Source organism: Quercus robur, chromosome 9 (assembly GCF_932294415.1).
Source record: "Quercus robur chromosome 9, dhQueRobu3.1, whole genome shotgun sequence".
NCBI classification, from domain to species: Eukaryota; Viridiplantae; Streptophyta; class Magnoliopsida; order Fagales; family Fagaceae; genus Quercus; species Quercus robur.
Genome location: NC_065542.1, coordinates 12862917 through 12935005, shown reverse-complemented (window position 1 = coordinate 12935005; position 72089 = coordinate 12862917). Strand labels below are relative to the sequence as shown.

Genomic DNA, 72089 nt, shown 5'->3' with positions numbered 1-72089 from the left:
AAAGAATTTTTTTTTTTAAAGAAACTACAAAATTCACTTCAAATAGTTCACATGTTTGTTAATCATAATCATTTTTAAGAAAAAATAAGTAGAATGAAACCTTGTATCTCATCCAATGTCAAGATATTCATATTATAAACCTTCTTAGATTTTTTTTGTTTTCATCATAAATATGTAATTAGTTTTTGTTGCAATAAGTTTAGGAAAATTTTGCCAAATTCAACTAATATTTTCTAATGTTTCCAATGAAAATGATCATGGTTCATATCCCCCACCCCATTATTGTAACTATCTAATTATAAAAATACAAAGGGAGAAGGGGAATTTATTATGATATATGATTTTTTCTTAATTTAATAATACAAAATTATTTATCTTATTTTATTAATTAAGATGAATGATTTAAATGTGTTGCAGAAAAGGAAAAAAAAAATTACTCACTAATAAAAAGAAGAGCAGTGCTACGTCCACATTATTTTTACAACAAATAATAGGTAGTAAGTTGTTATTGGTTATAATTTGAATTCACAACTTAAATTACTTTTTTTCCCACACATAACAACTAATAAAAACCTATCACTTAGAATTTGTTGTAAAAATATTGGGATATAGCATTTCTCTGAAAAAAAAAAAAAAAAAAATTTAATTCAAGTTTACCGCCATTTTAACCCGTATAAAGATGTGTTCACTCAACATAAAATTCTTAACCTCCATAAAAGTAATACTGTAATTAAAAGTTGCAAGTTCTAGAGACTTAAAAAATAAATTTTGACAATAAGTAAATTACAAGTTTTTTTTTTTTTTTCCTTTTTATCTTTCAAATTATACAAGAAGTCCCAACTTAGATTCAAGCACCAATTTAAAGTCATTAAGTGTTTTTATAACTCCTGCTTTCAATCATCAAGAGCCTTATAACTCAATTAACATCTCTTGGTATTTCTAATAGGCACATTATGAGTTCAAATCTTTTCTCACCAATTATTGAATTCTAAAAATAAAAATATTTTAAAAAATAAAATAAAAAAGCCTTCCAAAGTTCAATCTTAAAGAGTTCCCCGAATAACAAAATTTGTGCATTTTAAAGAGTTCTTAACTTCAATCAAGTATATGTAAATGACATCAATGAAAATGTCATGACATCAATAAAACATTTTATGGATATGAACAAATGTTTTTAGGTCCAAATCACATATAATGTGTTAAACTAAAATCCATACAATGTGACCTAGTCTATATATATTAATAGGTAAAACTTAGAGAACATTCAAATAAAATTTGAAATTAAAATCCAATTTTGCGCCATGTGTCTAAATTTATATGGGGACTACACCATAATTATTCACTTAAATGTGTGCCATGTGTCCATTTAAATTTTTTAATCTTTATGTCAAGTGAGTTAGTGAGTCCAAAATACTAAGGTCATGTTTGGTAACAGTTTTTGTTTTTTTATTTTCAAAAACTTGTTTTTGGGAATATAAAAAAAAAAAAAAATTCTTGTATTTTTGAAATTAAAAACATGTTTGGTTAGTTGAAATTAAAAAAATAGTTTTTTGAAGAAAAAAATAGCAAATACTAAAATATGTTATTACTGGAATTTAAACTTTAATGCTAACTCATTAAATGAGACAGATTCATTAAATTAAATGCATGTTATTATTGACTTTTGCATGTTTTCAGTTTACTTCACAAATTGAGTTTTGAAAATAGTTTTTGTTTTCTGTCCATTTTGGATTGCCAAACAAGTTTTTTAGTCTCAAAAATAGAAAATTGTTTTTAAAAAAGGGGAAAAAACAGTTACCAAACATACCCTAATAATATAATATTAATGAACTATAAAATTAATAAAAGAAAAAAGAAAAAGTCAATCACATATACTCAATATAAATCATCACACAACACATTTAGGTAAGACTTTCTATGTAATTATAAATTAAAAAAAAAATCATAAGTAGCATTAAATTTAGGTAAGACTTTTAATATGTGACTAATTACGTCTACTTTAAAAAAAAAATTGACTAATTATTTATATTTTTATGATAAAAATTGTGTTTAATTCTAAATGTATCTACATGTATGCATCTGTTACATACTATTTTTTATAATAATTTAACTAATTATTCATATTTTTATAATAAAAATTGTGTTTAATTTTAAATGCATATATACGTTTGCATGTGTTACATGCTAGTTGGTCTAATCAGAGACCAAAGGTTCAATTAAAATTCAGCTGCCAAATGCCTTGTAGCCGAATTGACATCTCTCTATGCACAAAGTACTTAGGGGTCTAAGGGGAAAGAATTCGAACTGCGAAATTAGCAGCATGTTGTAATTATTTCTAAAAAAAAATAAAATAAAATTCAGCTTATCACCAGCTCACCCAATTATTAACAAGACACAATCAATGCTCTCTCTCTCTCTCTCTCTCATCGCTAGTCCATTTTCAAACCATACTTCTTCTTTAATTTACCCCTCAAACGAAGTCCATTTTCGTTGACCATATCACATCAACAAGGAAAAAGAGAACCTTAAAGCCACGATGGACAAATGGACAATGAGGTAGGTCGCAAATTAGCCTCCTATACATCTCCCCTAAGTTGCTATTTAAAAAGATGCCTAGGGGTGCTGAATGCTGATGATAATGAAAACGTTACGGACAAAGGGCTCAAGAAGCTACAGTTGCAAATCATTAATAACCACAAGGATGATTAACGCAAGCGGAGGTTGAACTGGATCTTCTCACTATTGTCTACCAGCATCTAGTGCATCTCATACCAAATTGCTCCTCTACATTTTCCAAATCAATTCTCAAGTCCTTCACAACCTTCACACACACACACATATCTATAGAGAGAAAAAGAGATATGCATTTTTGGGGTTCAATTAATAATTGAGCAATGTTAGAACAACAAACTATTTTACAATTTTTTTAACATGCTACTGATGTGATGAGAAATTATTATTAAATGGAAAATTGATGTTAGTGATGGGTCAAGATGAGAACGAGTAAAAATATACCACTACAATAGTTTATAAAATTGTTATAAAATAATTTATATCTGTATTATTACTCTTAATAATTAGATGAGGTTGAACTAAGTTGGATTTTTAATTGAGATGGCGAGCTCTAATTAGACCAGAAAGATGAGATGGTACAAATTGCACCTTAACACATTGTGATGTGGTCCCAATACTTTACTACTTGTAGCATCTTCAAATCTTATATATTTTTATGATGATTTAAGCTTAATTGGAATAAGAGATAAAATATTGTATTTAAAAAATTGCTACGCACTTTGTTTTCTTTTCTGTATATATGCTACCGTAAAGCGAACATTATAAAATTAGAGAATTTCATCAAATTTCCCTTCTCTTGTTTACTCTAGAGATGAAGCAAATTAACAAAGCTTAAAACTATGGATTTTCAATAAATTAACATATCTAGTGACCATTCACTATTAGATCAATAATGATTTAAAAAATATATCCATGATGAATTTTTGAGAGTTGTATATATCCTTGAAATATTGAAATTCCAAATTAGATCTTCAAGAAGGTAGGCAATTATACATGCAAGAAGAGAAATAGAATATCAGGTTGGAGGCAAACTATGATGATTTTCGTATTACTTTGTCAAATTATAGCTTGAAACAAGATAGCTGTTACTGCTATCCTAATATTCTAAATTAGGCTCACACATGCTAGAGGGAAAATGTGATAAAACGATTAAGTAAATTTCACATTACCAATAATGTGTCAGAAATTTCATTGTGATATAACTTTGTCAAGATTAATCCAAGATTGACCTCACCATACAATCTCATGATTATCTCTTCTTCTTTTGCTCCCTTGGGATTGACCTCTTATAATCACTTTTTCGGAAGTTTCAAGGAAAGATTTTTATTTTATTTCTAAAAAATTATTCTGGGGGAAAATTGTCACCACAAATTTGCTATAATAATCAATATCTACGTTACCTCTCGATAATAATGTAATAGCTCTTGTTATGCACTTTTTAATTTGTAAATTGGTAAGGTTACCTTTTGATTGAATCCTTTTTATTTATTTTCGAAAATATTACGTGGCTTTGTTATTTTATCTAGAATTTATTATAAATAATTGGTAGGAATCAACTGAGAACCGAATACATTTAACAAAAACACTAATTTAACTTCATTTTGTCGTAACTTCTCAAAATACATTGTAAAAGGATAAGATATAAAAATGAGAATTGGAGTGAAGAAAAGCTTGTAAGTTCAAGCCAAACGGAAACAAACCTGTTGGGCTAGGGTCATGTCTAGAAGGTGACCCCATGGCACCATATCGAGAAACATCCTTAAAGAGGACTAGTCGAACATCTAGATGACCAAAAACTCAGTTAGATCCTTGTTAGGGACACTTGAAACTCAATGACAAAGCACCTCCATATTTTTAAGGAGAAAATATATCATGTAGGTGATACATGGTATAATTTTCCCTAAAAAGGAGCTTATGAAAACGTTAGTTTTCCTATCATGTCTACGTTAATCGTCATCCTTTTTGCATTAAATGCAACAAGACATAAATTATCACTCTGGAACATTAAGGGGCAGTATATCCCTTTAACCAACCTAAGGGGATGATGTGTTATCATGACATCTCCCACTTTATGAGGAAGTGATCACTAATCTCCACCACCAACACTTTATATATACCATTGTCAAACCATCACTAAAAGTATTGACTTTTGATCACACTTCATTTTTTTTCTCTTAAGATTTTATCGGAATCCCTATGCTAATTTGGTGTGCTTCCAGCCATCTCATTGGATGGTAGGAAGTTTAAGAAGTAAGTTGTTTCCTTCTTGTAAGTCACACACGTGTCTTTCTACTAGTTCTTTTTTGCATTTATCAATTCTCTTAATGGTGCATTCAGATAGTAGAATTTGGAGTGATTAAAATTCAAATACCATATTTGGATAATTTTAAAATATAAAATATTTGAATTCAACCAAATCCACCAAGAATTTTAATCATTTACAATCAATGAAATTGAAATGATATATAAAATTAATGGACTTGAAATCAAGGCATTTCAAATCTATGGATTCAAAATCCAAATTTAAGTTTCCAAATGCAGCCTTAGAGCATTCACAGTAAAACATCTAAAAAATAAAGTTTTTAACAAATCAAAAAGCCACTTTATCTATTTTAACAATCTACTTTACAATACACCCAACATTAAATATTTTGTTTTAGCATACAACACATTAAAATAATATAAACAACACAATAAAAATAATATATTCTACACAATAAAAACTGCAAAAAACTAGAAAGAGAAAAAATAAAGACAGCAATGAACGTGCCACAATTTAAAAATATATATGGCAACTCACTGTAGCTAAGAGTTAAAAATGTATAGGTATGGCAACTTTGATGTTGAGGGTATTTTGAGTGTGTTGGTGGTAAACTAGCTTTTTAGTTATTTTGACTACTTTATTGTTAATGATCTGAGCCAGTTTGTACAATCATCTGAATCATCATTTAGGACAATAATACAAAACTTAGCCCAATGATGTTTGAAGTTTGAAAAAAATAAAGCTTTAGCTGTTTTTACTTTTGCGTAGTTCAAAACTCTTTAGTGCCAATTTTTTATCACCACACAAAAACAAAAAACAAAAGAAAAAGAAAAACTTTTGAGCCAATAATACGGGCTCTCTCCAGTTGATGGGCCATAGTGGGTCTTAACTCATACTCAGATTACATCAACCTAAATAATTAGTCTACAAACTGAATATTTCAAAACATTGGGCCTCCGTTATTGGATGTAGCCTATGAACGCAATCTTCAATTTCAAGTCCAAATTAATATAAGATAATGTTTTTTTTTTTTTTGACAGTTAAGATAATGTTATTTAGATTTTAGTTTCTATGGATTTATTTTTTTTAATATAGTATTTATGGATTGGAAATTTGAAAATAATGATTTTTGCATTAGTGATCCCTCTCTCCACGTGTCATAGGAATTATGATCAAAGATTCCTCTTCTTTTCTTTTCTTTTCTTTTTTAATCCAGTCTTCTGCAAACATAGCCATATTTGGTAATAAATATTCACATGCTTTTAATCAATCTAATAATGTCACATCATTTAAAATCTCATCTTGTAAAAAAATGATAGTTAATTTTTTTAAACAATGTGATATCATATTTATAAGATGAAATATGTTTAACTTTTTACTTTTTGGGGGGGGGGGGGGGGGGAGTATAAAAGTTCACAAGTCACAACAATACATTTTTATGGTTTTTTTTTTTTTTTTCGATTTTATTTGGTAGGGGATGTAGTGTTTGACCCAAGACATTGAATACTTAAAAAAAAAAAAAAAAAAAAAAAAAAAAAAAAAAAAAAAAAAAGAAGAAGAAGAAGAAGAAGAAGAAGAAGAGATTTTTACCAATATCATTGGCTTGTCACTCAACTCCCAATTCTATGTGTTTATTATGTAACCATCCATACATTAGTTTGAATAAAAAAAAAAAAAAAAAAAAAAAAAAACTAATAGAGATTAATGGTTTAAAAAAAAATTATTAATATAGAAGAATTTCATATTTTACCTTTTCTAAAATTTTTATTTTTATTTGTCACTATGAGGTAATGCTTTCTCTAAAGGATCAATGAGGGACAAAGTTTGGCTACAACTCTACTCAATATCTTTTTATTAGATGGAATTTTGGAAAATCCATATAATATTTTATTTTTATATCTTTCATACTTGCAAAATTTCTAAAAAATCAAATATCAATAGCTATGTCATTGATCAAATTTTTTAAATTTCAAGTTTTTGTAGTCTAAAAGTATGCATAAAATTAATTTTATGAATCGAATAGTAAATAAGATTTGATTAACATGAAATTTGACATGTGTTAAGAATATGAAAAAAACATACAATTCACCAAATAGATTTTCAAAATATGTAGTAATGTTAATTTTTTTTAGTGGGAGTTGTATTCCTTGGTTACAACAATGTAGCCGAACTTGCTCCTAATGTTAGAGTTACTATAATTTTTTTTCATAATTTGTATTCCTTAAACCCAAGGGTTGGTCAAGTTAGTTGGGCTTTCGGTCTTAAAGAGCTTGTACTGGATTCGATTGAATATGCTCCCCAATTCGAGTCTTGTTACCTGCATTTTGAAAAGAATTTCCTGAGCCAGCGCTTTACCCCTTCATGGACCCACCCGACACAAACAGTGATTAATCTCTGATTGAAAGTTTTAAAGATACACGGTGGGAAACCGTTAAAAAAAAAAAAGGCACTTACCGTAGGAATCCAACCAAACCCCACCAGTCCAGAACCTCCGACACTCACTCCGCCCCACTTCTCTCAAATCAAAACTGAACACACTTTTGCTGACATAGTGGTGGATCCATGGACCATAAGTACCAAGCATAATAAAATAAAAAATAAAAAAGATGCTCCCAAGGACGATTGGGAACATTTATGATGTTTACAAGTCATTATTTGTTATTATGGTATTGTACGTTTATAGCACTCTGGAACATTATTTTAAAGGAAAATTTAAAGGAATTTATTAAGACATGTAAAATAATTAAAACGTGTACATTGTTTGCTATATTACATTACTCTAAAAGATGACACGTGTCTTATTAAGGTTTTCGCAAAAAAAAAGTTGTCTTCATTTTGTGAATTCACCAAATTTGGGATCCATCTTTTAATATAGATATCTAACTTTATTTCCAGCACCAAAAGAAAATACAGGGTTTGGAATTCATGCGGCAAGTGTCAGACTTAGAGCATTTTGTGTAGCACACTCTAGCAGCAGCACGACTAGAATCGAATTTACCACGTAAACAATCCCGGACGCAATTGCTAACGCAACTTTTCCTATTATCTGCTGGAAACTGACCCACAACAATTCCGACCACCAAACAAAGCATCAAAACCAACGCGACCGTTCTTTTTCCCATTGCAAACCTAAAATAAATAAAATATAAAAGGCAATATATATAGTAACTAGTAAGTAATATTGCTTACCAAAAAAAAAAAACTAGTAAGTAATAAAATTTTTCGTAAATACAATTGTCTTAATTTAATTTTTTTAAATACATATAATTTAATATTTGTGATAGTTCTTAATATGTTTTTATTTTTATATGAGATTGTTTATTAATGACAATATTATGATGGGGAATAATAATACGTAAACAATGTGGTCTTTCAAAAGTTTATGTGTCAACATTAGAATAAGTCAAATTCAATAACTTCAATTTACATGGATTATATATTCCTTAATCAAGTATGTATTTAAAATAAGGGTACTATTTGTTGCCCATACTGTCCATTATAATTGAAAACGTTTGCTCACAATGTGTGTAGCAAGCATTAACCTTAAATGATATGGGTGAATGATTTTGTATGTGGAGGGTTCGGCAAACTATGAAATCAAGCCAATCAAACCTATAGTTTGTCTAAGAGTAAGGCCTAAATGAAATTATTGAAAAGTAATTGTTAATGTGCTGTCAACTTCCCATCTTCAAATGGAGATTCTTACTTACATTCTTCTCCTTAGTAGATTGTTTGAAACTTTGAATGAAGAGACATTAAATAAAATGGAATGAAAAGAAAATAATTTTTTTTTTAATTCTCTCCTTTAAGATTTTAATATGAGAGAAAGATATTGAATGCCATAAGAATCTGCTCATAATGCTCGTTTTATTTTTCTTTATTTTTTTCAATAATCACCTTTTATTTTTCAATGTCTTATCTTATTAAAGAAGTGACAAAATAGGATTCATAATCTTTTTACAGTAAAAGCAATTCCTAAATAAGATTATTAATTGTTCATTACATTTTTTTTTTATTCTATTAATGTTCATTACATTCATTTCTTTTGAAACATCCAAACAAGAAAGAGATAAAGTAGTTAATTAAATTCTATTCTTTTTTATTCCACCAATTCAATTTTCTGTCTCCCTACATTTTATTTTTAACAAAAAATCATTTTAAAATATTTTTTAATAAAAAATATGTTTAAATTAAAATTTAATTAAATATTTCTTTTTTTCCTCCTTGTGCTTTTTGGTTTTTCTCAGCAAAGGAAGATAAAAATTTTAATAGAAGAATCCACTTGGGTAATAATCAAAATTAAGGGATAATAGGAAGTAGGATGTATGAGATTCTGTTTCAATAAATCACTTGCTATAGGAAAGAAGGTGAACCTAATTGGTCTTTCCAAAATGTGAGAGAGAAAACGTGTTCCCCAAGAGATTTATATCTTCATTGATCAACAATTTTTAATGTTTCTAATAAAAATATTTAGTGTTCAAATTCTCCTCACTTTTGTAAAAACGAGTAACAATAAAAACTCTCATATGATGGCCGATGTAGGACTGACCAACTTTCTTATTAGGCCTGGGCTTGGTGAACAAAAACCTGAGTTTTTTCATTTCTTAAAAAATATCTCATTTGCAATATGAATTTTTTTAATATTAAATCCAAAAAGTTGATTTCAAGTTTCAAAAGATTAGTAGGGGAAGAACCTAACAATTCAGAAACAAAGCTTTCAAATAAAGGAAAAATAAATCTCACCGTACCTGAGATCTGATCTTTGCCTTTTAGGAATTTTGTTTATAATGTTCTTCAGCTGCTGCAACTGTCACCTTTTCCTATTGTTGTTATCTCAGTCCTGTTTTATTAGTTTTTATTTGTTGGGATATGTTCGTAGTATGGGTTTTAAACACCATAAAATGCATCCAACTTCTTAAGACCTCTCTCGACTATAAATGATGATATAAATATATCAGACATACGTTGTGACTATCAGATGTTACATAGAGAAAATGGGCTTGACGTTTTCATAAACAAATCAATTTTCCCAACACCTCTCCGATTGTATTTATTAACTGGATCAGTTTTTTTTTTTTTTTTAAGAAAGTTTTAACATATGGCATTCGCTTTTGATGATAGCTCTTTATCATCAGTTTTAGTGTGCATTCTTCCTGGAGTTTATAAATTTTGGTTTTGTTTGGGATCCGAAGGGTATAGACATTGTTGAATTGATGTCAAAATGGAACAGTGTTTTGCTTAATGGTACCTCCCTTAAGTTATTATAACAATTAACGCAACTTTGTGAAAATGTGCATTCTGTTAAAAAAAATTATTACTTACTATTTAGTACTTACATAAGTTAATGATAGATGATAGCTCTTTATCATCAGTTTTAGTGTGCATTCTTCCTGAAATTTATAAATTTTGGTTTTGTTTGAGATCCGAAGGGTATAGACATTGTTGAATTGATGTCAAAATGGAACAGTGTTTTGTTTAATAGTACCTCCCTTAAGTTATTATAACAATTAACGCAACTTTGTGAAAATGTGCATTCTGTTAAAAAAGATTACTACTTACTATTCAGTACTTACATAAGTTAATGACAGAAATAACAATGAGTGTAATATATATCTTTTTTCTTCAAATAATACAATTTTTACCCAGAATATTCTGTCCACAACATAAAACTTACTGCATACATACATGTAAATATGTGAATTATTCGTCAATGTGGAAATTAATAGAAGAACCGATGTAGTAAAAAAAAAATGAAAATTGTATATCACTCTCCAGTCTCCACTTTATTTTTTTGGTTTTGAATTTCACCTTCAGCCAAGAGTAGAATGTTCTGTATATTAAAAAAAAAAAAAAGTTAAGATGTTTACAATAAGAAAACATGAAGCCAAATATATATTATTGATTGATTTTATTCCTTTTAGAAAGGAAACTAATTTTTAAGGGTCCATTTGGTTGGAGGGGTAGAAAAGTAAGATGATAGAAAATGGAGAAGAAATTAAAAAAAAAAAAAAAAAATTAAAGGATAGAAGATATTTTAGTTTCTCTTATTTGTGTTTGGTTGGAGGTGGAGAAGTTGAGAGAGTGAAAAAAAAAAAAAAAAAGAGTTTATATAATTTACTCATATGCCCTTATTAAAAAATAATTTCCAATTAGAACAAAATAGTGACAAACAACCAAAAAAAGAAAGAAAAAAGAGCAATAATCTAAATTTATTTAAAAAAATCATGTAAAAAAATCCACATTTAGTTAAATCCAATAAATAAATAAGAAGAGCAAAACTTGTATCACGCTCATACACCCAAAAAAAAAAAAAAAAAAAACCAGCATATCCACACCCAAGAAAAAAAGTGGAAAGAGAATGACAAGCAAGTCCCTCGCCTAGGAAAGCAAAATAAAAAGGAAGTCGTATGCATTAATGCAACTACTCTCTCTCCTCTATTTTCTCCATAAATTAGGGAGACGGAATTTTGGTAAGTCAGGGAAGAAAACACTTAGGCCTTATCAATTTTTCATCCTCCCTTTCTCTCCAACCAAACACCCATAAAATTAGTTTTCTCTCTACTTTTCTCTCTCTTATTTTCTATCCTCCCTGTTTCAATTTCAACCAAACAGACCCTAAATCTCTTTCACACTCATGTTGGGGTACTACAAAATGAAAAATTTAAAGAAACTACAAAATTTTACTTCAAATAGTTCACACGTTTATTAATCATATTTATTTTTAAGAAAAAGTAAGCAGAATGAAACCTTATACCTCGTCTAGTGTCAAGATATTCATATTATATATAAACCTTCTTAGATTTTTTCGCTTTCATCATAAATATGTAATTTAGTTTTTGTTGCAATAAGATTGGGAAAATTTTGCCAAATTCAACTAATATTTTTTAATGTTTCCAATAAAAATGTTCATGGTTCATATCCCCCATCCCATTATTGTAACTATCTAATTATAAAAATACAAAGGGAAGGGGAATTTATTATGATAGATAATTTTTTTCTTAATTTAATAATACAAAATTATATATCTTATTTTATTAAGATGAATGATGTAAATGTGTTGCAAAAAAGGAAGAAAAAAAAAACTACGCACCAATAAAAAGAAAAACAGTGCTACGTCCACAATATTTTTACAACTTAAATTACTTTTAGTTCTAATTTGAATTCATAACTTAAATTACTTTTTTCCCACACATAACAACTAATAAAAACCCTTGACTTAGAATTTGTTGTGAAAGTGTTGTAAAAATATTGTGGACATAGTATTTCTCTAAAAAAAGACAATTTTTACCGCCATTTTAACCTGTATAAAGATGTGTCTATACCATCTACAATCTAGTGCATCTCATGCAAATTGCTCCTCTAGCTACATTTTCCAAATCAATTCTCAAGTCCTTCACAACCTTGATAATTCATCCAAACCCCACCTAACCTTAGAACTTGCCTAAAGTCTAGCTTGAAAGCAAACCGAAGGTTGCATGCGTACACACACATTCACACACACACATATATACATAGAGAGAGAGAGAGAGAGAGAGAGAGAGAGAGAGAGAGAGAGAGAGAGAGAGAGAGAGAGAGAGAGAGAGAGAGAGAGAGAGAGAGAGAGAGATGCATTTTTGGGTAATATTAATAATTGAGCACTACTAGAGCAATAAACTATTTACAATTTTTTTTATAAACTATTAATGTGATGCGTAATTATTGGTAAATAGAAAATTAATGTCAATAGTGGATCCAAATAAGAACCAGTAAAAATTTGTCACAACAATAATTTATAAAATAATTTGTATCTGTAACATTACTTTTAGTAATTATATATGTGAGGTTGAACTAAGTTGGATTTTTAGAGAAGCAAGATGACATTATAGAGATTTCACTCAATGCATGTGCGACGGCCTTTAAAATAATCTTTATATATGTCTAGGGTTGTGAGAAAAGAAACCCTATACAAATATACAAGAATCTGCATGCAATCAGATCTGAAAAGTCTGATTTCATAATTCTCGATAGAAACAGTTTGTGTCGAGCTTCAACATTAATTCTCGATAGAAGGATTCTGTTGAGACTTCTGTCGAGCTTTAGTAATCAGCTCTTTTTTCACTTGTTTCTTAGTCAAATCTTCATGGTTTTAACACTTAACTTGAACTCTTGTTTCTTGAAATACTAAACCCATCCTAGATCTATCAAATTACAAGTAAAGTGCATTTTGTCAAAAGATTAGCCAATTACATAAAATATGTCCCTAACATTATTTACTCTAGAGATAAAGCAAATTAAAAAAGTTTAAAAGTATGGATTTTCATTAAATTAACATTTCTAGGGACCATTCACTATTAGATCAATAATGATTTAAAATATATATACATGATTAATTTTTTTGATTTGTATATCCTTGAAATATTGAAATTCCAAATTAGGTCTTCAAGAAGGTAGGCAATTATAACATGCAAAAAGAGAAATACAATATCAGGTTAGAGGCAAATTATGATGATTTTCGTATTACTTTGTCAATTTATAGCTTGAAACAAGATAGCTGTTACTGCTATCCAAATATTATAAATTAGGCTCACACATGCTAGAGGGAAAATGTGATTAAACTTTTATGTAAATTTCACATTACCAATAATGTGTCAGAAATTTCATTGCCATATAACTTTGTCAAGATTAATCAAAGATCGATCTCACCACACAATCTCATGACTCTCACTTCTTCTTTTTCCCTCTTGGGATGGACCTCTTATAATCACTTTTTCGGAAGTTTCAAGGAAAGATTTTTACTTTATTTTTAAAAAAATTATTCTGGGGGAAAATTTTCACCATAAATTTGCTATAATAATCAATATCTACGCTACCTTTTGATAATAATGTACAAGCACTTGTTATGCACTTTTTATTTTGTAAATTGGTAAGGTTACCTTTTGATTGAATCCTTTTTATTTATTTTCGAAAATGTTACTTAGTTTTGTTATTTTATCTTGAATCTATTATAAATAATTGGTAGAAATCAACTGAGAATTGAATACATTTAACAAAAACACTAATTTGGCACCCTATAGAGAAACATCCATAAAGGGGACTAGTCGAACATCTAGATGACCAAAAACGCGGTTAGATCCTTGTTAGGGACACTTGAAACTCAATGACAAAACACCTCCATATTTTTAAGGAGAAAGTATATCATATAGCTAATACATGGTATAATTTTCCCTTAAAAGGAGCCTATGAAGACGTTAGTTTTCCCATCATGTCAACATTAATCGTGACCCTTTTTGCATTAAATACAACAAGACATAAGCCATCACTCTGGAACATTGAGGGGCAGTATGTCTCCTTAAATAACCTGAGGGAATAATGTGTTATCATGACATCTCCCACTATATGAGGAAGTGATCACTAATCTCCACCACCAATACTTTATATATATCATTATCAAACCATCACTAAAAGTATTGACTCTTGATCACACTTCATTTTTATTTTTTTTTCTCTTAAGATTTTATAGGAATCCCTATGCTAATTTGGTGTGCTTCCAGCCATCTCATTGCATGGTATGAAGTTTAAGAAGTAAGTTGTTTCCTTCTTGTAAGTCACACATGTGTCTTTCTACTGGTTCTTTTTGCATTTATCAATTCTCTTAATGGTGCGTTCAGATAGCAGAATTTGGATTTGAGTGATTAAAATTCAAATATCTTATTTGAATAATCTTAAAATATAAAATATTTGAATTCAACCAAATCCATCAAGAATTTTAATCTTCTACAATCAATGAATTTGAAATGATATATAAAATTAATGGACTTGAAATCAAGACATTTCAAATCTATGGATTCAAAATCCAAATTTAAGTCAGTTTGTACAATCATTTGAATCATCATTTAGGACAATAATACAAAAACTTAGCCCACTGATGTTTGAAGTTTGAAAAAAAAAATAAAGCTTTAGCTGTTTTTACTTTTTCGTAGTTCAAAACTCTTTTAGGCCAATTTTTTATCACCAAAAAAAAAAAAAAAAAAAAACCCAACTTTTGAGCCATTAATACGGGCTCTCTCTACAGTTGATGGGCCATGGGCCATAGTGGGTCAATTAAGTCATGCTAAGATTACATCCTCCAAAATAATTAGTCTACAAACTGAGGGGCGTTTGGTGCGTAATTTTAAGTAACATTTTTCAGATTTTAAACAATATCATATGTATTTTTATACATTTTTTCACATATATATATTTTTAAAAAATACAAACAATGTTATCAAATAGCCCCTAAATTTTTCAAAACATTGGGCCCCCGTTATTCGATGTGGCCTATGAACGCAATCTTCAGTTTCAACTTTCAAGTCCAAATTAATATAAGATAATGTTATTTAGATTTCAGTTTCTATGGATTTGATTTTTTTAATATAGGATTTATGGATTGGAAATTTGAAAATAATGATTTTTCATTAATGATCCCTCTCTCCACGTGACATAGGAATTATGATTGAAGATTCCTCTTCTTTTTTCTTTTCTCTTTTTTAATCCAGTCCTCTTTAAACATAGCCATTTCATAATAAATATTTACATGCTTTTAATCAATCTAATAATGTCACATCATTTAATATCTCATCTTATAAAAAAAATGATAGTTAATATTTTTAAACAATGTGATATCATATTTACAAGATAAAATATGTTTAGCTTTTTATTGGGGGGGGGGGGGGAGTATAAAAGTTCACTTTTTATGGTTTTTTTTCGTTTTTATTTGGTAGGGAATGTTTGAACCCAAGACATTGAATACTTAAAAAAAAGAAGAAGAAAAAAATAAATAAATAAAGAGAGAGAGATTTTTACCAATATCATTGGCTTATCACTCAACTCCCAATTCTATGTGTTTATAATGTAACCATCCATACATTAGTTTGAAAAAAAAAAAAAAAAAAACTAATAGAGATTAATGGTTTAAATAAAAAAACATTTTTATTACTATAGAAGAATTTCATATTTTACCTTTTCTAAAATTTTAATTTTAATTTGCCACTATGAGGGTATGCTTTCTGTAAAGGAACAATAAGAGATAAAGTTTGGCTACAACTCTACTCAATATCTTTTTGTTAGATATGAATTTTGGCAAATCCACATAACATTTTGTTTTTATATCTTCCTTGCTTGCAAATTTTCTAGAAAATCAAATATCAATAGCTATGTCATTAATCAAATGTTTTAAATTTCAAATTTTTGTAGTATAAAATTATGCATAAAGAATAATTTTATGGATCGAATAATAAATACGATTTGATTAACATGAAATTTGACATGTGTGTTAAGAATAAGGGAAAACATGTAATTCAAAGGTTAGATTTTCAAAATATGTAGTAATGTTAATTTTCTTTAGTGGGAGTTGTAGTCCTTGGTTACAACCAAGTTTGTAGCCGAATTTTCTCCTAATGTTAGAGTTACTATAATTTTTTTTTTCATAATTTGTTGAAATAATAAATTATGATTGCTACAATATTAATTTGACAAACATTTACTATTGATATAGTTGTGGTTAAAAAAAAAGAAAAAAAATGTGACCACCGCACACCCTTAATTGGTGTGATGGTCACTCCACAAGTATAAATGCTTGTAAGGTGTGAGAGGTAAGGGCCGGAGTTCAAGTATTTTTTCACACACATTTACACTTAGATTAGGTTAAAATAAAATTTCTATTTTGTATAAAAAAAAAAATGTGAACTTTGTTGTGCCCCTAAACTTTTTAATTTAACTGAATAATAGAGTGCATAGTTATTAAAGCCATACTAAACCAATGGTTGAATGAAATTTCAAACCATTGAATTGTGTAAGTGTGTATACTGCACTCAAAGTAAGAATCCAACCAAACCACACCAGTCCAGAACCTCTAACACTCACTTGCCCCATTCTCTCAAATAAAAACCGAACACTCTTTTGCTGATATAGTGGTGGATCCATGGACCATAAGTATTATATATATATAAATATATAAATATATATATATATATATATATATTATATTATATATATATATATATATATATATATTATATTATATATAATAAAAGTTGGACTTAAACGTCGTGGTTGTGCTAAGTGGTGGCACCAAATTGCATTAATTTTCTTAAATTTTTAGATTTTAAGAAATATATATATATATATATATATATATATAAGTTTTCTTCAACTATAATTTCTAAGTGGATAAAAATCTTAATTTGATTCAAGTTAAATTACACTTGTTGTGTTTCTAAGTGGATAAAAACAAATATCATAACAATTAAAAGCCGTTTGCTACCTTGGCACCCAGCTTGGAATATTATCGGTCCACATCTTTATTTTCTATTTATATGGAGATCACGGTTCCTAGCTAAGTTTTTAAATAATAATATAATAATAATTAATAAATAAATAGAAGAAGAATACTGAAGGTTTAATAAAGACCCAGCAATAGTTGGGTCACATGTGTGTATATAAATTCTCTAGAGTTTAGACTTTAATTAGCCTTTGAGTTTTTGTTCATATAAAATTCTTCAATGTGGAGTGTGTATATATATATCAAATAATTCATAATTAATACCCATCATGCATTCCTTTTGTGCTATTATTCTCTTTTTCTACCTACAACCTTACAAGTACGTATTTGTTTACTCGACTTTTTTTTTCTCATCAAATTGAATATATTTTGTGTATTTGTTTAGGTTGATTTCCTTAAGTTTAATCCAATTTAGAGAATTGTTATGGATTGTCAATCATATTATTATATATAATAAAAGTTGGGCTTAAATGTCGTGGTTACACCATATGGCAGCACCAAATTACAGAAATTTTAATAAATTTTTAGATTTTAAGAATAGATATATACATATTTTTTGGATAAATATAACAAATTAAGTAATGAAAGAAAGTAGTATTTGATTTACAACTATAACAATTGTGTTTATCTAAAATGTTATCAACAAAGCCTAAAATCAATAGAATAGAATTTAAATAAAAAAGAGAGATAAAAAAACGTAAAAGAAAAAAAAAGATCAAATTTGCATTTATTTCCTATATTTCTTTAAAAAACATACACTACAAAAAAAAAAGATCTATAGTCGCCTTTCCTATAGCCATGTTTACAAATTAAACAGTGCAGCAATAAGCCTATAGCCGCGTTTTTGTAACCGCGGCTAAAGGTCTGACCTATAGCCACGTTTTCTGACCGTGGCTCCTATAGCTGCGTTTTCAGAAACGCGGCAATATACCCCAATTTTTATTTTTTGGTGCATATATTTGCAACTTATGTCATCATTTTCCTAAAAATAAAGTTTAAAAAAAAAAAAAGTATTTGGGTTTCACCTAAACCATTTCTTTTTGTTCATATCATCTTCTTCACAACCTAAAATTCTCACTATATATACACACAATTTTTTGGTGTTTCATTATTTCTACTATGTACTTTACAATTATTTGTTATATTCTTCATTTCTCCTCTTTGCTCTAGCTACAACCTTACAGGTAATTTTTTAATTTCTTATTACATGATTATTTGTTGTTGACATCAATATTTTATAATGGATTTAATTTGTTATGACTTTTGTTTGGTACTTTGTTCCATGTAAGCTATATTCTTTAATTAAAAGCAAAATTTGCTGTCAAACATGAAATTGGATGCAAGAGAATCCATTCGTCCAAATTTTTATGTAAGTCTATCTTTACTTAACTTTGTTTTTTTTTTTTTTTTTTTTTTGAGTTCAAAAATTTGGATATTTTTTCATTAATGAATTGAGGTTTTGGCTTAATTTTTTTTCAACCATTTCAATTATTGAATTCATTATTTTTTCATGTGAATATTAATATCTGTGTTCTTTTTATGATAAAATATATATATATATATATATATGTGTGTGTGTGTGTGTGTGTGTGTTTGTAAAGGCTAAAACACAACACAATTACAAACATTACTTTAAGTTAGGGTGTTATATTTATTTATTAGTAAGTTAGAATGTTACATTAAGTTAGAGTATTATATTTTTGTTTAATATTAATTTAGAATGTCACATATGCATACATATGCTGATTTAGGGTTGATATAACTTATAACCATTTGAATGAAATCAACACTAATACAAATGATTTAAATATCAAAATAAGAAATAAAAATTAAATTTCTTTTAAGTGTACAAGTACAATTTATTTTTTAATCTTAAATTTTGAATTAATTATTTTTTCATTTTATTTGTTATTAAATTTAATTATATTATTAAAATATTTTTTATTAAACCGTGCATCGCACGGGTATAATACTTTTATATATATATATATATATATATATATATATATATATGTGTGTGTTCCAAGAGCGATCGGGAACATTTATGATGTGTACAATCATTATTTGTTATATGTCGGTGTAGGTTTACCTCACTCAAGAACATCATTTTAAAGAAGTATTTAAAGGAATTCATTAGAACGTGTAAAATATTTAAAATGCGTACATTGTTTGTCAAATAGCATTATATGTTTACATTACTCTAAAATGACAAGTGTCTTATTACAGGTTTTGGCAACAAATTTTTTTTTGTGAATTCACCAACTTTGGGATCCATCTTTTAATATAGACATTTAACTTTTATTTCCAGCACCAAAAGAGAACACTGGTATTCATGTGGCAAAAGTTAGAGCATTTGGTGTAGCACACACCAGCACCAAGCACCACGATGAGAAGAACCACGTAAACAATCCCGGACGCAATTGTCAAAGCAACGTCAACTATTGTCTGCTGTAGACTGACTCACAAACACTCCAACCACCAAACAAAGGATCAAAACTAAGTCCACTGTTCTTTTTCCCATTGCAAACCTAAAATAAATAAAATATAAAAGGCAATATATATAGTAACTATAAAGTAATACTGCTTAACAAAAAAAAAAAAAAAACTAATAAGTAATATAATTTTTTTTGTAAAAACTGTTGTCTCTATTTTATTTTTTAAAATACATATAATTTGATATTTGTGATAGTTATTAATATGTTTTGTTTTTGTATGAGATTGTTTATTAATGACAATATTATGATGGGGGATAATAATACGAAAAAAAAATGTGGGTTTATGTGTCAACATTAGAATAAATCAACAAAAAATCAATGACTTCAATTTATATGGATTATATGTTCCTTAATCAAGTATATATTTAATATAAGGACAATATTTGTTGCACACTACCCATAATTATAACCAAAAATGTTTGCTCATAATGTGTGCACACCAAGTATTAACCTTAAAATAATCAAGCCAATCAAAAACCTATAATTTGTCAAAGAGTAAGGCCTTAAGGAAATTATTGAAAAGTGATTGCTAATGTGCTGTCAACATCCCACCTTCAAAGAGGAAATATTTAATTAAATATTTCCTCTCTTTTTTTCCTTCTTGTGCTTTTTTGGTTTTTCTCAACAAAGGGAGATAAAAAATTTAATAAAGGAATCCATTTAGGTAATCAAAGTTAAGGGATAATAGGAACCAGGATGGATGAGATTTTGTTTCAATAAATTGCTTGCTATAGGAAAGAAGGTGAACTTAATTGGTCGTTCTAAAATGTGAGAGAGAAAAAGTGTTCATTGATAAATCAAACTCATACGAATGCCTGCCAAGAGATTTGTAGCTTCACTGATCGGCATTTTTTGGCGTTTCTAATTAAATATTATTTAGTGTTTAATTCCCTCATCCTTCTGTGAAAACGAATAAAAATAAAAACTCTCATATGATGGCCAATGTAGGCAGTGGCAGAGCCGCATACCTGCTTGGGGGGCCTTGACCCCTCCAAAATTTTAATTTTTTTATAAAAAAAATAGGTATATTTTATAAATATTTAAAGGTAATATGAAAAAAATTGGAGTCCCCCCCCCAAAAAAGAAAGCATTGATCAACTAATTTAGTAATCCTTCTCAAAAAAGAAAAAATGAAAAAGAAAAAAGAGTTTAGAGTTGAGTTGATATACAATTGCAATAGAATGAATTAATTTATTCAGTTTTTTTAATAGTGGAACTCCTAATTTTTAGCTTAATTTCAAATTCTATTAATGCGTTCAAATCATTCAACATTGATAATATATGCAATTTGGTTGAAATTTTCTATTCTCAAGATTTTATCAAGCAAAAAAAAAAAAAAAAAAAAAAAAAGAAGCTCATATGAGACTTCAACTGTGACACTATGATTTTGATTTGAAATTATCTTGACACAATAGTTCAGCCACTCCAATTCAAAATTTCTGGCTCCGCCATTGAACCTAAGACTGTTCAACTTTCTTATTAGGCTTGGGCTTTGTGAACAAAAACCTGAGTTTTTTATATTCTCATTTTAAAAAATATATATCATTTGCAATATCATTTAAAAAAAAATATTAAATCCAAAAAGTTGATTTCAAGTTTCAAAAGATTATTAGGGGAAGAAACTAACAACTCAGAAACAAAACTTTCAAATAAAAGAAAAATAAATTTCACCGTACCAGGGATCTGATCTTTGCCTTTTCGGATTTTTTTTTTAATATTCTTCAGCTGCTGCAACTGTGTCACCCTTTCCTATTGTTGTTATATCAGTGTTGTTTTATTAGTTTTTTCTTGTTGGGATATGTTCGTAGTGTGGGTTTTAAACACCATAAGATGCATCAAAATTCTTAAGACCTCTCTCAACTATAAATGATGATATAAATATCTCAGACATGCGTTTTGACTATCTGATGTTACATGCAGAAAATGGGGTTGACGTTTTCATAAACACCTCTCCGACTGTATTTTATAACATGGATCAGTTTTAGTGTGCATTCAATCGTGGAGTTAATAAAATTTGGTTTTGTTTGGGATTTGAATGGTATAGACATTGTTGAATTTTTTTTTGAGGAAGAAGACGTTAATATTATTAATCAAAGTTGGTGAAATTCACCTGCTACGTCGTAGATATGTGGTGGAGCATCCTCCATCCACACAATAAAATCTGAGACATTGTTAAATTGATTGCAAAATGGAATAGTGTTTTATTTAATCGTACCTCCCTTAAGTTATCATAACAATTAACGCAACTTTGTGAAAATGTGCATTCTGTTAAAAAAGATTTCTACTTTGTACTTAGATAAGTTAAGATGTTTATACTTACACTTTTAAATAAATAATAATAATAATAATTTTGAAAAATTTTATGCCTAACAAATGCATTATATATATTAAAAAAAGGGTGGGGAGGGGGGTGGGTAATAGTTTTTTCGGAATTCAAAACTCTCCCAGGCCATTTGCATTAATATAGGGTAATGTTATTTAGATTTTAGTTTCTAATTCTATGGATTGATTTATTGTTTTTTTTTTAGCGACTTATGGGTTGAAATTTAAAAATAATGATATTTGCATTAGTGATCACTCTCAGCACTTGATATGGGGTTTGTTTCATGATTGAAGAATCCTCTTTAGAGCATTCCCATCAAAGCTTCTATAAGTGCTAAAATGCTATTTTTAGCATCTGAAACCACAAAATGATGCTCCATCAAACATGCTATATCCTAAAAAATTTGGCATCTTGCTACAGTAATGAGAGCACACTGTAGCAAGGTGTTATCATTTTTCAAATATTTTTGTTTCTCTCTCTTCAGACTATCAGTATCAGTATCACTCTCACTCTCTCATTCTCATTCTCTCTCATCTCTCTTGATCAGATTCTCCCTCTCGTGGGTCTGATGGGTCTCGATGACTACAAGTGGGTCATGGGTCTGATAGTGGTGGGTCCGACACTACTTAATCTATTTTACCAACACATTTCACAACTCACCTAACATTCAAGTTTCTATTTATATATACAGCTTATTAAAATAATATAAATTATACCAACAAATAAAATAATCACTTTTATGAGGAGAGAGAATAAAGACAAGAGAGAGTCTAATTAATTTATGAGGAGAGAAGGTGATTAAAATAATCACTTTTATGGAAAACAATTTGGGTTTACATACTTGGATGTTGCATAATTTTAAGAGTCTAGGTGGTAAAATAGCGGAATTTTTACACTCCCAATGCTAATGCTCACAATATCACTATATATAAAATCTCATCTTGTGAAATAAGAAAGGTGGTTTATAATTTTTTAACAAAGTAATATCTCATATTTACAAGAAAATACATGTCTAGCTTTATACAATTTTTTTTCTTGGAGGTATAATGGCTGCTATGATCACAACAATACATTTTTATGTTTATATTAGTAAGAATGTAGAGTTAAAATTCAAGACATCAAACACTGCCACAAAGAGAAAAATATTTGTCAATTTCATTCGCCTATCACTCAACCCCATTTTTATGCGTTTATTGTTTAACCATTCATACATTAATGTGAATAAAAGTCCGATAGAGATTAATTATTTAAATAAACAGTTTTGATTAATATATAGAACTTCATATTTTACCTTTATAAAATACTAATTTTATTCTTTCACTGTCAGGGATGCTTTATGTGGAGGAGCATTAATGCTAGAGACTAGAGTTATTAAAAGTTTGAATTTTTTTTTTCATAATATATTGAGATGAAAATCTATGATTGGTACATTAAGGACTTGCTTGGATTGAGGGGGAGGGAGAGGAGTAGAGTAGACTTTGCTAAAAATAGACTAATTTTGGGTTAATTCTGCTCTGCTCTACTCTACTCTACTTCCCCTCAATCTAAACAGATCATAAGTCACTAATAATTGGACAAACAACACTGTTAATATATACCACTTTTATTGAACTTTAATCAATACATACATATATATATATATATATATATATATATCACTTTAAAAGTTGTGGTAAAAAATGTGTGTGTATATATATATAATCACTAAACTTCTTAATTTTTTGTTCCCAAAAATAGTACGTTTTATAGTTATTAGAACCGTACTAGCCCAATAGTTGAACCTTCTGGAGTAATGGGGTATGGAGAGGGATTCAAGTCTTCAGAAGGGAATTTCACACACATATACACTTAGATTAAGCTAGAATATAAATTCTATCCTGTATAATAATAAAATAAAATAAAAATAAAAACTACCTGATACAATTGGTGGATCCATCCACAGCTCCTTAGTGCTAAATATGAATTACAAAAGAGGATGTTCTGATTGATTTTTACATGAAGGAGATCAAGGCGATGCCAAAGGACGGGGGGTTATAAAAAGGCCATCAAGAACTTCACAAGCCATAGACTCAAGGTGTGTCCGGAAGGGCAGGATTGGGAGCTCAATGAGAAGAAGCTCGATTATGGCCAAGTCGAGGAGGCTCCTGATGAACTCACTCTCATTGGCAATATGATCGATCCATATCTAACTTTTTTTCCCCTTTACATAAATTTAGAGGGTATGGACCGATCATATTGTTATGCTATAATAATTAATATCTACGTTACCTCTTGATAATAATGTACTAGCACTTGTTATGCACTTTTTAATTTGTAAGTTAATAAGCTTAAACATTCTAAATTAACGAAATTATATGAAACATTACGTGACAATAGTTCTCGTTTCTCTGTTGCTTGAGAGTGTAGGGTTGGAGCTCTAACTTTCTTGCACTGTAGAATAGTTTGTCCCTTCTTGTGAAGGTGTTGTTAGGTTCCTTAGAGTTCCTCGTGTACTCCTCGGCTTGTTGGGTTTTTTTCAAGGGGTTTGGGAAACAATTGTTCTAGCGGTGAGTTTGGAAGCTCAAACAAAGTCTATGGAGGATCTAGCACAATCTTGGAAGCGCCTTTCTTTATCAGAAAAGGAAGGGTCAGGTTGCTGTCTCATGGCAGAAGAGAGTGTCAATTAATTCTCCATAGTTGCAAGATTCACAACAAAGAGAGCTATTAATGTTGACTCAATAGCAAGGACCTTCACTCCCTTGTGGTGAGCAAAGAAGGGCTTCAAGATTCAAAAGATTGGAGATCATGAGATGCTCTTTTCCTTTGACACTAAAGAGGAGGTTGACAGAATCCTAAGTAGCGAACCATGGAGCTTCGACAAGCACTTGGTGGTCATGCATCGCTATGATCATGATTTACCGTTTCAGGATATCAAGTTTGAAAGGACTACCTTCTGGGTGCAAGTCCATGGACTCCTAATTAAGTATATGACTATTGCAGAAACGGAAAAAAATATGTGGAGTCGTGAGAGAGGTTATCAGTCAATTGGAGCCGAAGCTTTATGATAGGGGTAACTTTATTTGGGTTAAAGTAGCAGTGGACATAACACTACCATTATACCAGGGTCGTCTTGTTTCCTTGAACGATGAGAAGCAAGTGTGGATTTCTTTTAAGTGTGAAAGATTACCCAATCTTTGCTACTGGTGTGGCCACCTCACACATGACGATCGAGACTGTGAGCTTTGGATCGAAAGTGAAGGGACCCTTAAGAGTGATCAAAGGGAGTTCGAGCCTAGCCTACGAGCACAACCATTTGTGGTATCGAAAAAACATACAGTTTCTATGCCAGGTTTTTACTCGACCATGAAGAAAACTCACCTCGGCAAAGATGGAAATCTGATGGAGGAAGATAGACCAGCTTAGCCCTACCACTCAAAGCCGACCATCGTGCCAGAGAAAGAACCACAGGTTGAGAATCGTTACAAGCCGAGAATTAATCCACAATCAATGCGCAACAGTCACAGCAATTTAAACCCCATTAAGGCCGCAATCTCGACTATCACACAAACACATAATTCTGTGGTTAATGACTTTCCAGAAGAGTCCAATAATGTAGAAGAGTCTAATAATGTTGAAACGGTGCTATTTGAGGAAGTTTACACGTCTGAGGTGTTAGGAAAGGAACAAAAGTCTAATGTGAAGTTTGTGTCACGTAAGGGAGTTAATTGTGGGAGTCCAATTCAGGGGAATAACATAAAAAAATCCCCACGTGCCTGCTAGGGTTTCAACTCATGCAAAACGTGTCCTACCTTCTTGGATATGCAAGAGTAGGCCGGCAACCCAAAATCAGAAAACACCTACAACAAAAATCACAGGGAAGAAAAGAGAGCATGTGAATTCAAGTGACTATACAAAGTTGCTTTCAAAGCGCCTTCAGATTTCTCAAAATGTTGAGGCCGCATCTATTATATTGGCGGAGGCTGATCATCAGCCCCACCAAGAGTAATGAGTTGTCTAATTTAGAATTGTCATGGGCTTGGGAACTTACGTACAATGAGAGAGCTTGTGGAAATCACACAAGCAAAAGATCCCTTTGTAGTGTTTGTGGCTGAGACACTTACAGATGATGCAAGGCTGGAGATTATACAAAGAAGCATTGAACATGACCATCGATAGGTGGTTCCAAGGGAAGGTAGAGGTGGTGGTTTGGCTCTGTTTTGGAAGTCTTTGATAAATCTGATGGTAGTAGGATCATGCAAGTATTACATTGATGCAATCATAGATAGGGGTTCAGAAAACGAATGGGAGAAGCTCAAGTATCTCAATTCCCAATTTGAAATTCCATGGTTATGTTTTGGGGATTTTAATGAGATAATTAGACAAGATGAAAAGGTGGGAGGAGCACTAAGGCCCTATAATCAAATGCAATTGTTCGGAGAAGTTTTATATGAGTGTGGATTTATGGATTTGGGTTATGTAGGACCTAAATTCACATGGGCTAGACATTTTGATAATGGCAACTCAATATGGGAGAGATTAGATTGAGGTTTAGCCACAAATAATTGGTTTTTAAAATTTCCTGGCACGAGGGTTCACCATTTACGGTGTGATTCTTCAGATCACATCCCAATCCTCATTGTGTTTTTGGGTCTGGACCCTCCTAAAAGGAAGAAATTGTTTTGGTTTGAAGAAATGTGGTTGTTGAATCCTGGTTGTTTTGAAATTGTCCAAGCCGTGTGGAATAGGTGTGAAACCGAACCTGTGGAAGGGATTTTGTGTGGAGTAGAAAAGTGTGGCAGAGATTTGAGTTAGTGGAATAAGAATGTGTTTGGAAATGTGCGAAGGGTGTTGGAAAAATTGAGAAAACTACTCCCTAAGGCCAAAGAGGAAGCTATCCTAAGGGGTGACAATACTAAGGTTAGACAATTAAAAAAAGAAATTGAAGAGTGGCATGATAAGGAGGCTACAATGTGGGTACAGATGTCAAGACTATTATGGGCAAGGCAAGGGCATAAAAATTTGAAGTACTTTCATAGCTGTGCTACAAAAAGATATCAGAAAAATTTGATAGAGGGTATGAGAGATGAAGAGGGCTCATGGAAAACCAACCCGGAAGACATTACAGAAATTCTTGTAAGCTACTATCAATCACTCTTCACTTCTACGGGTCAAATGAATGCTTCAAGGGTGTGGGAGTGTGTGCCAAGAGTGATTATTGATGAGATGAATGCCTTATTAAGCCAAAAATTTGAAGCACATGAAGTGGAAGTGGCCTTGCAACAAATGGCTCCCCTTAAAGCCCTTGGTCCGGACGGAATGCCACCATTATTCTACCAACACTTGTGGGGTACAGTTAGCCATGATGTTACTTCCTCCATCCTCATGTGGCTAAACTCAGGTACATTGCCCTAATCTCTTAATCATACTTTTATCACATTGATCCCTAAAATTAGCTCCCCTGAGCATGCCCACCAATTTCACCCTATTAGATTGTGTAATGTGTTGTATAAAATTTTCTCAAAAGTTTTAGCCAACCGTTTAAAAAAAGTTTTACCTTCCATCATTACAAAACACCAATTTGCCTTTACCAAAGATAGACTAATTTCTGATAATATAATGGTGGCATTTGAGACGTTACACTATTTGCAAAGATATAAATCTGGTTCCCATGGCAGTAAAACTTGATATGAGTAAGACATATGATAGGGTGGAATGGCCTTTTTTGGAAGGAATTATGAGTAGGATAGGGTTCAATGAAGGATGGATAAATCTGATCATGTTGTGTGTAAAAACTGTTACTTATTTAGTGTTGGTGAATGGAGAACCTTGTGGTTTGATTCACCCAACAAGGGGTATTAGGCAAGGCGACCCTATTTCCCCTTTCCTATTTTTGCTTTGTACCGAAGGGTTGAATGGGTTGATCAAAAAAACAGAAAGGAATGGGGATGTCCATGGCTTCTCCCTATGTAGAAGAGGCCCAAAACTAATACATTTCCTTTTTGCAGATGATAGTTTCCTTTTTTACAGGGCAAAAATGGAGGAGTGTGGCAAGGTGTTGGATATTTTGAATGGCTATGAAGATGCTTCTGGCCAAAAAATAAACAGGAGCAAGACAGCACTATTCTTCAGCAAAGCAACTGATGGTGCTATGAAGGACCACATCAAAGAAGCTTGGGGTGTACCAGAAATTATGCAATATGAGAAATACTTGGGGTCAACCATCCTTTGTGGGGAAAGGAAAAAAAAGCAAGCTTTAACTACATTAAGGAGTGGGTGTGGCGAAAAATTCTAGGATGGAAAGGGAAATTACTCTCACAAGCAAGAAGGGAGGTGTTGATAAAATCAGTCATCCAAGCCATCCCCACATATACTATGGGATGTTTCAAAATTCCAATGGGTCTATGTAATGAGATTGAGGCTATGATTAAAAAGTTTTGGTGGGGACAGTGAGGTGATCAAAGGATAGTGGCGGCGCCACATAGAGGTCAGGGTGGTCCCAGGACCACCCTGACTTGAAAAAAAAAAATTTATATGTAATAATTATACATTTTTTATTTATCTACCCTTAAAAAAAAAATAGGAACACCCTCAAAAAAATTAGGAACACCCTCAAAATTTTTTTATGCCAATAAAATTAAAGAGAGATGCTATGTCCACAACATTTTTACAATATTTTCATAACAAATCACAGATGGTTAGTTGTTATTAGTTCAAATTTGAACCTAGCATTAAGATTATTTTTTTATGACAACAATAATAACCAATAACAACCTACCACTTAGGATTTGTTGTAAAAATGTTGTGAAAATGCCATGGACATATCATTTCTCAAAATTAAATTTTGGTGGATTATTTGTTACATTTCTCAAAATTAAATTTTGGTGGATTATTTGTTACATTTTGGCCGGTACCAGTTTTTAGAAGAAAAAAAGAAAAATCCCTAAACGGACAAACTCGTCAGCATAGCATGTCATTACCTGCGTCGAATGCCTAAAAAACAAATCCAGCCATCGTAAAGGTCGCCCCTACTTCTTCTTCTTCTTATTGTACTATTTTTGGTTGTTGTTTTTTATTATTTAATTACATATTTATGTTTTAATATTATAAAACAGTAATTGTTATGTAATAACTAAATGATCTGAGTGTCAAAAAAGAAAAACTAAACGATTTGTTTTATTTGAGGTTTACTTATTTGGATCAATAATTTTATGTTGTATAAGAAAATATAAATATAAACATATATTATTTTTAATTTTTTTTAGAAACCCCGAAATACCCTGAAATGGTACGTCGAAATAGATCAATACCGAAATATTCCGTTCCACTAAACAAATCGAAACAATGTCCAAAACAGTATTCATAACATTGCTTTCAAGCAAAAAGAAAAAGCTAAAAAAAAAAAAATTTGAACTAAAATCTAAAAAAGAAAAAATTGTAATAGAGAATCTAAAGAAAAGAAAAATTGTAACAGAGTAAGCCCATCCAGGAACACCCTGAAAAATATTCCTGGAGTCGCCATTGTCGAAGGAAGATCCATTGGGTTAAATGGGATGATTTGACCAAGGCCAGGTGGCATGGGCTTTAGAGATTTAGCAAAGTTCAATGACTCATTACAAGCAAAGCAAGTGTGGCGCCTTTTGCATAATCAAAACTCCCTATTCTACAAAGTTTTCAATGCTTGGTTTTTTCCAAATACAACTATTATAGGGGCCAAGGATTCAAGAATGGGATCTTATGCTTGGAGGAGTATACTTATAGGGAGGGATGTTATTCAAAGGGGGGCTAGTTGGAGAGTTGGTGATGGGAAAAAAATCAAAATTTGGTAAGATCATTGGCTACCAAAGCATCCTCCACATGTGTCATCCTATCCATTAGCAGAATTTGAGAATTCTACGGTGGATATCCTTATCGACCCAAGTAGGAGACAGTGGATTGTAGATATGATAGACAGGCTGTTCAACATAGAGGAAGCAAAGCTGATCAAGTCAATTCCATTAAGCTGTAAAGCATCAGAGGACATACTGTTCTGACCTCACTCAAGCAACGGACAGTATAGTTGCAAGACCGGATACAGGTTCTTAAAAATGGAAGATGAGCTGAATGGTGAACCACGGGTGACTACAAATGATGAGAAGCAGATGTGGAAAAGAGTGTGATCCATGCGTGTTCCTCCCAAGGTGAAAATGTTGTCTTGGCATGCTTGCCATAAGGCTATGCTTACGAAGAGTGCGCTATTCCGTCGTACCATCTCAGCGGATCCATTTTGTGTTACATTCCATGCCTCCTCAAAAAACTCCTTGCATGCCTTGTGGTTATGCCTTGAATTGGATTCAGTGTAGTCGGATATGGAGCTGTGGAGTTTGCATGTTTCAGTTCAATTCATGATCTTCAAAGAGCTATTATCATGGTTAATCAAAAACAAACATCAGCTCGAGCTCTTCGCAATCACGGCTTGGACAATCTGGAACCAGCGGAATTGGATACGCCTTAATCAGCTCGCGAATTCACTTCATCAGCTTCCTCACCTCTCAAATACTTGGCTAGCTGATTACCAAGCTAGGCAAGTGATTCCAACTATACCAATGCAGCAACCTCACTATCCCAGAAATCATTGGAGGCCACCACCATCAGAGCTCTTCAAAATAAACTTTGATGGTGTTGTCTTCCCACATGATAAAAAACTAGGCATAGGCGTAGTTATTAGAGATCACAAAGGCTTAGTGATTGCATCATGCTCAAAGCTGGTACACTAGGAATTATGCAATCCTGATATTGTGGTGATAGCTGCAGGTTGGGCTCTTTCTTTTGCATTGGAAGTGGGAGTGAAACGGGCTGTATTGGAGGGAGACTCATTAACTATCATTAAAGGGTTAATGGAGGAAGAGAGGTTGCTGGTACCACTAGGTTTGTTCATTGAGGATGCTAAACAGTTGTCTCAACGCTTCGATGAATTACTTAACTCTCATACAAAGAGGGAATGTAACACTTTAGCTCATAGTCTGGCTAGATATGCTGTTGGCATTCCAAATTTTTTAGTTTGGATGGAGGATGTTCCTCCACAGTTTCACGATGTACTTCAAGCTGATTTATTAGGCTTATCTAAATAAAAGCAATTTCCATGCTTTCCCCCTCACAAAAAAAAGTTAATAAGCTTACCTTTTGATTGTAACCTTTTTATTTATTTTCGGAAATGTTATGTAGCTTTGTTATTTTATTTTTGATTTATTATAAATAATTGGTAGAAATCAACTAAGAATTGAATACATTTAACAAAAACATTAATTTAACTTCATTTTGACAACATAACTTCTCAAAATACATATTAAAAGGATAAGACATAAAAATGAGAATTACCACTGCATACCCTTGGTGTGATAGTTACTCCACAAGTATAAGTGCTTATGAAGTGTTGGGGGCAAGGGCCGGGGTTCAAGTCTCCAAGAGGGAGTTTCACACACATATACACTTAGATTAGGCTAAAGTAGAATTTATATCTTGTAAAAAAAAAAAAAAAAAAAAAAGAATTGAGTGAGGAAAAACTTGCAGGCCCAAGCCAAACGGACCGCAAAACAAACCCATTAGGCCAAGGCCACACCCACAAGGTGTCCCTATGATGCCCTACAGAGTAACATCCTTAAAAAGGAGTGGTCAAATATCTAGTAGACGAAAATCTCAATTAGATTCTTGTCAAAGACACTTGAAACTCAATGACAAAGCACACCCACTTTAAAAGGGAGAAAGTATACCATGTAGCCGATACATAGTATAATTTTCCATTAAAAGGAACCTTTGAAGAATTTTAGTTTTCCTATCATGTCAACATTAATTGTCCCCATTTTTGCATCAAATGCTATAAGACATAAATCATCACTTTGAAACATTGAGGAGTAGTATGTCCCCGTAACTAACTTAAGGGGATTGTGCATTATAATGACATCTTTGACTTTATTAGGAAGTGATCACTAATCCCCATCATCAACACTTTATATATACCCTCATCAAACCATCACTGAAGATCTTGACTCTTCATCACAATTGCTTCATTTTTTTATTATTAAGATTTCTAGGAATCCCTATGCTAATTTGGTGTGCCTCTGGCCAACTCATTGGATGATATGAAGTTAAAGAAGTAAGTGGTTTCCTTCTTGCAAGTTACACACGTCTTTCTGCCAACTCTTTTTGCATTTATCAATTCTCTTAAAGGTGCGTTTGGATAGTAGGATTTGGATTTAAGTGATTAAAATTCAAATACTTTATTTGAATAGTTTTAAAATATCAAATATTTGGATCGACCAAATTTACCAAGGACTTTAAACCTTCAAAATTAATGGATTTGAAATTAAGGTATTTGAAATCTATTGATTTAAAATCCAAATTTAAGTTTTCAAACACAACCTTAGCCAATTTTTTTTCTTCATAATTTGTTGAAATGATAAGTTGTGATTGGTACAATATTAATTTGACAAACATTCACTATTGACACCGCTTTAATCAAAACATACCACCTTAATATTTGTGGTAAAAAAATGTGAACTTTGTTGTGTCACTAAATTTGTTAACTTCATATTTTCTAAATAGTAGTAGGATTCATAATTATCAAAACTATACTAAACCAATGGTTGAATGTTCAAACCATTGGATTGTGTAAGAGCTTGTACTGCACTCAAAGTAGGAATCCAACTGAACTGCAACAGCCCAGAACCTCCAACACTCACTCGCCCAATTTCTCTCAAAGCAAAACCGAACACACTTTTACTAACATAGTGGTGGATCCATAAGTACTAAACAAAAAAAAGATGTCTTATGAGGGCAAATGGGAACATTTATGTCGCGTATAAATTGTTATTTGTCATATGACGTTGTATGTTTGCATTATTCAGGAAGCATCATTTTAAAGAAGTATTTGAAGGAATTCATTATGACGTGTCCAATATTTATAACATGTACAAAATCTCTGTTTGCCATATAGTATTGTATGTTTACATTACTCTAAAAGATTACCCATGTTTTATTAATTGTTATAGGTTTTGGCAAAAATACATGTTTCATCATTTTGTGAATTCACCAGATTTGGGATCAATATAGATATCTAGATTTTATTTTAAAGCAAAAACCGAAGATACAAACTTTGGTATACATGCGGCAACCGTTAGAGCAATTGGGGTAGCACGGACTAGAATTACCAATACGAGGAAATAATGCACCATTTAAACAGTTTCGGACGCATTCGTCAAAGCAATGTTTCAAACTATCCGCGGTAGACTGACCCACAAGCATTCCAACCACCAAACAAAGCATTAAAACTGACTCCACCGTTACTTTTCCCATTGCAAACCTAAAATAAATGAATAAATAAATTATAAAATGCAATATATATAGTAACTAGTAAGTAATCTACTTATCACAAAAAAAAAAAAAAAAAAAAAAAAACTAGTAAGTAATATGTACAATGCAAAGTAATTTTTTTAGTCAATATGATTGTCTCTATTTTATTTTTTAGAATATATATAATTTGATAATTGTAATAGTTATTAATATGTTTTTATTTATTATTATTTTTATATGAAATTATTTATTAATGACAATATTATGATGGGGTATAAGAATACTAAAAGATATGAGCTTTCAAAAGTTGTTACATGTCAACGCTAGAATAAGTCAACAAAAAGTCAATACTTTCAATTATATATGCATTATATGTTCCTAAATTAAGTAAGTATTTACCAAGTAAAAAAATAAATAAATAAATAAATAAGTATTTAAAATAAGGGTTTGTTTGGATACCGTTTATTTTTGAAAATACTGTAGCAAAATAATTTTTAAATGTATGAACAGTGCCGTAAGACCTGATTTTAAAGTTGTTTATGTTGAAAAAAATACTTATAGGTCCCACTAAAAAGAACGCACCTATTGAGAAACACGCAAAATACACTTCCCAAATTGACACTAAGAATAGTTTTTGTTGCACACATTATCCATTATAACTTAAAACGTGACTTAAAGTCATATTTTAAATTATAATGCGTAGTGTATGTAACAAGTATTAATTAAAACGTGACTTAAAGTCATATTTTCAATTATAATGTGTTGGGTAACAAGTATTAACCTTAACATAATATGGGTGAATTTTTTTTTTTTTTTTTTTTTTTTTTTGAGAAACGGATGAATGATTATGTATATGGAGTGTTTGGAAAACTATGAAATCAAGCCAACCAAACCGTTTTTTTTTTTTACTTAATAGCTTGTTTGAATGAAGAGACATTCAATAAAATGAAAAGAAAAGAATTCTACTTTTATTCCCACGTTTAGGAGTTTAATATGAGAGAAAAAAAATTGCATACCATAAGAATCTGTTTAAATTTTTTTACTAATTCTCATAATTTTTTTTGTGTCTATTTTTTAAATAAGCACCTTTTATTTTTCATTGTCTAATCTTATTAAAGAAGTGACAGAACAAGATTCGTTTTCATTCAACTCCCAAATAAGATTATTGTTCATTTTATTCATTTCTTTTGAAATATCCAAACAATAAAGAGATAAGATAGTTAATTAATTTATATTGTTTATTATTCCATCAATTCCATTTTCATCTCCCTGCATTCCATATTTAAACAAAAAATAATAATTTTAGAATATATTTTAATTAAGAACTGTTTAAATTAAAATTTAATTAAATCTTTCTTTCTTTCTTTTCTTTTCTTTTCTTCCTTGTGCTTTTTCTCAACGAAGGGTGATAGGAATTTCAATAAAAGAATAATCAAAGTTCAGGGGCTTTTAATGTTGAATCAAAAAATTGAGGGTCAGTTTTTATTTAACCCCAAGTTTTTATTTATATATATACATATATATATATATATATATATTTTATTTTTAATTCAGCATTTATAATGAAGGGGGGACTTGAATTTTGGATGTCTTGAAAATACAAGAAATTTCCAATCAATTAAACTATAAAGCTCCTAACATTTTTAACCCCAAGTTTAAGATTTTTTTTTTTTAAGTTTACCTAAACGTAAAAGAAAGATGAGATCATATTAGCTTGATTTTGGAAGTTGAATTAAATCAATGCTAGATTTACACAATTAATAATTAACAGATCAAATTAAAATCAAGGGAAAAGTGTTTTGAGTTATTTTTCTCAATAAGGGCTTGATCCAACTGTAGAAATATCGACATTGATATTCTGTTTGTCTCTTGCTTTAAATGCAAGTTACTCATTTAAGGATAAGGGTTGGGTTTAGTGAACTTGTGCAGGAGACCCATTAGGACGTGAACAAGTGAAAAAAGTTTGACACATGTTGGCATTCTAACAAGTCCAATAAATAAAAGTATTGGACCCAAGCTAGTTCCCTTATTTAATATAATTAGCATCAAGATTTTTAAAGGAAATTGTTATATATGACATGAATAAAAAATGAAATATAGGTTTTTTTTAGAGAAAATAAACATTAGTTTTTGAATTATGATCAGACATTTGCTTATATATTATATAATATATAAAGAGATTATAAGAAGTAAGAAGTATGAGATTTTATTTCAATGAATCACTTGCTATAGGAAAGGAGGCGGGCCTTATAGGCCCTTCTAAAACGCGAGAGAGAAAAAGTGTTCTCTGATAAATTAAACTCATATGATGACATGCCAAAAGCTTTGTAGTTTCATTGATTGGCATTTTTTGGTGTTTTTAATAGAATCATCAAATATTTAGAGTCAAAACTTCTCTTTTTCGTTGTAACCATCGAATAGAAATAGAAATACTCATATGATGAACAATTTAGTATGCCTGACCAACTTTCTTATTAGGCCTAGGCTTCGTGAACATTATGCCTGAGTCTTTTATACTCTTGATTTTTTTTTTAAAATATAATTTGCAATATCATTTAAAAAAAAAAAATCAAGAAAGTTGATTTAAACTTTCAAAAGATTATTAGGGGAAGAAATTAACAATTCATGAAGAGAAATTTCAAATAAAAGAAAAATAAATTTCACCATACCAGGGATCTGGATCTTTACCTATTCGGATTTTTTTTTTTTTTTTTTTAATGTTCTTCAGCTGCTGCAACTATGTCACCTTTTCCTACCGCTGTTATCTCAGTGCTGTTTAATTAGTTTTTGTTTGTTGGGATATGGAAATGGAAGGCATAGAGTGGGGTTTTAAACACCATAAAATGCATCCAAATTCTTAAGACCTCTCTCAACCATATATGACTATATAAATATATCAGGCATACGTTGCGATTATCAGCTGTTAGATACAGAAAATGGGGTCGACGTTTTCTTAAACAAATCAATTTTCCTAACACCTCTCCCACTATATTGAATAACGTAGGTCAGTTTAGTGTGCTTTCAAGTTTCATTCATGGAGTTAATAAAATTTGGTTTTGTTAGTACTTGTGTAATTTAATGACAGAAATATTTGATGACCACTCTATACTCTTGGCATGATGGTCACTCCATAGTATAAGTATTTGTGGGATGTGCGAAATAAAAACTGAGATTTAAATCTCTAGGGGGGAGTTTCACACACATATATACTTAAATTAGGTTAGAATAAAATTTCTATCTTGTATTTAAAAAAATAACAAAAATAACAAGGAGTGTAATATTTCTTTTTTCTTCAAACAATATAAACTTTACCCATTATATCCTGTCCGCAACATAAAACTTACTGCATAGTGCATACATGTAAATATATTGTGCCTCGCTCTCCAGATTAGCATCTTTTTTAGGTTATGTATTTCGTGTTTTGCCAAGAGTATGATGTTCTGTATATTACAAAAGAAAATTTAAGATATTTATACTTTATATACTAGTATTAATTAATAATAGTAATTTTGACTTTTTTTTTTTTTTGTGTCTAACAAATGCATTATATATGTATAAATATTTTCAAAAAGGGGTGAGCCCCCTTTGGGGGTTTAGGTAATAGTTTTTTTGTAGTTCAAAACTCTTCTAGGCAATTTTCATTTAAAAAAAGTAAAATTGGGCCATTAATTGGGGTTGTCTCTCCAGTGGTTGGGCCATCGGTCATAGTGGGTCAAATTAACCCATGCTAAGATTACATCATTTTAAATAATTAGTCTACAAACTGAATCTTTGAAAACATTGGGCCTCAGTCATTGGATGAACCCAATGGTGAATGGACCCAATATTCACTTTCAAGTCCAAATTAATACTGGGGTGATGTTATTTAGATTTATGTGTTTATTGTTTAACCATTCATACACTAATGTGAATTAAAAGACTGATAGATAGTAATTGTTAATTTTTTTTTTTAATTATAAAGACTTCACATTTTACCTTTTTAAAATACCAATATTCATTTTATTACTACGAGGGGATGCTTTATCTGGAGGAGCATCAATGCTGGAATTATTTTAATTTTTTTTTTTTTTCATAATATGTTAAGGTGAAAAGTTGTGATGAGTACAATTATAATTTGACAAATATCTGCGATTGATGTCACTTTTATAGAACTTTAATCACAACATACCACCTTAAAAGTTGTGGTAAAAAATGTAATTTGATTTTATTACTAAACTTGTTAACTTATTGTTTCCAAAATAGTATTAAAAAATTCAAATATTAAAGTATGTAAAACTTTGGCTTGGTACGAAAGAAATATGGATTTGGAAAAAAAAAAATTAGAGATTTGAGTAATAGGGCCACAAACTCTACTGTTGTTGGTTCAATAGTCAACACTCAGTAAAATTTTCATTTAACCATTGATCAATAAGTTTAGAGTCACAACTAATTTCCTAACCGTATGAGAGGATGCTTCCTCTAGAGGAACAATGTTAGAGTTACTAAAAAATATATACATTTATAATTTATTAAGATGATAGGTTGTGATTTGTACAATATAATTTGATAAACATCTACTATTTATATCACTTTTATTGAACTTTAATCAAAACATACCATCTTTAACAATTATGATAAATAAATGTGGAATTTCTTGTGTCACTAACCTTGTTAATTTATTGTTTCCTAAATAATTCAGGATGGATGGTTGAACCTTCAAATTGTTATACTATGTAAAATTCCGAGTTGATTTAGAAATTTGTGTGATGGGCCACAAGGCCACAAACCCTACTATTGATGCTTAATACTAAGCAGTAAGGAGAGACTCAGTATAGAACTTGTGGCACAAAAATTATTCAAAATATTATGATTCTAAAAAAACATTTATCAATTTATGAAAAATTTTATGTTTATTTTAACATAAGAATATATATATATATATATATATATTTATATATTTTTTTAAACATTTCATATCAGATTATCTATTTTCCTATAAATTTTATAAAAATACAATTTCCTCACCAAATTTTGTATCATTATCTCAAATCATATCTAAAATATGCATTTGTAAAGCTAATTTACATGGTTATCGACTTATCACAGAAAAATGGATTTTTGCACAATTTCTTTTGGGATTAATTTGGTAAAATGTGGGTTTTTAAAAAAAAAAAACTTTATTTTAAAGTTTTTATTTTTTATATTTTTAAGAGGCCAATATGAGGTGGCAAAGAGTGAGAGCTTGTAGTGCAGTCACAGTAAAAATCCAACCGAACCGAACCGAACCAGTCCACTACCTCCCAACTCTCTCTCACTCGCCCAATTTCTCTCTCTCCCTCCCTCACATCAAAAACCAAACACACACTACCACCTGAGATAGTTGGTGGATCCTTTAGGTACTTAACACAAAAGTTTACAAACGAGAGGATGTTCCTGCGGGCGATCGCACGGCCATTATTGGCGAAGGTGAAAGAGACGACTGGGATCGTGGGCCTGGAGGTGGTTCCGAACGCGCGAGAGGTTCTGATCGATTTGTACACCAAGACTCTGAAGGAGATCAAGGCGGTGCCGGAGGACGAGGGTTACAGAAAAGCCGTGGAGAGCTTCACCAGCCACAGGCTCAAGGTTTGCCAGGAAGAGAAGGACTGGGAGCTCATCGAGAGGAAGCTCGGTTGTGGCCAGGTCGAGGAGCTCATCGAGGAGGCTCAAGATGAACTCACTCTCATTGGCAAGATGATCGGTCCGTACTACTACCTTCTTTTGTTTGTGTTGAATTTCATGGATTTTTGTTTGTTTATTGTTTTGGTGTGTGGTTTGTTGAAGTTATTGAGGAAAAAGAATGGTTAGTTGATGAGGATGAAGATTAGTTTGTGTTGTGTTTGGGTGCTGGGAAAATGGGGGGAAGAAAAGAAGAGAAAAATGGGTATTTGGGGGGATGGGGTTTTTAGATTGTTTTGTAATGTGGGACATTGGGACTTTGAGAGCTGAAACTTGAGGTGGAGTGTAATTTTGTTGTTGTTTGTTTAATTGCTGAGAAAGGAAAAGAGGATGAAAATTAGTTTGTGAATTGTTTGGGTTCTGAGAAAATGGGAGTGAGAGAAGAACATAAATTAGAGATTTGGGGGAAAGGTGTTTTTTAGATTGTCTTGCAATGTGGGACATTGGGCTTTTAGAGCTAAAACTTAAGCTGGAAATTATTAGTCTATTCTGATTTGTATTGGTTCTTTTTCATTTTCTGATCAGTTGTTTAGAGGATGGTAGAAAATGAGGGAAAGTAAATGAAAAATGTGAGCTTTATGTATTTTGTTTTTTTATTTTTATTTTTTATTATATCAATGAAAAAGAGTGTAGAGGCTAAGCCAGATGGTTACATTAGGTTCATAAAGAATATGTTGGTCCTTAATTTTCCTAAAAGTTTCCACTTTGGTCATGAGTAATGACTAGGTTGAAGACAATGAAGAGATAATTGAGGGGAGAAAGGATTAGTTTTTGATTGGCAAGTTACATACGCACCTAATGGGTTATGAACCTATGATCTCACCTCCACCCATTCTTGTGGAAGGAGCAAGTACCGTTTAAGTCAGTTATACAAAAAGTGTGCAACTGGGTAGAATTTTTAGTTTATAAAGTAAGGTCATTTGCAACCTAAGAATTGGAAATGTGCCTTTAAGTGAATTATTTCCTTGTTCTAGAATGTGAATCAATGGATGAAGGATTTTTGGTATTTTCTCAGAAATTAAGTTAAGCACCATAGAATTGTAAGAATGTTTGAGTTGAATGCATTTTGATTGTAGAATAATTCCATAACCTACCTGTCCTGATATAATAGTTTCTACAAATTATAGTGAAGAGAAGAAGTGCTAGTTTGGGACAATAATTTAAAGTTAAATGCACAACTAAGCTAAGGTAGTTGAGAGGAGAAAGAGCAATATTATTTTCTTTCTTCGGATTGTAAATTCAATGAAAGTTGATGGCTGATTTGGATAGAATCTCTTAAGAGAGTTTCTAAGTTTTATCTTGGCCCCTGGTGAATGGATTTGGTTTGATGGCCTAGTTTGGTGTTCATCTCAAACAATCTGCTGTTTTCTATGTAAACATGTTGATGATTGTAAAGCAAATTGGGATGGGGCTCTGGCTTCGTCTTCAGATGGTCTTATCAGGAATCTATGTTCTTGATGAGAAGATTCATGCAAGGTTTTGGAAGAATCTCGAAGTTAAGGGGAAATCCAAAATTTATAGCATCTGTTCCTAGGACTTAGGGGGGGCATTTTGAGTTTTGTTTATTTTATCTTACTTTTAATTTGCTGATGATACACTTTAAATGCATTAAGTGGAGAAGCTCCTCTTTGTTGCTTTGTGATTATATTGTTTTGAAGTTAGATTGAATTAAGTGGAAAAGCTTCTCTACAATCTCAATTATTCATTGCTAGAGTCTTTATTAACCTCCTAGTTGGAAACTAGTGATTGACTCATTACTCAGGTATCCTATTCAATTCCATTTAATGAATGACTGAAATTTAGCTAGAAATTGAAGTCACGTTTTATATGGAACAAAATCTTAAACCCTGAGGGTTTGTGGCATTGTAATTAACACAAGGACTTGGATAAATCCAAATTTTTGGACTTAGTCACATAGGGTTAGATTAGTTTTCTGCAGAGGTTCTGCTTGAATAGGTGACAATATATTGTTACTGATCAACGTACTTACCTATGATAACTGTGTGTTCATAAATTGGCTTATTCCTTGTAGTATACCAAATCGCTAATAGTATTTTGTTTTAAAGTCTGGATCATTAGCATCTATCTGTTTACTTCTGGGTCCGGTCAAATTAGACCATCTAAGGGAACTTTAGCCGTGCTTGTCAAGTGTCCTATTGGAGCCAACTTATTTGTGAGTTTATTTATAAAAATATTTGATTAACCTTTTCTTAAAATGATGGAGCCGATTGCCTCTAACTTGCATTTGTTATTCACTATGAGCGATTAGATTTAATTTGTAATGATTTATTTTCTGCTTTGTGTTGGATTGCAGAGTGGGATCCATGGGGTGTTCCCGATGACTATGAATGTGAGATCATCGAGAATAATGCTCCAGTTCCTAAGCATGTCCCTCTGCACCGACCTGGTCCTCTTCCAGAGGAGTTCTACAAGACGCTTGATGCTGTTACTTCACAACCAAAAGCTGCTGTCACCTCCGGTGATGCGAAGTTAAAGGAGTGATATGCTGCTGGCACGTGTTTTGGTGAATTTGGATTCCAGAGCTGCATCTGTCTTTTTCTGTGTTTTCCTGATTCTGTGCTCATAGAGTGGAACTGTTTGTTAGATTGAATAGAGTTTAATTTATGGTACAAAGGTTTTGTATCCTAATAATCTTTACTTGAATTGAAGTATAAGAGCATCTGTTATTTCCCTCATTGTTCTTGCATCTGTGGAAATAAAACTAGTTATGTTAAAGTATTGTGTGTGTGGCTTTTATAAATTGGAACACGCAGCTAGGTCAAAAGGTGGTTTTTCATCAATGATCATATGCATGCCTTCTCAGAATGGGGCAAGAGATGTGCAAGATTTGTTGATGCTTGAAAGTGGAAAGCGGTAGAAAGTAAATTTTGCTTAATCCTTGGGAATGAAAAGGATGGTTAACAGACCATTGTTTATTCGTTCCACCAATGTCATGTTGGCCTTAATGCAAATAAAAAATGAAATATGTTTGCATTTCAGTTGCTTAGCATATGGTAAAATTTGATTGAAGGATTTGTTTTGGTGTCCAACTTGCCAGCCTTACCAAATGCATTAAGTAAAAAGAAGAGCAATAAAAGCAAAAGAAGAAAAGGGAATTTTTTTTCCAAATAGCATTAAATATCAAAAAGTTTAGTCAGTTATCACGTTTCATAATAATGTTAGAAACTAGCATCTAGAGTGTCTAAAATTCGAGTTCCAAGATAAAATTTGAGTTTTTAAGTCTCGATTTGTAGGTGGTGGAAGCTGTTGTGAAGGAAAAATCCATGTGGAACTCGACTTTCTAAGACTCGAGTTTCACCATTTTAATTCTTCTTCCTTGCATACTTCTGAGTAAGACACAACATTCAATCGCCCACCCAGTGTTCAATCTTTTTTAGATTGTTCCTCCTTTGTCGTTAGATCGTTATTCGTTCTGGGTTTCTTCCTCTGTTCTTCGTCTTTGTTCTTCGTTGTCAAATCATTCTTCATTCTGGGTTTCTTCATTGTTATCTTCATTGTTAAGGTTGGGTTTTCTTTTTTGGGAGATGCATTTCTTGTTTTTTTTTGGTTTTCAAAAAAAATTTCATGTGGGTTTCTTCTTTTTGTTCTGTTGGACCTTCAATGTTTTGGGTTTCTTCATTGTTATCTTCATTGTTAAGGTTGTGTTTTCTTTTTTGGGAGATGCTTTTCTTGTTTTTTTTGGTTTTTGAAAAAAATTTCATGTGGGTTTCTTCTTTTTGTTTTGATGGACCTTCAACGTTCTATTGGGTTTCTTCTTCGTTGTTCTCTGTTTTTCACTTAGAATATTAAGTCTTAAAGACTCGATTTTGATTTGATAGAACTCGAGTCTTAAAAGACTTGAGATCTATGTGGCATTTTCCTGTCAAGTCAGCAACTATAGAGCGAGTCTATGAGACTCGAGAATTATATACAACTCGAGTTTCTAAAACTCGAGATGCTAATTTGTTGAATTCTTTAAAACGTGTATTAACTTACTATTTTTTCCTCCCTAACTATATATGCTAGTTTGCAAAATCCCTCGAAGAAAAGGAGAAAAAAAGAGAGAAGAGAATCATATGGGCTATATGCTAGATACTACCAATGTTTTGAATATTGTTTTGGGGATGATTTCGATTTGACTACTGAAATGGAATAATTCATAGATGTATACACACAATTATTTATAAATATAAATTGGTAATTTTATAAGAATTCATAGAACATGTTAAATCATTAACCAATATAAATTCATAAAAGGTTTGTAACATCAAAAAGGATGCAAAAGAAATACTACACTTAGAAAATTTGACGAAGATGGAAAAAAAAGATTGGCTGTACTGGTTTACGCACCGATTTTAGCCATTCAGTCGGTACGGAATAGATTTCAAGACTTTGGTGGGCACTGCTGTGTGACAAGTAGGAATTGGCAGTAGCCTCTGGATACAATGACCCTTTTTTGGTTGGGTGAGTTCATTGATCAATCCTCACAGAAGTGCATTCCAATCACAAGTTAGTTTGAAAACGGCCATGGCGTCATGTCCTGTTGGCTTTTGCAAAGTGCACCATGAGTAATCTCATTAAGTTCAGCTTCCTACTAATCTTTCCAAAAATTCACTACTGCCAATAGCTAATAAATTGGGTTCTCTGTGATGGCTGTGATATAAAATGCAACAGATCCATCTGTTTAACGTGTTTCAAGTCTTTTGGTCTCTTCATATCCATTTCTTTCACCAACTGAAACGCTAACCACTTTCAACAAAATGTGATAATCAGGCTCAAGCGTCCTCAGCAGAATGTCATAAGCAGGGTTAAAATGTCAGGGATGAATGACAAGCTCTTGTTACCAAGTAGTCCTACTGGCAAAAGCAAGTAAAACTGTGGCATCTTTCCCTGCAGAACCTTAATCTTAACCTCAAAGAAATTCATGATCACAACATACAAAAGAGAGTTGTGAAACTTTTCTTCCTCTAATCATAACTATTAGTAGCCTCTGCATGAACAGTTACCCTTCTTAAAGGAATGGACTCGGTTCCCTTCCCTTAAAATTATTTCCCTATCAACCAATTCAGTTACGAGCATTACAAAATAATGGCAATCCATGCAAATACGCGTGTTCTTGATTATAAGTATTGGAGCCTTTGATGGTGTACTAAGAAGACCAAACGCAACAGCTAGCTTCTCACTATGATAAGATTTATCTCTATTGTCTCGATATAAATATCCCCGATACTTAAACTCAGTCATAAGTGATTCTATTTTCTCATGAATCTGATTTATCTGTGGATGTGATCTATCTTCTGCAGTGAAATGATGAATCTGGTTTCTTATCTCCATCCAGCTTTGACAAGGATTTTTTGTCAAACCTCTTTCTCTCATCAGCCCGCGAGCTTTCTCACTCAAGTCTGACCGGCCTGATCTATCATATAAGTTTGCAAGGAGTATGTAGAAAGCTGGATCAGATGGGTCAAGATCAATACCTTGTCTTGCCATATCTTCCCCAAGAGGTACATTCCCATGTAATTTGGAGGCACTCAATAATGTTTTATATATCAAAGCATCTGGCCTGAAAGGCATAGTCTTAATCACTCCCATTGCCTCCTCTAGCTGGCCAGCTCGACCGAGGAGATCAATTAAACAAACATAGTGATCTAGTTGTGGTGCTATGCCATGTGTTTCTCTCATAGAATGAAAATACTCAAGACCCAAGTCCACTAAACCACCATGACTGCAAGCAAAAAGCACTAACAAGAATGTAACCAAATCAGGTTTGACTCCCACTAACCTCATATCTTCAAAGGCAGAGAGAGCAGAGGAGATATAACCATTTGATGCCAATCCAGATATCCATCCATTCCATGATGCAACATCTGGCTCAGTTATTTCCCCAAAAGCTCTATGCGCATCATGTATGCAGCCACATTTTCCATACAAGTCAACTACCCCATTTGAGACTGAAAGCCAGCAGCGTAAGCCAGACTTCACTGAAAAACAGTGTAATTGCATCCCAGCTTTCATTGAGCCCAAGCCAGCTGCTGCAGATAAGAAGCTGGACATGCTAAATCCATCCATCTTGACATCATCCTTGTTCATGTACTTGATGATTTCTAACGCCCTGTCATGATAACCCATCTGATTTATTCTTGTGGCCAAACTCGTGTATGTGATGGCATCTCTGTGATCCATTTTTCTAATCACGCATCTAGCTTCATCCACCATCCCTAATCCAGCATAAGCATCCACGAGAGCATTCCCCACAACTATATCACAGTCTGCTTTAATTTTAATTATGTATCCATGGAGCTTCATTGTTTGACTATGAGATTTCATTGTGCTGCAAGCACCAAGGATGCTGGAGAGAGTAAATGAATTTGGAGCCAATCCCAGCGCTCGCATCTCCTCAAAAGACCGAAAAGAATCTTCTTCAAAACCATGTTTGGCAAAACCAGCAATCAGAGAAGTCCAAGTGATGACATTTGGTGAGGTCATTCCTCTAAACACTCTCAAAGCATTGTCTATGAGGTTGGAACATTTCATATACATATCAATTAGTGCATTTCCAACAGAAATATCATCCTCTAACCCAGCCTTAATCACCCTCGAGTGGACCTGTTCCCCCAATTCCAGTGATAAAATTGACGAAGAAGCATTTAGTATAGTTGAATACGAAAAATTGTTTGGTACAATACCAGACATCACCATCTCACTTAATGCAGCAATGGCCTCCTTGACCTTCATGTTTTGAATGAAACCAGATATAATAGCAGTCCATAAGAACACATCACGTTCAGGTGTCTGATTTGAGACCTTGACAGCATCTTCCATTCTATGGCACTTTGAGTACATATCAACAAGAGCTGTCTTCAAAATCACATTCAGCTCAATTCCTAGCAATATCATATGGGCATGAACTAATTTACCATAACTTGAACCAAGAGAACCGGATGCAGCAAGAAGCTTCACGAAAGTGAACTCATTCGGAGGCACCTTTTTCTCAATCATCCGGATATAAAGCTGTAAAGCCTGACTCCATTTCTGTGCTTGGACCAACGAAGAGATCATCGTTGTCCAAGAAACAGTATCACCACCATCCACACACTCAAAAACTTTGTATGCTTCTTTAGTACAATTGCACTTGGAGTACAAGTCAATCAAAGCACTTGCCAAAATGGGATTCGAATGGAACCCATTTTTTATCATATAAGCCTGAATAAGAGTTCCATAGTCAAACTCTCCCAAAGCAGAACATGACCTTAAGACACTAGACAATGTGAACTCATTTGGGTATTGACTGGAATTCAACATTGAATCAAACAACCTAAGTGCCTGCTCATGGTTTTCGTTTCTAACATAAGAAGACAGAATCCCAGTCCAAGACACAACATCCTTGCAAGGCATTTCATCAAAGAAGTGGTGTGCATGGTCCACTCCAAAGCATTTTGCATAGAGAGACAACAAGTTGTTGTTCAAATACATGTCATCTTGAAGACCCATTTTGATTATTGGGCTGTGAACACACACACCCTCTTTCAAAGACTTGGAGTTGCATAATGAAACAACTCGCAAGCAAATGTCTTGGAAATGGTATAGTTCGGTTCTGTGACAGGTCTTGGTGACTGTTTTACATAGCATCTCTTTCTTACTCTCACAAAAGAGCTTTGTTTTGACAGTTATTATATCAAAGCAATTCGTCACAAAATTCGTAGGGAGGTTTACGTGCAAATTGGTTTTGCAAAACGTTGAGAGAAAAAGATGCGCAGCTCTCTTTTTGTCTATTCAAAATATGAAAAATAGTACCGTTATTGTAGTCCTGTATAAGTTTGTTTTTAGGCCTTATTGTCGCCGCAATAAATTGTTTTGTGCAGAAGCTCGTAATTCGTTAACTAAGGTATTTTACTATTTACTAAATAAAAAACTTTCAATTTTTGGTGGTTATAACTTATAATCGCCACAAGAAATCCTGAAAGAATTCTAAAAATTAAACCCATACTTTTATTTTGTGGTTTGTTTCGACCTTTTATTTTAAAATTTATATAATTGTTTAATATTTATAAATAAGAAAAATGAAAAACTATACTTTATATAGAAACTAAGATGAGGAAAATGTAGGTGGATAGGTTTAATTTTTTAATTTCAATGATTTTTTTATATAAAAATATAAATTAATTTCAATTTAAGTAATTGGATTGATTGCAGTAATATTTTTCTCAAGACTTGAAATTTTTTTTATCAAAATTTTTTTATAAAATAATTTCAGATAAAGAAAATGAAAATTTTAAAGTATTAGGTGATTTTTTTTTCCTTTTAAATAAAGGGTGCAAAATGAAGTTTTGGGTTTTAAAAATGTGCTTTTGGGCTCCTAAAATGTCTAACCAAACGGACCCAAAATACCAAGTGAAAGTTATGCTTAAAGGATTTATGTTAAACCATAATCAAATATTACTAAAAAAAACCTACAATCAAATATTTAATTAAAGTAAAAATGGGGGACGGAGAGGATCTCATGATATCCATTACGGCATTTACCAAACCAATTGCAATTAAGTCATTCGAACCTACTTTCAGAAAATCATCAACAATGGATGAGCCGGCAGCATGCAAGCTCAAGCTCAAAGGGAAAAAACGGGGTTTCAAACCTCATACCAAGAGAAATATTCCAAACAAGTACAAAGAAAACAACGAAAGAAGTGGATTTCGAACCAGCATATGCAAAGCAAAGAGCGGAAAGGTGCTTTGTACCTCACTTTACTAAGCAGCGATCATTGTATTAGAAGCTCTCTTTCCAATGCCCGCCAATCATACTACTTCATTCTTAGTGTGCTGACTAGATACCCCACCAAAATGAAGGTGGATAGATTTAATTTTTTAATTTCAATGATTTTTTATATAAAAATATAAATTAATTTCAAATTAAGTAATTGGATTGATTGCAGCAATATTTTTCTCAAGAGTCGAAATTTTTTTTTATCAAAATTTTTTTATACAGATAAAGAAAATAAAAAATTTAAAGTATCGGGTGATTTTTTTTTCTTTTAAGTAAAGGGTACAAAACGAAGTTTTGGGTTTTGAAAATGTACTTTTGAGCTCCTAAAATGCCTAACCAAACGGACTCAAAATACCAAGTAAAAGTGATGCATAAAGGATTTATGTTAAACCATAATCAAATATTACTTAAAAAAAAAAAAAAAAACCTGCAATCAAATAATTAATTAAAGTAAAAAAGATACATAATCAAAGAGAGGTTAGTGATTTTTTAGCTCATTCTTTATCAAAATTTGCTAAGATTTTAACTGATGATGTTATCTAGGTTCAGGACTCTCACCCACCATAAGTGGAAGCTTTTGTATTTTGATTTGCTATCATTCAGTTATGAATTGAGAGATGGTCATTGTAATTCTTGGTAGAAACTTCCAGGAAGAAACAATGTATATTATTACTAATTATGTTTTAATAATCATTATTATATGAAAAGTATGCAATTTGGCAAGTGATTAATGCAAAGATGTATCAATATCGTGGAAGTTTACTTTGGGTCATTCAACAAAAAAAAAAAGTTTCCTTTGGGTCAAAAAGGTTTTATCACATACTGTTTCGTGGAAGATTCTAGACATTTGTCATGAAACTTCCTTAAACTATTCATTCTACTCTTTTTTATTTATTTATTATTTATAACAACTACTCATTCTACTCTTTATGCAAGTAAAGAATGTGTGAACATTTTTAATTTTAGAACCAAGAAAAGTATCAGAAACTAGAGAGCACGTTCTTCTCAAAAAAAAAAAATCCAATTTTAGGTGGTTAAAAGTTATAATCGCCACAATAAGTCCTGAAAGAATTCTAAACTTTAAACCCATACTTTTTTTTTTTTTTAGGAAGTACCCATACTTTTATTATGTGGTTTGTTTCGACCTTTTATTTTAAATTTTATATAATTGTTTAAGATTTATAAAAAAGAAAAATGAAAAACTATAATTTATGTAAAAAATAAGGTGGGGAAAATATAGGTGGATAGGTTTAAATTTTTTAATTTCATTGATTTTGTAAGGACAAAAATTTGGAACCCAGGCTCGCACTGTATGGAATCCTGGTTTAAAAAACCCAATGCAATGAAATTTGTAGAGTATGGATCAAAGGACTAGATTTGGATAAGTTAAGTAAAGGCTAGTATGAGATTAAGTAACACACAGACAAGAACAAAAACTGTTATGATGAAATAACCTTCGGTCCGAGGAGACACAGAATTTCATTTATGAATATAGATCAATACTTTAGGATTCTTTTGCATGCTACAGTATTCTCTCCTCTCTTTTTCTGTCCCTTCCTTATGGGAGCTTCTATATGTTATATAGGCTCTTCCTTATCATCTAGGCTTTACACTTGTTGATCATCCAAGCCTCCACTTGAGCACCTATCTCATCAGACACCTCTTTCAGTCCTTTGTGAGTTGTGGTAGCCAAGGTAACACTGTTCAGGGGTCTTCTTCACATTAATGCGACCAGGAAAGTAGTTGTAGTGCATTTAATGTGGTGGTGGTAGCTTTTGCTTAGATATTTTGTGTTTTCTTCCTTTTCACGTATTTAGGGGATGCGCTTCAGTGGCTTGGACATACCTCCGTTTCGGATTTTCAGTGTCCGAGGAGGAATTCCTCCTCGGACCTTTTCTCTTTGTTTCCCGTGATAAGGCTTAACGTGGATCGCCTAAGCCACGTTGCCTCCTCGGATAGGCTGGCGTCCTCGGACGGGCCCAAGGCCCAACTCGTTACTTTGGGCCATAGTCCCCACAGATTTTTATATAAAAATATAAATTAATTTCAATTTAAGGAGTTTAAAATTGCTGAGTCAATTTAACAATGAAGTCAGTTTCTTTTTTTCTTTTTTCTTTTTTTATCATTAACTGACTCATTAATTTTAAATAGATGAGAATATTTTTAGTGAAATAGTGGACAAGTGATGTGATTCAACATAAAGACTGTATAATTTCTCCAATTAAAGTAATTGGATTGATTGCAATAATATTTTTCTCAAGACTTTGAAAATTTTTTATCAAAATTTTTTATGAAATAATTTCTGATAAAGAAAATGAAAAATTTAAAGTATCACGTGGTTTTTTTAATTTTTTAAAAGGATTAATGTTTAACCATAATCAAATATTACTTTAAAAAAATACAATCAAATAATTAATTAAAGTTTCCATAAAAAAAATCAATTAAATTAAAAAAAAGACATATAATAAAAGAGTGAACGAGTGATTCTGTAGCCCATTCATTATCAAAATTTGCTAGGATTTTGACTAATGATGTTATATGGATTTAGGACTCTTCCCCACCGTATGCGAAAGCTTCTTTTTCCTTTTTTTTTTTTTTTAATTTATGGGAAGATTGAAATTTTATTAATAATGTGAAAAAGAAATTATATCACGGATAAGAGCTTCAATAAAGCAAGAAGATTCTTCAATCAAAACAGTGAAACCAACCATGCTAGAGGCATGTTTAGGTAATAAGTGGGCAGGCCTATTCCCGTCTCCGAACATAGGAGAACTCTACAAGGCGAAAGTCATTATAGAGATCTTGGATGCCTACAACAATTGAAGCCACTGAGGAAGGAGGGTTGGACAGCTCACACAGGGCACAATGAATAATAAGAGAGTCTCCCTCTAAGACGACATCTTGAATTCCATGGTCCTTTGCAAATTGCATTCTAATGATGCCGTAAATATCACCAGTGAACTACACGATCCTTGCACGCTTGCAACGATACCTACAAAAGAAAAGAGAAAAGACCTAACAAAAAGCACCGGTGTGGTGCCGGCCAAATACCCTCCGAAAGTTAAGTTAGACTATTCTCACAACTCTAGAGTGCTAGAGAAGGGTAAATTATGCGTACCTTGATTTGTGAGGGGATTGGGGCTTTTACAATAGTAGAGGGTTGGCCTCTCTTTCTTGGCGTAGAAGTCTTTTCCTTATAGGAATTCTCTTGAATAGTCTCAAACGTGATGGACAAGACACTTTCCTTGTAGAGAAGATCTTTATTTACGTGTGTATCTTTCAGAATTCTCTTTGTGCTAGGATTCCTATTTTCCTTGGGATTTTATGATGATTCAAGCGTGTGTCGCAAGTATTTCCCATCTAAGGTTTTCGCTGTGCCTTGGGCTTGCCCTCTGTTGGCCCATGGACTAGATCCGTCAGGCCTAATTTAACGAAGGTCCATCATACCATATTTTTACCCCCTTCACATGCCAACTTCAAAGGCTTTTGCCTCTAGCATGGATCTTCTTACTTATTGTGGCTTCAATTCTCCCTTTGTCATCCCTGATGATCACTCCCACATCCACTGCCTTTTGCGTGGAGAAAACAACATCGTCAACATTTATTTTGAATAGGTTTGCCGAAGGTGGATGCCAAGAGATCCTTCTTCGCTCATTGGGATTGTGGTGCAATTCTCCTGAACAACAACTTTATATCTCTAGGTAATGTGTTGCTCAACTGACAAGAGCATTCCCTGTTTTTCTCACATCCTCATGTTTGATCTTATTCCTATTGTGCCATCAGCCATGGAGCCCATGCTATGGTGACTACCCTCGTTACCTTATCCACCTCAATCTGATCCACCATTAACATGTTCCACAACAAATCCTGAAACTTTTGGCACATTACTGAACTCATGGATACCGCCAATTTTGAAAAATACCGTACTTCGCAAGCTTTTGGATAGGTCCTAAACAGATGCGCAGAAGACTCGGCCTCCAATCTACACTCATCACAAATGTCATCTTGAACCACCTTCCTTTTCATGATGTTGACCTTCGTGGGGAGGATGTTTCAACACACTCTCCATGCAAAATGCCATATTTTATATGGAAGGGGGAGGCTCCAAATCTGCTTCCAAAAATGCTGATTTTGACTGTTATCCGAGATGGCACTAAAATTACCAGGACAAGATAGTCTTACCGCTACTGCATATGCACTTTGCACACTAAGGCCCTGTTTGATACGCGAGATCAAACACATGTTTTCAGTTTTTAAATAATATTATACGTATTTTCACACACTTTTTCACCCACATGTATTTCTAAAAAAACTGAAAATTATTATTTAAACACACGTACCAAACGGATCCTAAAATGCCCATTAGGTGACTTGGCCCAAATCAACTTATTAGTAGATAATCGGGAAATGATTGGGATGCTTTTAATGACATCAACTTCATATGGAAGGAACAAGGCGTAAGGCGTCAAGGATACCTGATCTCCAACTTGCTGTTTCAAGATTGATCAATTCACTTACCCTTGTATCTGGGTGCAGTAACTATCTAAGGGAAGCCACTTTGTACGTGGATGAAGTTGGTAACCAATTGTCACCCAAAACCCGAATATTCGCTCCATTGCCTACCCTCCATCGTAGCCCCTCCTTAACCAGATTTTGAGTGGTCATAATACTACGCCATGTAAAGGATGGGTTATTGCCAAGAGATGCTTGAACAAATTCGCGCCTTGGAAAATACTTAGCCTTGAGAACACAATAAACCAAAGAATTTTGGCTTGTTTGAAGCCGTCATCCTTGTTTTTCTAACGAGGCCAAGTTGAATTGTTTGAGTTGTTTAAACCCCATTCCTCCGTAGGCCTTCGGCTCACATATCTTCTCCCAACTAAGCCAAGCTATTTTCTTCTCTTCCTTTTTTTGGCCCCACCAAAAATTCCTTATCATACTCGTCAAATCCTCACAACCAATGTCCTCGTAAAGGACATTGGTATCCAAGATGTTATTTTGGAGGGTGACTCATTGGTTATTTATAGTGCTCTTTGTGTAGCATCCTTACCACCTTCATCAGTAGCTTCGGTTGTGTTGGGGTTGATGGATCTATGCAAGGAGTTTAGGCAGATTGAATTTTCTCATGTTCAAAGGAAGGGCAATAGACCAACCCGTTTATTAGCTAAATATACTGTAGGCATAGATGATTTTTTTGCATGGATGGAAGAGAATCCTTACTTTCTTGAGCAAGCTCTTTCACATGATGTACCCTCTTGATTTTTCTGAATAAAGTTCTTAGTTTCCTATCAAAAAAAAAAAAAAATGGTGTAAGTTGCTCAGGGCCGGCCCTAAACATTTTGGGGCCTAAGGTAAGAATTAAAATGTGGCCTTTTTTTATACTTATGTATTAATTAAATTAATATTTTTATATTATAATATATTTCATTTAAAATCTATTTTTCTTGCCTTTTGATATGCAAATTCACTAATTAAATTTTTGTATTCAAGTTCTTCTAACATCTTCTTTTGAAGTTCATTATCAAGATTTGTTGTATTGCAAAATTGAACATCATTGTTATCTTGCAATTGTATCATTTCATTATCTTCTAACTCTTTTTGGTGAATTTCTTGTTCATTTATGATACTTTCATCTAAATTTTGTGTTATATTTTGTTTATTATTAATAATAAATTGATCCATTGATCCTTTTTTAGACTAAATTAATTTTTCTTCTTTTTTTCTTTTTTTAAGTTTTTCTTATCCAGATGCTTATTTTCTAGTAGACATTTCTAATCAAATAATATATTTATAAAGACTAAAATAAAAAATAACTTTCAAGTGTAAAGCAAATGAAAAATAGAACCTGATTTATATAAAAAGTATTGTTATAGTTTCACCTAATAATAACAAATTTTTAGCAATCTTAACTTGCATATATAAAGATTTATTCATTATATTACCAATAACTAATATATATTTATATATATATATATATAAACACAAGATTAAAATTAAATAATAATAATAATAATAATAATAATAGGCACAGCCATAACAAAAACAAGCCTAGCCCAGCCAAGAAGATGCCTGCCAAGACCCACCCACAAAAAACATAAAACAAATCCAATTACACCTATAAAAAAAAAAATAAAAAAAAAAATTGAAGGCCCAAACATGCAACATTGAAACATCCAGCCACAGAGCCTAGCCCTCTTAACAAATCTAAAGTAGAAAGCCAAGCCTTATTTTAAGTTATACCTCAAGCTCAAGAGTTAAAACCCATTTGCAAAATGCCAGAATCAAAACGCAGCACGGTAGCCGTGAAAATAAAAAGGCAGTTAGCTCGACAATAGTGGAGACTCCTCAGTGTTTTCAAATCGCAAATGATTTAGATCGGAGGAAAGGAAGCTTGACTACTTGAGCCAAATAGCCAGGCCCAGAAATAGTGGTGAGAAAGAATGAGAGAGGCGGAGAGCAAGAGTTGAGAGAAAAAGTAGAGCAAGAATGAGAAAGAGACCCAAAAAATTTTAGGGATTTAAGGTTTTTTATTTGTTTTGATTATTGATTGTTTTGTGGTTAATTTCTTAGACGGATTTGTAGTTTATCTTGTTGAATTTTGGTTTGTCTAGAGGATAATTATGTTATTTTTGGGACAATTGATTTTATTTACACCAAAAATTTTTTTTGTGCTACCAAAGTTTAACTGGGTATAATAGAAATTTTGTTTTTTTGTCAAAAGAATGTGCCGGATTTTTTTAGATTCATTTCAAACCAAATTTTTTTTTCCCTACTACCCCTTCTTTTTTAAAATTTTGGGGCCTCCCTTCCACTTAGGGGCCTTAGGCAATTGCCTAATTGGCTTCGTGGAAGGGTCGGCCCTGAAGTTGGTATAACTTGGGCTACCACTTTTATTAACACTGCTTTACCAGCTTTAGAGAGCATCTTCTCCTTTTACCCTACCAATTTCTTCCCAAGTTTCTCCTTGATGTCATTAAAGGTATTTCTTTTGTTTCTTCCCACTAGTGAAGCTAGACCCGAGTACTTCTTATGTTGCTTTATAACTTGAACGCCAATTCTCCTTTTAATCTCCTCTTGAACTTCTTTGGAGGTGTTGCTGCTAAAAAATAAGGATGTCTTAGCCCAATTCAGCTGCTGGTCTGAAGCTTGCTCGTATACTTTCAACACTCATTATGGTGATTCACATTTTGCAAAATATCAAGCTGTCTCTAGCAAAGAAAAGGTGAGAGAGCTTCCTTCTTCTTCTTTTTTTTTTCCTTTTTTTCTTTTTTATGATTTGTAAAATATCCAATTGTGACTTGAAATGAACAAGGCCACTTAAAAAAAAAAGGGAGAGATGTTCATTGTAATTCTTGGTAGAAACTTCCAGGATGCAAAAAATGTATATTATTAGTTATTTTTTAATAACTGTTGGGTCACGTTTTTTAGCCCAGGCCCAAGATGCATGAGACTTTAGACCAGTGAGCCCGGTACAATGAATTTGTAGAGAGTAGGTCAAAGAGCTAGGCTTTAGTGTATGAACAACAGTTAACACGGTGTTTTTCACGATCAAGCTAAGATGAATTGAGTTTACCAAAGAGGATTGGTCCTCGGCACGGTCCAAGGAGCTTTTTCTGGGGCCTCTGGTGTGATAGGGGTTTCAGCCCCCCCTCCCTTTCTATCTCCCTCCACTTCCTTTTTATAGTAGTTTCCTCCCTTCTGAATTGGGTTCTCAGGGTAGGTACTTGTCCCATCAGCCTTTCCTTCAGTTCTTGGGAGTGATTGTAAAGGCAGAAAAGTATGGCTATGTCAGGTTCAAGGCACTGAATGCAATAATGACAGCCTTTTTCTCAGACATTTCCCTTTTCTTTGTTGTCCTTTTCTATTTTAGTACTTTTCCTGTTCCGTGAAATGACCCGGGGTGTCACTACCAGTAGCAGGTTGCTCCCTTTGTCCTTGGTTATATCTATGGCCGAGAAGGGTCCTTCACATGGTCGGGGAGGGGTTTTTCCTTGGATTGGGCCAAGGGCCCAACGTAGACATTGGCATGGGCTTCCCGGTCTTGTACCCCCACAATAACCATTATTTATTTATTTATTTTTTGCTGAGAATGTTTTAATAACCATTATTAATCATTATTATTATTATATTAATAGGATGAAATTTTGCGAGTGTTTTACCAAAAAAAGAAAAAGAAAAAGAAATTTTGCGAGTGATTATTGTAAAGATGTATCAATATCGTGGAAGTTTCCTTTGGGTCAAAAGGTTTATCACATAATGTTTCGTGGAAGATTCCAGACATTTGTCACTAAACTTCCTTAGATACTCAAGTCTACTCTCTTTATGCAAGTAAAGAATGTGAACATTTTGAATTTTAGAACCAATAAAAGTATCAGAAACTAGAGAGTAGAGAGTAGAGAGGTTTCTCCGATCCTGCTGCTTTTTCTAAAGTTCGTCATGGTGTGACTCACGTTCTTCTTGTCCATATTGAGTCGGCAATGATTTTATTTTCAATTTTTTAATCAAATTTTGTTTTTGGCTTATGAGAGGAAAGAGAGAGAGAAAGAGAGTGATCTCTTTCCTGGAAACTTATCAGGAAGTCCCTTTTTTTAGTTTTTTTAATTTTATTTCAGAAGCAAAATTAATGGCATTTTTTTGACAGAGATTGAGTTTTAATTTATGAAGTATGTTTTTAATAATTGTGTTTTTTTATCATTAGATCAAGACGTCAGTTGGTTTTTAGTATATGCGGAAATTGAACCCTAAATTTCATATTCAACTATTAGAGATTTTACTAGTTTTACTAGTTAAGCTAACTTTGTAATTTAAGCTATTTTTTATTTAAACCAATTCATTGCAGCTAGATACTTATATATTTTTTTTCACTACTTGGATAGCATGCTAGTCTAACAAAATAAAAGATAGGCGTAAATGCACTTTTAGTCCCTACATTTTGACGTTTTTCCATTTTAGTCCCTACATTTTAATTTTTTCACTTTTAGTCCCTGATTCAAATTAACGCGTTCTATTTTGGTCCTTTCCGTTAAGCCACCAACGGAAATTGCTTAGGTGGCAAACTGATACTAACGTGGTCAATTAAAAAATAATAAAAAAATTTAATTAGCATTTCGAAAATGCCATGTCAGCTTTTTAATATAACAAAATTTATTAATGAATTTTAACAAAATTAAAAAACAAAAAACAAAATTAAAAATAATAAAACCCTTCAATTCATATCTAATTCATTTTGAACAAGAACACAATCACAAATTTAAACAACACAAACCCAGAACCAAACACAAAAAACATAAACACAAATTTAAACATTAACACAAGATCATAAACACAAACACAAACAACACAATAACAAACATAAACCAATTAAAAAGAGTAATTAAAATTTTTTCTTTTTTTTCTTTTCATTATTTTCGGAAGAACAAAGTAACATGTTCTTCATGTTCTTCGGGGTTGCCCAGAAAATTAAAATAATCAAAATCCCTTTCCTCCACCGAATCCTCCAACAAATCAAACCCACAAACCCAGAAAAATAATAAAATCCACATGAAAAAAACAAACCCAGATAAAATTGATAAATTAAACATGAACACATTATATATTTGAACAAGAACACAAACCCAGCAAATTTAAAACCAAAAAAATTAAATTCAAACCCAGTAAAATGAAATCTGAGCCTCCAAATCTCACATCCCAGCAAACCCAAGCAACCACCAACAAATTGGCAAAACCCAACCCACCACCACTCCACTGACCACCCACACCACCAACAGATCTGAACAAAACCACCCAGCGACAACTTTCTCATCAATACATCGATACCTGGGCTTCAAAGTTGTGCAAACCACGTTAGAGCCGAACCCACTAGTCACTAGATTCAATCAATCGATCAGTAAATCTCACCTCTATCTCCTCTATCATCCTTCGCCCCCCCCCCTCTCTCTCTCTCTCTCTCTGAAACCAAAGCCCGAAGAGCAACGAAGACCAAGATTGTCCGTCGATTTGTATGTGGGACATGTTTGTTAATCTGGATTTGCTGTGTTTGTGGCTGTTTGGTGGTGGTGGGTAATAGGCAGTGGTGGAGGCGAGTTAGCGACGATAATGGATTGGCTTGGTTTTGCTTGTGATTGCTGGGTGGGTTTGAATCGGTGGTTTTGGGTTTAAATCGGCCAGCTGCTTTAAGTTTCAGTGGTTGCTGGGTTGGTTTCTTTAAGTTTCAGTGGTTGTTATTGGGGGTTTGTTTGAGTTTCGGTTGCTGGGGTTTTGTTCGCGGTGGTGGTGGATGATTTTGTTCGAGGAGTTTTGGGTGCTGCTCAACTTTAATTTTGGGTTGAGTTTTGGAATTGAATCAGAGATTGAATACATTCACCACTGCTGCCTTACAAGTTGCCGATCTCACCGCCGTCGACCTTACATGCCGCCAACTCGCCACTGGTCTCGCTCCTCACCGATCTGAGTTTCTGGGTTGTGGGTTGATTTCGTGGGTTTATGGTGTGGTTCTTTGGTTGATTTTGGATTGTGGGTTGTGGATGGCGTTGTGATGGTGTTGATGGTGAGTTTTAGGTGGTGATCTTGTTTTATGGGTCTTAGGAGTTTATGTTTTTTTTTTTTTTAATTGTGTTCTTTGTGTTTGTGATCTTGCATTAATGTTTGTGTTTTGTTAATGTTTGTGTTTTGTGTTTTGTTCTAGGTTTGTTCTTCATGTTCTTGTGTTGATGTTTAAATTTGTGATTGTGTTCTTGTTTAAAATGTATTTTATTGTTTTTTAATTTTGTTAAAATTCATTAATAAATTTTGTTATATTAAACATGGAATTTTTTAAATGCTAATTAAAATTTTTTATTATTTTTTAATTGACCACGTTAGTATCAGTTTGCCACCTAAGCAATTTCCGTTGGTGGCTTAACGGAAATGACCAAAATAGAACGCGTTAATTTGAATCAGGGACTAAAAGTGGAAAAATTAAAATGTAGGGACTAAAATGGAAAAACGTCAAAATGTAGGGACTAAAAGTGCATTTACGCCTAAAAGATAACAACCCTTGAACACAATTGAGTAGTACTAAAATTAAAGGTCGTGTTCATGCACGATAGGCATGTAGTTGTACTTATATGTATTATTGCCTAATTAATAAGAGGTTCTCGACTATAAGCATTTGGGGAAGGACATAAAACAAAACCACTTGTAGTTTATATTCAGAGAAAGGCATTTGACTATTGAAATTAAAATTTTCTCGACTCTTAAATTGAGTTCTGATATTGACTTTCAAGAGCATAAATCTTATTCTCTTTTTATTTTTATAAAGGGGTTTGGGATTTTTCAAAAGTACATATTTTTTTTTATAAAGAAAGTTTTGAAGTTTTGTTGAGGGAGAGAGTTGACACAAAATCTATGGATAAATTTTCAAAAGCGTGTATATCTAAATAGGAAAAAACTTAGGTACAGTGTCTTAGGTGTTGTTTTTTGGGTTCTACTCTTAAGACTCAACTATGACTACTTAACTAAAAAATACACTTCCATCCTATAAGAAAAAATTCATATGGCAGAATCTTAAAATGAGAACCTAAGGAATAGTACCTAAGTACTGTACCTAAATCTTACTTCTCTAAATATTAGGATGAAAATTTATTGAGGAATAAGATCTTTAGATTCTTGAGGGTAGTGAAATTCTTAAAATTCTATTAATTTCACAATAAATTGATTTATTTTAATATGTAATCAGTAATTTAAATAAATACTAATAGTGATTTTTTTTTTGGAAAAAAAAAAGTTGTGAGTATTTATTTAAATTATTAATTTGACATAATAAAATCCTATCAACTCATTTCACAAAAAATTCATAAGATTTTAACAACTTAAAGTTAGTCCAAGAGTTTTCGACGGTTTTAACCAATCTTAAAAAATATACATTTGGCATCTAACATTAATTATAGGCTAAAAATGCTGTAAAAAAAAAAAAAATCCCAGCTTGGTTCTAACTTCACGGGGCCAATATGTAATATAAACATTACTATATTAGCTACTATCGAACCTTTATTTCTATTTTGAGCTGTTTCCTTTTTTCTTTAATATAGAAGACTTTGAAAAGTCCAACTTAACCACATAAGACAATTTTGTAATTATACCATTAATCATTAATTTATAATTTTCATCCTTAAAATTTTGGGGTGATTTTGATTTAATCCCCTAAAGTTTTAAAATTGAGTCCATACACTTAAGGTACATTTGGTACACTGAATATAGATTACATTAGGAATAGTAATTTTTATTACTGGGAATAGAAGACATTGTAATGGAATAACTATTACTATTCATAAGTTTGATTGCTACATATGGAAAGTTTTTAAAAGATAATGTATAAGGAAACTTTATCTTTTTTGGAAATATATTAATTTTAAAACCTATTATATATACTATGGAATAGCTATTACATCCATTTTAAAGAGGAATAACTATTCTTCAATTTAAAGAATAGTCATTCCAATGTAATAACTAATCCATATAATAAAGGTGTAACCAAATGACCGAATTACTATTACACATAAATAACTATTCCATTACAGGAGTTATTACAGCATATCAAACGTACCCTTAGTGTTATGTGTCACTTAATTTAAGTTATTATATTAGTGTTTCGTATTCAAGTGTTCATTAAATGCCTGAGTTCCACAAAAAAAAAAAAAAAAAAGGAACTTCTTTAATTTTGATGATGCAAAAAATTTTAGTGAGCCACTCGTCCAAACAAGGAAATAAAGGAATGTTGGAAGACTTGCAAGAAGAAAAATTTTGATTGGAAGGCGTTGTTGTGGTATCGTCCAAAAATTCTCTAATACTTAAGTCAAAAAATCAATTAACTCAGGTGAATAGATTATAGAAGTATAAATAGTAAGTTTTTCTAATTTGCAAATTGGGTCGATTGTTGTCTTCATAATAAATGTCCTATTCAATAATTGGAATATAGTTTAGTATATGGGTTGTAACAATGGCAACTTTGTCAAGATAGTAGTCCATACACGACCATTAGTACCGATTGTGGGTTAATTTGGCACTAAATATATTTCGTCCATTACAATTCTCTTTTTTGGCACATCTAATTGCATGGTAGTTTATCCATGTGGAAGAGTTTGAGTGCAAATAATTATGACGAAAATGATGATGATTATTTATTCATCCATTCATAACTCGTATTGGAGTAGTTTATTTTTAACGTATAAATGTTTGTACTAATAAAATTGCAGTAATAGTCAGACAAACTAAAACAATAAAATCACATACTACTGTTTATAAAAATTATATTTCAATTAATTCAATCGAGAAAGTTTATTATAGTCAAAACCCACTTAAAAAGAAAAAAAAAGAATTCATTGCACAATTGATAAACGAGCAAACATCAAATGATATTTTATTGGCAAACCGTGTGCCAATTCACTATGGCTGGTTTTCTCCGGATGGTTTTGCACTTTTGTAAAATGCACTTTGTAATATGCCTTCTCCCTTGAAATGGTATGGAAAAAAAAAACATCAAATGATATTTTATTTATAAAAAGAAGTTCTTGAAATAATTTTAAGACCCATAAAAGTGAGATTTGTGAGTGAAAAAAAAAGAAAAAAAAAACTTACTTTGACTGGTAAACGAGGCTAAGCCGAATTTGTATTTTATTTTAAATAAAAAGTACCATACAATATTGTATTATTCGAAAATACTGTAAATAATAATAGTAGACTTCATCAATAATTACACACTCTTTTAATTTAAAGTCGTGTGTAGACCTGGAGTCAATTAAGCAGTCCGTTCCTTCCATTCGCTTCGCTTTCCTCTTTTTCTAGACTCTTCTTTTCCTCTATATCTTCCTATCCATCGCTCTTTCTGTGTGCAAGGCATCTATGGCATCCGATCTGGAAATCAAGGCTAAGGAAGCCTACATCGACGACCACTTTCAGCTCGCCGCCGAGCTCTACACCCAGGCCATCGAGCAAAACCCTCAAAGCGCTGAGCTCTTCGCTGAACGAGCCCAAGCCAACATCAAACTCAACTGCTTCACTGGTTTTTTAGCCTTCCTTTCCTACCCTTTTTGAGTTTTTCTCTTTCTTTTCTCTTTTGGGTACTGAAAAAAATTGTGGGTCTTTATTGATTGGGTCTTTATTGATTTGACTGTCTCCTTTTTTTTTTTTTGGTTTGATTGCTGAGAAAACGTAAGGAAAAGAAAATTGAAGATGTGGGTGGGAAATAAGTGAAGAATTTTAAGTCTGTTGTGTTTTTTTTTAGTATTATTATTGTTGTTGTTACTGTTGTTGGGTTTTACATACTGTTAATGTTTAAAGTCGAAAACTTTACTGGTACTCTGGGTTTTCTGATTTTTCTCACAATTTCTTTGTGCAGAGACTTAAATAATTTCGAGTATGAGCATTGGGTTTCTGTTGGTTTGACTGTTAATATGACTTGTTTTTTGTTTGATTGCTGATAAAACTGATAAAAAGTAATGGGAACATGATAACATGAAGTAAGAACATGAAGTATGGGAAGGAAAGGAATATTTAGCATTTGTTTTATGACTGTTTGGTTTACAATTTTTGTTTTTATTTTTATTTTTATTTTTTGGATTTTCATTCTTCATATGTTATAATAGTTTATAACTTTATAGGGGAATGTAAGTACATTTAACAACCTCAGTGGTAACATATTCTAGAGTTTTTCTTGCTAGTAGAATTGTGTCTTTTTGCTTGCTTAGTAAGTGGAGGAAAAGAAATGATTGAATATCTTTGTAGTCTTGTGTTTTATGCTCATTTGGAATTTAATTATGTTGAGATCTATTAATTTTTTTTCCCTGTTTTGTTTATATGAGAATAGGTTGAAAAAGAGAATCAAGTAGGTTCTTTTCTTGTGTTTTATGTTTTATTTGGTTTTGAAGAAAAGAATAGTTAAATTAGAAAAGAAAGCAAAAGGAAAGAAGATTCTGTATGATAGTTAAGTTGTATTCCATATATCCAAATACTCCAAACAGTTGATGATGTATTGGTGTAAGTACTATTCTCCTTTTTTATAAGGAAAAAAAGAAAAAGAAAAGAAAAGGGATGGGGGTGCGGTGGTGGTTTTGGCTAATGTGATGCAGATGTGTGTTTTAACTGTAAAGTTCTCATGGTCTGACTATGAGTGCAATGAGATACTTTCATCGGATGATTTTGTGCAATGTTTAAGCCCTAATTTTTGTGCTTGAATGTTTTTAAACATACACACACAACAAACAATCACACAGAGCCAATGATTGAGGATGTAGTTTCCATGACATTCAAGCCATGTTTGAAAATTTTGTCCCTACTTTCTTTGTTTTATTCCTGCCATTCAACCAGATCTAGTAGATTGTATTCTAGTTACATGGCCTCCTGTGTTTTCATCATTGCATTATTTTCTTTTTCTATCTGCCTCTACCTTTAGGATTCAGGATTTGCATTTCTTTGCGGTGCAATCAAGCTACTCGAGCTTGGCCCAAGCTTGGCTCCAAAAGTGTCATTTGAACAATTCACAATGAAAGATAGATGAATCAAGCTTGAGTAATGTGCTTCTCAGTTAAGCTCATTACACACACAGACATGAGCTCAACTCCAGATTGGCTTGATTGTAAAACTGACAAGCTTTGGTTGAACAGACTATATTTCTACTCAGACCTTTCATTCTTGAAAAATTGAATTCCTTGAGATTGATAAACTGCTTGTTTGAGGTTGTTGGTCATTAACTGAGGTTGAATATTCTTTGGCTCTAATTGGCTTGTCTGCAGCCCTATCTCTATCTTGTTGCTTTCTCCATTTTCCATGTGTTTCATTTTTTGGGTATTTGTGATTTGTGTGCTTGCATAATGTTTTGGAAATGGGTTGTAAAAGTTGGTAGTTAATGTCTTCTTATTTTTTGCAGAGGCTGTTGCTGATGCAAACAGAGCGATTGAGCTGGATCCTTCATTGTCAAAAGCATTCTTGCGCAAAGGGTGAGTATAATGCAGTAGGCATGTAGACGGTATTCATTATTGCATAGAATTGTATATAGCTTAATTTAAAATTTTCAGGCTCTTGGAGAGATGTATGTTGAACATAAGCATGCCAATTTTTTATTGCTTATTTCATTTCAACCTTTTTTAATTGCATTTGGCATGGATCTATGTCTACAACCTTGACATTTATTTAACTGAGAAGGTAAAAAAATAAATCATACTAGTCATGTAGACTTAGTGATGTGATTATCTCACTCATTGTAGATTTTCTCTATTCAAATGTACTTTTAGTGACTCACATGACTTTTGAAATGAGTCATTTGACTTGTTTAACAGTCCATTTAGATTGAGGGAGAGGGAGGGGGAGCTAGGTTGCACGGACACGCCATTTTTGGCGTCGTGTCGGTGTCGGACACGTGTCGGACACCGGAACGGGTACGACTCGTCGGATTCCGGTGTCCGGCGAGTGTCACTTTTTTTTTTTTTTTTTCGCTTCTCCGACACGCCGCCGACACGGCTCCGACGAAGCTCCGACACGCTAGCAGTGAAAAAAAAAAAGAAAAATCACAGATGTCTGACCTCTGACCTCTGCCCGCTGCTGCTGCCGCTGCCCTCCGTCGCTTGCCGGAGCTAGATCGGGCCGATCGGCGAGCTCCTCCTCTCTCCTTCTTCTTCTTCTTCTGCTTCTTTTTCTTTTTCTTTTTCTTTGCTCTCTCACCCAGATGCCTTCTTCTTCTTCTGCTTCATTTACGTTTTCTTTTTCTTTTTCGTTCATTTTAACTTTTCTAATATTTTTTTATATTTCCTCTTTGTTTTGTGGGTCTTCTGCCAACCCCACGTGAAAGCCAGTTTCAAACATTCAATTTCAAATTTTAACTATTGAGTAACATATGTCAGTCATGATTTCTTTGATATGCCATTGGTCCAAAAGAAAATAATTTATATTATTATTTTGACTATTATTTTTAGTATTAGTATTTGAACGTAACATATTTAAACTTTTGATTTGTACTCTAAATATTTTATGTGTATTATTGTACTATTTTTGGCGTTAGTTTACTTATTTATAATTCTGATATAATTTAAATTCTAGACATAAACGTATTTTATGTCTAAAAATATTTAAAAATATCCTAAATATAAAATTTAATTAATTATTTAACCGCCGTGTCCCCGCCGTGTCGTGTCCTTATTTTTCAAAAATTGCCGTATCCTCGTGTCCGTGTCCGTGTCGTGTCCGTATCCGTGTCCGTGTCCGTGCAACATAGAGGGGGAGTAGAGTAGAGTAGAGTAGATTTGGCCCAAAATTAGCCTATTTTCTGCCAACTCTACTCTACTCCCCTTCCTTCCCCCCCAATCCAAACGGGCCCTAAATAATAGACGTGGATAATCTTATAAATCGTCATGTAGTGAGTTGGAGGAGATTCCTCCAAACTGGTTTGGAGTCCCAAGCTACCACCACTCTCCTGCTACACTTACATTCAATGCTTTTGCTAGCATCACCATCATTAATATTTATGCAATATCAGGCAACTTTTTATGCTGCCATTTTTACCTTCATTATAGTTTTTGTCAATAATATAGCTGAGCCTTAACCTTACTGTTTCCTTCATTTCAACCCTTTCACTACATTATCACAGTATCACCATTATTTCCTGTCTTTGCCTACTCATCCACTGCCACCACCATTTCTAACACTGCTAGTGTCATTGACATTACTTTTAGGATTTTCCTCGTGTATGAGGTACCTTCTATTTTATCGGACTGGATTTGTAATGTGCATATAAAATATTATAAAAAGTTGATGCTTGTGGAAACATTTTGTAGTTATGTTCTCTACATACCTTATTTTGAATTTGAATAGAATATAAAACTAAATGGGTAGGATCCAAAAAAAAGAGGGGGTATTTTTGGGAAGTAGCGCCCCTTTATTTGAATGTGAATAAAATATTGTTCCTTGTAAAAGTTGGAGCTATGAAACAAGATTATTGTGTGTTTTACAACACTTGCTGGCCTAGAAACACTTCTTTTAGTTAATCTTGCTGTAAGGACTAAGGATTGAGTTTTGCCAGGTTGGAGATGGTGCATGTAGTATAATTTTTTTTTCATATGGGCTCTATATTTACTCTGTGCTTTTACACTTTATGTGCTAAAATTTAGCGTTCAAATTAACCATGCTAAAAAGAAATGTTGAAGAGCAGAGTTGAGACCGTGTGTGGCATACTAAATTGATCATTTATTTATTTTTTAGATTCGTTTTGATAGTATACTAGTCTAGGTTCTTTAATGAGTTATATTTTTTATTTCCATCTAAAAGTGTCTAGGGCAGAATAATTTTGCATGTGGTGCATATATAAGTTTATCATGCTTGGGCATTTTTACTGTGAAATATAGAGAAAATGCCTTATGAACACAGGACTTTGTTCACCCTCTATTCTGAAGGTTTATTTGCATGCCAGTGTATCTTACCCCTCCTTTCGTATCAGTCATTTGTATGGACTGCTCATGTGATTCCTATATCATGCATGATTACGCTGTTCCATTTAGTATAGCCTTTGATTACTCTACTTTGTATTTCCTTTCACAGCACTGCATGCATCAGTCTTGAGGAATATCAGACTGCCAAGGCAGCCTTGGAAACAGGTGCATCTCTGGCACCGGGAGATCAAAGATTCACTAAGTTAATCCAACAATGTGATCAGTGCATTGCAGGTGTGTAATTTCCTCTTAGAATCTTATATCTTTTAGTGATCAATGAATCACTTCTTTTTGCACTTAGATACTTTGAATGTGTTGAATTGAAATGTGATTTTCTTTAGGGAGGGAAAGAAATATTTATGAAAATTATAACAGAAATTATACTAGGAAATCTCAATGCTGCTTATGATCTTATTGGTGAATGTTGCTTGGTCATTCAGAGGAAATCGATGTTACACCAAACCAATCATCAGAGAAACCGATCCCAACAAATGATGCATCTGCAGATGTTGATGCATCTGCAGATGTTGATGCATCTGCAGATGTTTTTGCATCTACAGATGTTCAGCCTGTTGATGAACTTGCCAATCCGGTGACAGTAGCTACAGCCAAACCAAAGTATAGGTGAGTACAAGGGGCCAATACAATCTATTTACTTTTCATGTTTTTTAGCAGACTTCAAAATTTTCCATTTTGAGTGATTATTTACAAATTTTATTTTTTGTGTAAAAGTATTAATGTTGTGTTTGTTTAATGCCTTATATATCCATAGTAGAGGTTGGCACTGTGAATAATACATTTATTGATAAAAAGTGCAGGCATGAATTCTACCAAAAGCCAGAGGAAGTGGTTGTGACTATTTTTGCTAAGGGCATACCGGCTAATAATGTTTCTGTTGACTTTGGTGAACAAATTGTAAGACATAGATCTGCTGTCTGCTGTCTGCTGTCTTATGTCTTTATTCGTCTTTCTCCTAGGTTTTACAAATGTTGAAAATTTAGGTTTTGGATTGAATGAATCTAAATTTTATTTGTTACGTGCAGCTGAGTGTTACAATTGATGTGGCTGGAGAAGAAGCGTATATTTTTCAACCTCGCTTATTTGGAAAGGTATTGCTTGCACCTTTTGTAAATAATACACAATGTTTAGCATTCACACTTAATTATATTAGAATTTATGCTACTTAATATGGATGTCAAGTGTACCTTTTGTGTTTGGTTGTCTGCAAACAGATAGTAACTTCCAAGTGCAGATATGATGTTTTGTCTACCAAAATTGAAATTCGCCTTGCAAAAGCTGAACCAATACAGTGGGCATCTCTAGAATTCAGCAAGGAAATTACAGTTCCACTAAGGTCAAATGCCTTAGGTAGGTGAATATTCTTGTAATGTATGCAACATATTCAAATGTGGATTGGGAGTCAGGCCACATTTGGGACAACTCCACTCATCTCTCTTTCCCTCTCATCTTTAAACTTTGAAAAATGATTAATTCCAGAAAAAAAAAAGTAGTCATCACGCTGCTGCATTTTTCATGACATTTTCTCTAGACCCTACATGATGCTCTTGTTGCTTGAGAACTGGGTGTCTGAGAGGCTAGAACCAGGACCTGTTGATGATTCTAGCAATTTGACCATTCATTTCTATAAAGTGATGATACACTTTTCAAGCTGTGGTTGCTTCTTGTGATTTGTGTGATTTTCATGATTAAATTTTGTATTTGTTTCTTTTTGCGTTTAGATCCATGGGGGCACATTGCTCCCTCCAGCCCTCCTTTTCTTGGCTGAGCTTGGACACAGTTTCAGGCCCATTGGGATGCATTTGCATATTGTTAAAAGCCAAGCCAAACAATTTGGATTTTGGTGCTAGCTGATAGGGTTGGCTATCAGAATAGTGTGTACCTACACCCAAATGTCGTATCTTAAATTGTCGTCGTAATTGCAAAAACATCTGTCTCAGTATTCAATCACCTTTTTTCATGTTGATGAGTTTGATGCTGTTATTAATTTTTGCAGCTATTGGACCTCCAAGACCTTCATACCCATCCTCAAAACCAAAGAGGACTGATTGGGACAAGCTTGAAGCTGAAGTGAAGAAGGAGGTTTGCCTTTTAACCTATTTATTTTGCATTGGTCTTCCTCATGTTTGTGAGTGCACTTCTTAGTCATTTGTGATTGTATTTTTCAGGAGAAAGATGAAAAGCTTGATGGTGATGCTGCTTTAAACAAATTCTTCCGGGACATATATGCAGATGCTGATGAGGACACCAGAAGGGCCATGAGAAAATCTTTTGTAAGTTTTTTTTTCACTCATTCTCATTTTAATGTTTGTTGAATGCTGCCTCTTTTGAAGTGCTTTAACTGACTATGATATTAAGGTTGCTATGATTGATCCAAAAAAAAAAGGATATTAATGTTGCCATGCACAAATTTATAAGAATCTGCTATTTGGTAAAATTTTCCCAAATCATAGTATTGCCTTTGGTATTGCATTGTAATGTGCGTTTCTTTTATTACGCAGGTTGAGTCAAATGGGACAGTGCTTTCTACGAACTGGAAAGAAGTGGGTTCAAAGAAGGTTGAGGGAAGCCCTCCTGATGGTATGGAGATGAAGAAATGGGAATACTAGGAGAAGATACATTGTAATTTATGTTTGTGATTTTGTTCCATGTGCCTTTTTAGACATTTCCCTTTCAACCTTAAATTGGTCTGGTTGCTTGGTTGTGCATTAATGTCTAGACTAATCTGGAATTCGAGGAGACTCGTCATTTCTTCCTTTTGGTGTGTATTTTACTAGTTATGCTGAAGGCTGACATTAATATAATTCCAGTGGATGGACCTGTTTTGCTCGTAGGACTCGAGTTTCTAGCTTTGCTTAAATCTACCTTGCTTTCAAGCCTAGGGCGATTAGTTCCTGTTTGTGTGATCACTGGAGGTGTACAAATTGTGGCAATGCTGCCTGTTATGCCCACAAGTGGCATAAGTGTCACCCCATGGTCTCGATCTGGCACAACTTGTGCGTGACTGCATTTAGTCCAAGTGACCAGACGGTTTGAGAAATGACCTTATAACTAGTTTTTATTATTTATTACCAAATTGTTGCTGCTCAGTCAGAAGCTCGGTGTTTGAGTTTTTACCTGTGCTGTTCGATGTGCGACATCATGTTTTTACTTAACACAGCATCAAAATTGCCTGGTTCTCATGTCATTAAAGAGTTGTAATTAAGTTTATACCCCCGTGCTCTAATGAAAATTAACGTCATAACTTTCTCTCCATGCTCTAATGATTGTTAACAAGATATGCAAATACTGGTAATTTACAATTGCTGATGTGAAATGTTTGCTTGAGTTTTCTTTCTCAGCATGCTAGTGAAGTTGCAAACCTCAATAAAATTTCAAACCTCATTATTTGCTGGGTACAAGCTTATCCAAACGAAGGCAAGATCTTAAGATTGATGGAACTTTCTTCCTTCGTCAGGAGGGGTATCTCATAAGATTGTCCTATTAGATAATTTTTCTCTTTTCAGAGTTATGGTCTAATGAAAGGAATTTATAATGAATTCATTTAAACAAAGGTTCAAAAAAATTCTTGGACCGGCCAATTCTTCAAGGTAATATCTTCCTATATGGACTCAAACAGCCAATGAAAATCCTATTCTATTATAAGACGGTTATATTGATTTCACATTTTTATCAGAGAGGTCTCAAGACTGTTTCATGGGATGCTCTAAAACATGGGATGCTTTCTTTTTACAGGATCTAACTTCAAATTAGAGAATCATGAAACAGTACGTGGATAATTTGTTACTAAATCTGTATAATTGTCAATAAAAAACTTATTTATAATATATTTATTTGTTATCAGAAATTGAAGTTGGTCTATTGATGTATTGAACAACTTACATAAATAACAAATTTTAAAAAAAAAAGTTATTACAATAGAAAACCTCATAACTTAAATTTTATTTCACTAGTTAATTTAATTATTTAGATGAGTAATTAAGGAAAAAAAAAAAAAAAAATGAAAGAAAGAAAGAAGGTAGCAGTTGCTGTCGTTAACTACAAAACAATGCCTTAGAGAGGGTCAACGAGATTAGAGATTCTTCAATTGGATCGTTCGCGGTAGCTGTTGAAATTCCAATTGGATCATTTCCATTTCTACGTCTAAAAGCTTTCGTATAAAAGGTAATTGAATCTCTCTCTCTCTCTCTCTCTCTCTCTCTCTCTCTCTCTCTCTCTCTCTCTCTCTCTCTCTCTATATATATATATATATATATATATATATATGAGTCCGGGTAATGTATGCCCTAATGCCTTTAGGGGGCATACATTAACCATCTATTTTTTGAAACTGTTTTATGGGGATTTGAAAAAGCTGTAAAACCACCGCGCACCTTTGGTGTAGTTGTCACTCTACAAGTATAAATACTTGTAAGGTGTAGGGGGCAAGAGCCACGGTTCAAGTCTCCAGGAGGGAGTTTCACACACATATACACTTAGATTATGTTAGAGTAGAAATTTTATCTTGTTTAAAATAAAAATAAAAAAAAAAGCAGTAAAAAATTAGTAAAACCCTATATATATAACTCACATTGGTAGTTTTTGATATTGAGCTTGAAAAAATTGAATAATTTCTTGCTAAAAATTTCATAATTGAAGGTATTTTTACATATTTGATGTAATTGTATTTATAATTGAAATCACTCAAAATCTATTTGACTGCTAATTGTGACATTCTTTACAATTCCAAAATCTTGGGCTTGCTTGCCATAAAAAAAATGAAACCTATAAAAATTATAGTGAATGGTTTTTAGTTTTATAAGAACTAGCGTTTTACCCGCGCAATGCGCGGGATCATTTTATGTAATAGAAAACAATCAACATAACATAAAATTTGTCCAGTGCATGTTGTATAGCCCCTCATTTGTCCTATACTTGCAGAAATTCTATCTATAAAATACAATAAATATCACTCCCTTCATATGTTACAATAGTTTTCATCTAGAAACAAAATATCAAGCACATGATATATATCTATATATATATATATATATATATATATATATCAAGCAAACTAACCACAAACTAAAGGTTTTTTTTTTTTTTTTTTTTAATAAGCCTTGGGTTTATAGAGACAAAACATAACCTTAATTCACAGCACATACTTTGAAAACATTCTGTTTTTTTACTCTTCATTCTCCAATAACAATTGCTCTTTTGGTTTCCACATTAATATGTGAAGCTTATCACACCAATATTTGTGTGATCCAAGCTCATTTAAGTAAAACAACTTCAAATTGTTAATTACAATGGACAGAGTTAGAATCAATCAATAAATAAATAAACAAAACTAGTAATAAGATTTTAGATGAAAAATATGAAATAGTTCTCACAAAATCTAGAGTTATATATTACAATGTCCTTAAAATAAAATTAAAAAAAAAAAAAAATTCTGGCAAACATACACAAAATAAAATAATAGATGCAAGAAACCATTGTTTGCAAGGGACTAAACTTACTTTTGTGGTGGGTATATATTACAAAGCAATTTGTTGGGAATTTTCTTGCATTCAACTCTATGTACCTGCAAATAAAAATACAGCCTAAATAAAATCACATATTTTCATGCAACAATAATTGCACAGTTCCAATGCTACTTTATTTTTTATTATATATATATATATATATAAATACATACACACCAAATAGAAAGGAGGAAACCAAAAAATTAAAACAATAATAAATAAAAAACAAATAGACATTCCCTCGCTTCCCCACTCTATCTGTACCGAATCTAATTTAAGGAGATGACAGACATCATCAACTTATTTGCCACCAACAACAATTGTTTCAAAGGGGAACCCAATCTAGAATTCTTTGAAATTATTTTTAGCATTGTCAGTAATCAGCTAATATCAGTCAGTT

General features: G+C 32.4%; 3 protein-coding genes across 3 annotated transcripts; 2 read left to right on the top strand and 1 right to left on the bottom strand.

Annotated features, from left to right (window-relative positions):
* The first annotated feature begins 38477 nt into the window (after positions 1-38477).
* LOC126699051 (probable NADH dehydrogenase [ubiquinone] 1 alpha subcomplex subunit 5, mitochondrial) lies at positions 38478-41693 on the top strand. Its single transcript, XM_050396604.1, has 2 exons — positions 38478-38976; positions 41269-41693. The coding sequence occupies exons 1-2, from the start codon at positions 38664-38666 to the stop codon at positions 41454-41456; spliced, it is 501 nt and encodes a 166-aa protein (XP_050252561.1). The 5' UTR covers positions 38478-38663; the 3' UTR covers positions 41457-41693.
* Positions 41694-43186: 1493 nt separating this feature from the next.
* Positions 43187-46747, bottom strand: LOC126699904 (pentatricopeptide repeat-containing protein At5g52850, chloroplastic). Its single transcript, XM_050397875.1, has one exon. The coding sequence runs from the start codon at positions 46581-46583 to the stop codon at positions 43935-43937; it is 2649 nt and encodes an 882-aa protein (XP_050253832.1). The 5' UTR covers positions 46584-46747; the 3' UTR covers positions 43187-43934.
* Positions 46748-61484: 14737 nt separating this feature from the next.
* Positions 61485-69018, top strand: LOC126700328 (protein SGT1 homolog). Its single transcript, XM_050398423.1, has 10 exons — positions 61485-61753; positions 63617-63686; positions 66277-66401; positions 66608-66791; positions 66986-67082; positions 67211-67276; positions 67400-67535; positions 68182-68267; positions 68354-68458; positions 68687-69018. Exons 1-10 carry the CDS (start codon positions 61594-61596, stop codon positions 68792-68794), a joined length of 1137 nt encoding a protein of 378 aa, XP_050254380.1. The 5' UTR covers positions 61485-61593; the 3' UTR covers positions 68795-69018.
* The last annotated feature ends 3071 nt before the right edge of the window (positions 69019-72089 follow it).

Excerpts from the sequence above, each read along its gene's own strand:
- LOC126699051 (XM_050396604.1), top strand. The coding sequence starts at position 38,664 with ATGTTCCTGCGGGCGATCGCACGGCCATTATTGGCGAAGGTGAAAGAG. Across the intron at positions 38,977-41,268 it reads TCTCATTGGCAAGATGATCG|AGTGGGATCCATGGGGTGTT; the intron begins GTCCGTACTACT and ends GTTGGATTGCAG.
- LOC126699904 (XM_050397875.1), bottom strand. The coding sequence starts at position 46,583 with ATGCTATGTAAAACAGTCACCAAGACCTGTCACAGAACCGAACTATAC.
- LOC126700328 (XM_050398423.1), top strand. The coding sequence starts at position 61,594 with ATGGCATCCGATCTGGAAATCAAGGCTAAGGAAGCCTACATCGACGAC. Across the intron at positions 67,083-67,210 it reads TTGACTTTGGTGAACAAATT|CTGAGTGTTACAATTGATGT; the intron begins GTAAGACATAGA and ends TGTTACGTGCAG. Across the intron at positions 67,277-67,399 it reads AACCTCGCTTATTTGGAAAG|ATAGTAACTTCCAAGTGCAG; the intron begins GTATTGCTTGCA and ends GTCTGCAAACAG.